The sequence below is a fragment of the Corylus avellana genome, chromosome 4 (assembly GCF_965113065.1).
Source record: "Corylus avellana chromosome 4, dhCorAvel1.hap1.2, whole genome shotgun sequence".
In the NCBI taxonomy this organism is placed as follows: Eukaryota; Viridiplantae; Streptophyta; class Magnoliopsida; order Fagales; family Betulaceae; genus Corylus; species Corylus avellana.
Genome location: NC_142493.1, coordinates 7948744 through 8001326, shown reverse-complemented (window position 1 = coordinate 8001326; position 52583 = coordinate 7948744). Strand labels below are relative to the sequence as shown.

General features: G+C 33.9%; 1 protein-coding gene and 1 long non-coding RNA gene across 2 annotated transcripts; both read left to right on the top strand.

Annotated features, from left to right (window-relative positions):
• Positions 1-13071: 13071 nt before the first annotated feature.
• LOC132180007 (uncharacterized) lies at positions 13072-27473 on the top strand. The gene is made up of 4 exons (XR_015911833.1): positions 13072-13147; positions 13266-13408; positions 19953-20086; positions 27384-27473. It is a non-coding gene; the product is annotated as an uncharacterized LOC132180007 (long non-coding RNA).
• Positions 27474-37923: 10450 nt separating this feature from the next.
• On the top strand, positions 37924-38637 carry LOC148586237 (uncharacterized). Its single transcript, XM_088515522.1, has one exon. It carries the CDS (start codon positions 37924-37926, stop codon positions 38635-38637), a length of 714 nt encoding a protein of 237 aa, XP_088371648.1.
• Positions 38638-52583: the final 13946 nt, after the last annotated feature.

The following is a 52583-nucleotide window of genomic DNA, read 5'->3' as shown; positions in this document are numbered from 1 at the left end:
AACTAAGAGTTTGAATAGGGTGGTTTGGTTTGGACCTAACCGAAGTAGGCCAAGTTAAAATTCGCTGGGTCAGGTTTGACCAATTTAAAATGGATGAGATCAATATAAGTGTTTTAGTGGATGTTGCATGTGGGACCATAAACAGATAAATTTAGATGGTGCGACGGCACATAAGGGTATGTGTCACTGTTATAGTGGTTGTCTCTTAAGTTTGTAGATTGGTGATGTCTAAGCTGATGCAATATGGTGTAGCGGGTCGTAGAAGTAGTATACATAAAACTCACAACTCTTCTCAAAACTAAGCCATCCTTATTTAACTTATATACTAAATAGAGTCGTAATCCTATTGAAATTAACACGCAATTAAGTTAGTTTGTCACAATCTCGTTCAAATGGGACTACTAACTTATTTGGATGAGTAACGCGTCTCTTCATCTTTACTTGTTTTGAACAAGCTACCAAATGCACGTTTCAGATCTCTCATAAACCCCTCTTCATTCGGACTTGTTCCAAATGAGCATCTTGAATCTCCATGTTGAACAAATGTTAAGACCAAAACTGACTGACATTCCAAATTAACAAAGCTATGTCGACCATTTTCCAATGTCCTCCCAATAATTAAACTCTACTAGACGTACGCTACTATCCTGCAACATATTTCAAACTTTAATAAAACCTAAGACTTTATTGTAGAAATTAAAAATTCAAGGATTCAATCAAAATCAAATGGAAACTTATGGGCTGTATACGATTTTTCCTTTATATATATATATATCCCCTCTTTCTACATTTTCCATTTACATAAATGCTTTATCACTAGAACACTTGCAAAAGATCTTTCTACATTTTTCCCTTCTTTTTATTGGGAGCAAGTGCTGTCTGATTCTTTAATTTTTACATGATATTTTATTTCCTTCTATTCCTTCTGTCTATGATTGACAAACTCTTTCTCTCTGAAAAATAAAAATAAAAAATAAAAAAATAAAAAAATTAGAGAAATTCGCAGCATAAATTTTTAGAGAAACTTCACAAAATCTTTTTAAATTTTCATTGATTTTGATATTATCTCTAAACTTTAGCCCGGCCAACCCCGACCATAGGAGTGGTTTTCGGACCACCCTAATTTTTTATTTTTTTATTTTTTAATTATACTTTTTACAATTTCATTAAAATATCCAAACATATTTTCAAATATCTGTTTCCTCAATATTCACAATTAAAAAAAAAAATTAAAAAAAAAGTACACACTTATCAAGCCTAACTCTACACAAAACTCGCTCAAAGGCTGAAAATACAATATTCAAAAAAAGACCGTGTACTTGTTTTCTTTTTTAACTAAGCAGTAGTACTGTAGGCTGTCTCCTTATTTATTTATACAAAGTAAATCTAAGCAAAAAGATTTGGGGTGATATGACTGTTACGAGGGTACAAACACGTCATAATGGCTATTTGCCACCGAAATCAAACCCTCACCACCATTTAAAATAAATAAAATAAAATAAGTAATAACCCATAAAAACCAGCCACTTCATTGTCTATATTGTTTTGACTTTACAGCAAAATTCCTAGGTTGGATCAAGGAGTGTATTACCTCTCCTAGGTTTTTTGTACGCCTAAATGGTACTTTGGTTGGATATTTTGAAGGGAAGTAGGGGTTGAGGCAGGGTGGCCCTTTGTCTCATTATTTGTTTGTCCTGGCTATGGAGGTCTTCTCTAGGATAATGGCTGATCATACAAGTGCTATCGTAGGCTTCAAGTTTCATCCTAAATGCTTAAAAATGAATTACTCATCTTTGCTTCACAAATGATTTACTTATGTTCTCTGAAGCTAGTTTGGGATCTATTAATATCATTAAAGCTGCTTTGGCTGAGTTTGAAAAGCTTTCTGGTCTAAAGGCCAACCCTTCAAAGAGTTCTTTCTACTATTCTGGAATTTTAGATAGGATTAAGCAAAGTCTGATGGAAGAATTGCAGATGAAGGAGGGTCATCTCCCTATGACATACCTTGGGGTTCCCCTCATTTCTTCTAGACTTTCTGCAGCAAATTGTGAGGTATTGTTGGACAAAATTATTGGTCACATTGATTCTTGGTTGTCTAGGAATCTCTCTTATGCAGGCAGGCTCCAATTGCTTTCTTCTGTTTTGTATAGCCTGCAAGTATATTGGATAGGCATCTTTATTCTCCCCAAAAAATTTCTTAAGGCTATTGAGCAGAAGTTCAATAGGTTTCTTTGGAATGGGAAGGATGTAGGGGTTGCAAAGGCTAAAGTGTCTTGGACTAATGTATGTTTTCCTAAGGAGGGTGGTTTGGTTTTGAAGAGGTTAGAAGTCTGGAATCAAACCTCTATGCTTAGACATATTTGGAGCCTTTTTGCTAGATCTGGTTCCCTTTGGGTGGCCTGGGTTAAAGATACGTTTTTGACAAAAAAGAGCTTCTGGAGTGTTGGCATCCCTCAAAATTGTTCTTAGTGCTGGAGGAAGTTACTCAAATTGAGGGATATTGCCAAAAGGTTCTTGCGGTTTGAGGGGGGCAAAATATTCATCTATGGATGGATTTTTGGCATCCTTCTAGAATCTTGCTAGAGAAATATGGATATAGGGCTGTTTATGATACTCAAAGTAGTGTTGAGGCTAAACTTTCTTTTGTTATTCATAATGGGGATTGGTTATGGAGGCCAACTAGATCTGAGGCTTTGGTGGAAATACAAGCAAGGCTCCCAGAAATCAATTTTGGCCCTAGTGATAAACCTATATGGATTACTTCAAGGAAAGGTACCTATGTAAGTTCAGATACTTGGGAGTTTGTAAGGGAGAAAAATGAGCAAATTGGTTGGAGGAAGTTGGTTTGGTTCCCTCTTGCTATCCCTAAGAAAGCTTTTATTTTATAGCTTGTTATGAAGGATAGGCTGGTTATAGGGGATAGGTTGCTGAAAGGTGATGTCCAATGCTTGTTCAACAGAAATCAGATAGAGAGTCGTGACCATTTATTCTTTGAGTGCACTTTTTGTTATAGAATTTGGAGATTTTTTAAGCTTTGTTTTAAAGTTGCTAATCCCCCTGTGATATGGGAAGGTCTTCTGCAGCTAGGACGCAGTAATTGGGGATGTAAATCACTTAAAAACCAGCTTTGTAGTCTGGTTTTGGGCTTTGTAGTCTACAATTTGTGGTGCACTCGAAATTAGCTTAAGCAACCAGGCAAGCCAAGCAAAGAGGAACAGATTTTGAAGAAGATTCTTTGGGAAGTTTGAACCAGAATTGTTGGAAGAGGAATGTTTCCAAAGACTATAGAATCTTGTTTTGTGTTCTTTGTGGAATTCGCTTGCAAACTTGGTTTTGTTGTAGGTTCTGCAGTTTGGTTTCTAGTCTTCTTGGTAATAGAATTTAGAATGCGGAAATAATATGAAATAAATGAAAGAGAAAAAGACATAGATTAAGGTGATTCGGCATATAACCTACATCTATACATTAAAGCCCTATAGGCTCCATATTTCCTTCATTTATGATTTGAGTACATAGCTCTATTTATAGAGCTTTAACATAATTTAAATGCAAAACAAATCCCTTAAATTAAAGGTAATTAATAACAAATCAAATCAACAATAACCACAAATCAAATCCTCATTAATCAAAAGGATTTATATCCTTAACATTTGGTTATTTCTAGTCCTCTGTGAGGACTTGTAACTGGATGTTTTGTTGGTTGGTTTTGAGTTTTGAGCTTAATGAAATTTCTTATTCATCCAAAAAAAAAAAAAAAAAAAGAATCATATAGAGTACAATGTACAACTAAATGTCTGGTTCTAACATTGAGGATGGATGAGGAGGATGGAGTACTTGAACAGTTTCTAGCTTTTTTATTTTGTCAATGCAAATGATTGAGGCTTTCATGGGCGGTGTAGGAGATCGTGGAAAAGAAGGAATCCATTATTTGGCTTCACCCCTTTTTTCTGCTTTTTCTTCCATTTTTGCTGGGGTTAGCTCTAGAAATAGATTGTTAGAGTAGAAATTAACCAGAATCTATCTAACTTAAAATTCTGGTAACTTTTCCCAGTAATTCCTAAGTTTATTATTCTTAATCAATAATAGTGGTCAAACAATTAATTGTGGATTAAAATTAACTTGTTTAGATTCCATGACAATTTCATGTAACTAGCAGGATGTTATTGTTCTAACTTGTGCATTTAAGCAATCTATAAAGCTTCCGACCGGCCCCATGCAATTGATATGTAGATAACCTACTGGAGTGACAATCATATGGCTAATATTTACAATTCTTCTCTATCGATTGTTCTACCAAAGAGATAAATCTAGCTTCTCATGCCGTTGTTTTGTCTATGCCACTCTAGTTGCATGCATATTCACTTACTAGTCATGCATATAGCTTTGAAAGTGTAAATTGATCCCCCTTACCGAATTGCAGGTTTGTTGGTAGCTAGTGATCATTGGTTGCAAAGATAATGGACATGAAATATTTATCAAACAAACCCTTAAATAAGGATCAAACTCCTCAAAGACATAGTACAAAGTAACCGACATGTTAGTCCTAGGATTCCAGCCTCTATTTCCATATGGTACGTGTCTCAGATATGTGAAATTGTTCTGCAGATATTGGGTTGTTTGGCTACTGTAACTTTCTTTGGCATGAGTATTATGGAGGAGAAGAAAGATCAATCAATTCATCCTGCATTGGGATATGATGTATGCATTATATTCCATGCAGTATTATTTTTACACTTCGTGTTCGAATTAATATAATTTAAATTATCAAATTCATTATTTTTTATTAGCTTCAATTTTTAGGATAGTAGTGATCATTTTAATAAGCTAATGCATTTAAGGAGTTTGAGGATTTAAGCAGGCAAAAATCATGTTCGTCGACCGGGTGAGTAGGGATGCAACTCCTTGGACGATAGAAGCAAAATTGTTTCTATTTCTTGAATTATTTTCCAAGGCTTCTTAGGGTTCATTGAGGTCTCCTTGAGGGGCTGTTCCTCGTAGAATTCCTTCTATTTAATGCAAAGAATTGGCTAAGGACATCTCTGAGGAGGAGATTAAATCTGCTTTGTTATCCTTAAACAACAACAAAGCTCCTAGTCTGAATGGTTTTAATGCCCATTTCTTTAAAAAGTCTTTCATTTTAAAGGGCCAATTTCTTAGTAGGTCGGAACGTCATTGCAGTGGTGAAATCTTTCTTTTGCTCGGGTAGACTACTTAGAGAGATTAAAATGTTGTGAATACACTTGTGAGTATTGAGTCCCAGATTGAAAAAAATATAAAAGAAAAGAGTACTTAATACCTAAGTGGACCTTAGCCCATTAGCTTAAGCTTTTGAGCTAGAGTTGTGTTCAATCATGTATATTAATGTACTCTTAGTAAAGACTCCATAATTGCTGGGACGAGTGTCTAGACGTGTCGGGTTTAGAGTTGTGTCTGCCATCCGCAACTCTTGACGCGAGACACTCTTGGAAATGTAAAACGACTCACAGGCGATGGAGAGATTGGTCCGAGTGCACTTATGAGTGTTGAGTTCCACATTGAGAAAATATACGAAAATAGTACTTAATATAACTAAGTAGACCTTAGCCCATTAGCTTAGGCTTTTAGGCTAGAGCCTAGAGTTGTGTTCAATTATGTATATTAATGTATTCTAGGTAAGAACTTCATAATCGCTTCATCTCCCAACATAAAAGTCATCCCTAATTGAAAGACTTTCAATCTATATCTTGTTGTAATACGATTTATATTTAAGTGCATGGATCCGGCTTATATGCTATTAGTTTAAGCAATGGTCAAGATTAAATCTTTCAAAATCTTTCTTCATTTTCTCTCTCCTATTAAAAGCTTCTAAAGTTAAGTCAACTTTGAGATTCAATCTTAACCGTTGCTTACACTACAACATGCATGATGTTATTTTAATAACAGCATACAAGCCAAATCCTTAAGTGCATAGCTTTTGCATTGTGCTTGGTGATATTGTTGGAAAGCAGGGAACAACTTTTATTAGTGGCAGGCAGATTGGGGACAGTATCCTTCTAGCTAGCCCTAGGTGTGATTTGAAGGTTGATTTCATAAAGACTATTATTCCATGAGATGGAATTTGTCATGGCACTTTTAAGGGTTGTTGGATTCACTTAATTAGGTTATGGGATGGTGGATTAAGTAATATATCATTACACTTATTTAGATTCTCACTTGGTATAACTGGTGAGCTTAAGGGTTTCTTTTTTATGTAAGGATCTCTGTTTGTCTTCCCAATAAAGAGTGTAATTCAAATCTTCTCAGAATTAAAAGTTTCTAGAACGTCATGCTACTAGGGAATTATTCTTGGTCTTGGAGAAAGATTTTGGATCTAAAATGCATTATTCGGGATAAGGTGTATTGGTTGAAGGCCTCTAGTTGTAGTCACAATTACAATAACTCCCACATTGTATGATTTATGTCACGAGGGAAATGATAGATCATTTCTGAGGAGAAACATGGATTCTTGGTGCATTGTTTCTAAGATTATGTTTTGGGTTATTTCATGAGTATCCGTAATTCTCATGTTAATCGTTGCCTCATTGTAGCAGGCGCTTGCTTGTGTAGCATGTGTAGGTTCTCATTGACTTTTAGGTCGTTTTGTTTTTTAGGGGTTACTTGTGGATTATATGTTGTCTTTGTTTAGTTTCCTTATTAAATTCTTATTTATTTGTAAATAAACTACCAAGCTAAGCAGAGTGGAAATATATATGCAAGTTTTTATTTTTTATTTTTAAAAAAAAAAAAAAAAATTGGCGCTGCATTCTCTGGAAATTTTTTCTTCTAGTTTGAGGCAAATCTCTTCATTATCTTTTGTATTTTCGCTATTATTTTGAATCTTCTAAGTACTTTTTTATATGTCAATATATCCAATCTTGCATATATAAATCTTTACAGGATCATTTGTTCATTATGTTATGCCTTAAGTAAGAGATTCAAGTATCCCCATGCATTGTAATCCTTCCGTGTATTAGAAAAGAAAAAGAAAAAGAAAAAAAAAAAAGGTAAGAGATTCAAGGTGCATGGCAATATCAAAAAGAAAGAAAGCAAGGGATTTGGTACACTGAATTGGAGATTTTTTTTTTTTTTTTTTTTTTTTTTTAATTCTTCCTGTCGTAACTATGTCGACATATAGTTTAATTAAGCTACATTATTTGTGCCAACTTCCATGTTTTCTTGGACCGCCATCAACTCTAGTCACCACTGCTGGCCGCCACTAACTTCAACGAGTTTTCGGCTTCAACAAATTCAAAAAGAGTCTACAAATCTTCACCTTAAGTTTAGAGGGAATGTTAAAATATATTGTGGAAATAACAATAATTTATTTTACATATCGGAGTAGGGGTGCAAAGGCGGTTACGGTTAGCGGTTAGTGGCAATAACCGCTAACCGTAACCGCCCTAGCGGTTAGTAAATTTCACTAACCGCAACCGCTAACCGCCTAGCGGTTAACGGTTAGCGGTTAGTGGCCGGTTAGCGGTTAGTGAAATAGATAACCGCCCGCTAACCGCTTTTTTAAAATTGGGCTTCTTTTTTTTGGCTTTTTTTTACCCTCATTTTTTTTTCTTGTATTTTTAATATCTTCTTGGGCCCAATTGCTATAAATATTTGAATTGTCATTGGATCATATGATTAAGTGTTGATCTTATAAACTTACAAACAAACAAAAATACTTCAATTGTAGTTATAAGTAACACATTGTTTAATCCAATGTCAATTACTTAATTTGATATTATATGAATCACATTGTCATTGTCATTGTACATGAATAATTGATTAAGTATTGGAATTGTAATTGGATCATATAGTTAAATATTTATCTTATACATTTATATTATTCAATATGCATATAATATAACTATAAGCAATTATATATATAATATATATATATATATATATATATATATATATATATATATATATATATATATAATTCAAAATTGTTCAAAATTGTTAATTTTCTTTTTTTTTTCTTTCAAAAAATGGTTAAATTTCTTTTTCTAAAAAATGTTCAAAAAATACATTAATACTTCAATTGTGATTATAAGTAACACATTGTTGAATCTAATGTCAATTACTTAATTTGATATTATATAATCATATAGTCTCATTAAATTATATCATATGATTCATATGATTAATTATTTAAATTCTTATCATATTTACTTATAATCTTTTTTCTTTGAATTGAACTTAATATCTAATGGTAAATGGTAATGTTCAAACTCCTAAATCCTAAATTCCTAAAGTATCTAATAATGCTTTAATTAAATTGTAGACTTGTAGTTATAAGTAACATATTGTTTAATTCAATTGAATCAATTGTGATTATCATTGTACATGAATCATATGATTAACTTGTAGACTTATGACTTATGAGTTATGTCATATTATATATGTATTATTTATTATTATATAATCATATGATTTAATGATCAAGTCATCATGTGATATAATCATATCAATTATAGTGATAATATATAAATTACTAAAATTATAATGATAATACATTAATACTTAAATTATGTTTATAAGTAACACATTGGTCATTGTTTAATCCAATGTCAATTACTTAATTTGATATTATACGAATCATATCATCATTGTACATTAATAATATGATTCACTTGAAGTCTTGAATAAAGTATTTGAATTGTCATTGAATCATATGATTAACTATTGATATTATACATTTATATTATTCATATACATATGTAGACTTATATAGACTTATAGGTTTATAACATACATTGGAAATAAGTCTCTAGATATTTAATTGTTGTATTAGTATGAATTAGTATACTTATGAGTTATGTCATATTATATATGTATAATTTGTTATTATATAATCAAATGATTTAATAATCAATCTCATGTGATATAATCATATAAATTATAGTGATAATATATTAATACTCAAATTGTGATTTAATTATTTTTTAAAAAAAATTGTGATTTAATGATCAAGTGATTATATGATATAATCATATAAATTATAGTGATAATATATTAATACTCAAATTGTGATTTAATTATTTTTAAAAAAATTGTGATTTAATGATCAAGTGATTATGTTATATGTATAATTATAAAAATATATTATATAAAAAGGCGGTTAGCGGTTAGCGGTTACGGTTAGTAGACCCAATAACCGCTAACCGCTAACCGCTAGGCGGTTATGGCGGTTAGGCGGTTAGCGGTTAATGCGGTTAAACGGTTAGGCGGTTAGGCGGTTGGCGGTTATAGCGGTTAGCGGTTAGCGGGCGGTTAAAAACCGCCCGCCTTTGCACCCCTATATCGGAGTTGCATAAAAGTTATTCTACATGTGAGGGTTACTTAGCATTTATAATGTAATTGGGAGTTATATGTGTGAGATTAATATTGGAAGCTAGAAGGATCCTTTGTAGTCTATAAATACTTATGTAAGAGCAACAATGTAGTTCATATGGCTCTATCCTGTGGATGTAAGTCATAAACTGAACCACGTAACTTTTTGTGTCTATTTTCATCATTCGGCATTTTCCTTTAATTTCTTTTACGATTGTTTTTTCTTTCATATAGGAATATCTTCTCAAACAAATCTCTTCTCCCATAATTTTTGGTGAAGCTCAATCTGCAATGGATTGTTTTAATTCTTCAGCTTTATCATCTGGTGCCTATTCTGATAATGTATGTGATTTTGATGCCTATTAATAGAGTAATATTAGAAATCACTCTTGTGTTCCTCTTGTGTCATTCTAAAAGTGATGTGGCTTCTAAAATCATCATTTGGCTTATGATTAATCGTTATAAAATTTTGATCAAATTGTAATTTTAAAAGCCACCCCATTTAGTGACACAAGAGTGACATATAAAATTACTCGTATTAATATATTGACCAATAATTTGAAGTACTCGATCTTCAAATTATCCTCTGATTTGAAGCTGCTTAAGTGAGAAGTTGAACAAACAATAAAGCTTTCTCACCATGACGGACCAATACCACATGTTTATAGATACCATAGCATCTGCAACGTTGTGATTGTGCTCAAGAAAACTCTATACTATGCAAAACAATTGCTTTTCTCATATATTATTTAGTCTTTCATCTGTTCCCACACTTCCAATTAAAGACATTCATATCCCTAGCTCACTCAACCTACAAACCCTAAACTTTTTTTTTTTTTTTGTGGGTTCAAACCCTAAACTATTATCCTCTAATGTATTCTTTTGTTCAATGTCATAATGTAACCCAAAATTTATGTAATGCATGTATGGTACTTGGAATTGATGTGTAATAGATTATATATGATATGCACAGGAATTTATGTGGTTTCTTTTATGTTGATTGGGGAAGACGATCAGGTAAAAATTTATTAACAAAAGATGCAGTACATTAAAAGTCAAAACTTAATAAATCCAGTGTTTAACAAAGAGTTCATTTTATGACTAATGAGATTTCTTGTATTGTGCTCCTCCCTCTCTTTTTTTCTAGAACGGTTATTGTAAGAGCTTTTTCATACTCAGAAAACAAAAATAAACCAGTACTATACAATAGTTGTAGTCTTCTCCACAAATTCAAAGTAGACTAGGATTGCATTTATTCCTCTGACTTAATTTGGTTGCTCTCCCTTGTTGATTAGGTGCGCAACACAACCAAAATCTTAAATTCCCCTCATGCAGGCCGAAAGAAGATTCAATCTATTTTCACCAAAATTGACTATGGGGTGTTCCAATTATGTGCAAATCACAAAAAAGTGCCCCCATCTAGCTACTTAGTGAACTATATAAATAGTATTATGTTACGTGAATACCTTTACATAAACATAACGGGATAGATTGTTAGGTTTTGAGGGAACCTAAACTCTTTAGATTCGTTGAAGGGAGTTTAAAACCTTTTTGAACACAAGGTTTGGATTAATTTTCTGCTTACTTTATTCATAACATAATGACCTTTAAATATTCAAACTATTACAATATTTTCTAGGGCTTAGTCATCAGTTCTTATTGGAATATAAACTATAGTTGAGTCATCAAGGCTCTTATATGGAATAAAATAAAGATAATATCAAATAAAAATAAACACAATAAAATATTTTACCGTATCGTATATTTTAATATATCATAATATTAATAATTGTTCTGCATAAACTCAATTCTCATAACATTTATTTCTCCTTGAAGACGTCATTGTTCTCAAGGACAAAATTTGTAAAGCGTGAAATAAAGTTAGCCATTGTCGAAGAACATTTCTTCTTCCACATGTTCCTGGTCAATTACTTTCAATCTCTCTCTTTGCTTATGGATTTGGCTCTGTTGCATGAACGGTGTTAGTTGTTGAAGATTTTCTAAAAGTTGTATCTTTTGGTATAATTCTGCCTTGAAGTCTGCCTGATGGTGTTGATGTTTGATTACTTGAGCCACCTCCAAGATTATAAACACTTGTGGCAGATAACCTCCCACAAAATCCTGAGAAAGTGCCATGTTAATTTCCATGCCTATTTCATTGTCTCCACCAGGCATGTTACTTTCACCACTTGGCCTTGCAGAAGATTTGGACGAGAAATTTGCTGACCAAGAGCCTCTGTTTGATCCTACTAAAGCCATTGTAAAATCTGCCTTGTTGGGATGGATATCATCAAAAATATGAGCTTGATCGTCATAACACATAGTCGTTTGCCGATTAATAGATGTTAATCGAAGTGGACTAGGCAAGTGGGTCTGTGTAGCTATGGCCAAGGAAGGTCGTGAGGGTGTCGAATGGGGTGGTGTTTGGGGTTGTTCGCAAAGAACTCCATCTAATTTGGCATTAGCTTCTTTCAACTTCATAATCATACGTTTCATCATGTTTTGAAGATGATCAATTTGTTGCTTCAAACGATTCATTCAATTCTTTGATCTGCTATCAAACTTGGCTCTGATGCCAATGTTACATGAACACCTTTACATACACGTAATGAGATAGATTATTAGGTTTTAAGGGAACCTAAATCATTTAAATTCGTTGATCTTTCTACATTTTTCCTTCTTTTTATTGGGAGCAAGTGGGAGCAAGTGCAGTCCTCTGGTTCTTTAAATTTTAAAATATATTTTATTTCCTTCTATTCCTTTTTTCAATAATTGACAAACACTTTCTCTATGTGAAAAAAAAAAAAAAAAACTAGAGAAATTGTTTAAAATTTTCACTCATTTTGACATTACCTCTGAAGTTTAGTTTGGCCAATCTTAGGAGTGGTTTTCAAACCACTCCAATTTTATTTTATTTTATTTTTTCATTTTACTTTTTACAATTTCATTAAAATATCCAAACATATTTTCATATATTTGATTCCTCAATATTCACAATTTTAAAAACAAAAAAAAAAATACAAAAAAAATCCCACACTTATCAAGCCTAACTCTACACAAAACTCGCTGAAAGGCTGAAAATACAATATTCAAAAAAAGACCGTGTACTTGTTTTCTTTTTTCCCGAGCTGTGCCTGTACATTTTGCCAGAGGACCGGGCTGGGAAGGAGAAAAAAAATAAAAAATTAATTTTAATATTCATTTTAAAATTAATTTCAATATTTTTATTTTTTTTTATGATTTTTAATTATTTTTTAAACAAAAAAATCACAATAAATAAATTTTTTATTTTTTTATACAAAATATTATTATTTTTTATAATCAAATTTCTATGGTTTCGATTCACTTTTTTAAGTTTACTCCTTTGCACTTAATTAATCACAGATTCGCATTTAATTAATTAATTAATTTCCGACACCAAACTTGTTTTCTCTTACATGTGTTCGCTCTATTTTGTACACTCTCTTTCTTCTCTTTTAAGAAAAAACCATTGGTGGCTTTGTGCCTGGTTCTGTGTGAGATGTCAACATCACTCCAAACCACGACAACCTTGAAAGAGAGAAAAGCAAACAAATTATTCTTCTTCCTCTTCACCTCCACAGTGCTTATGCAAAGTAGGGTTTGTTTCAGATTTTTGGCTAAATTTGGCAAAATGCGGCTCTTTAATTATATGTACTCTTTTTTAGCAAAACCCATGTTTATTTTTCCTTTTTCCTCCATTTTACAGTCACAGAAATGCTTTATGATCAGTAGAACACTTGCAGAAGATCTGCAGAATCGAAAGATTTTTGTGTGTGAAGAGGTAGATTGAATTTTATCTTGTTTTTCTTTTTTCCTTCTTTTTTTGGGAGCAAGTGCAGTGTGATTCTTAAATTTTACAAGATCTTTTCTCTCTCGCTATAACTTTTTATTTTTTGTAGAAAACAACCGTGGACTGGTAAATTGGCTTGTTTGATGTAATGGGTCGGACAATTTTTCCCAGAAAATGATGAGAAAGAAAATTCCTGATCAGGAAGATCTACAGGACAAGGGCTGAGCTCTAATGGCTCTGTCTTTTCTCAAGGTTTCTCTCTCTCTCTCTCTCTCTCTCTCTCTCTCTCTCTCTCTCTCATGCATCTTTCTTCTTATAGAAACATGTTTTATATACTTATAACAAAATATGTCATTGTGTATGCATTTAGATCGTTTTATTCATGCATTCTCCAATGGTTTCATCAGTTTGTGTGTGAGAGAGAGATGGTACGGCCAGCTGCTAAAAAATAAAGAACCATTAAGCAACAAGCCTGATTGAAAGATATGTACTATGACGCATCAAATAAAACAAGAAAAAGTACCCAAAAAAAAAAAAAAAGTGTAACAATTAATCTAGGAAAAACTCTAATTACATTTGCCCTATTGCTGTAAAAACATAATTGGAGCTCACTCCATTTATCTATAAAGTCTAATTTCACATAATAAGAATCAACTTGAGCCTAATTTCACATAATAAGAATCAACCTGAGACCTCACACTGACGTGCAATTTTTAACTCACCCACCCGTTCAATGTGTGACTAACTTTCTAGAGTTCACAACTTGTTAAGCTTTTAAGAAAATTGGTATTTTAACATGTTATCATAATCAAATGTTATGAGTTCGAACCGTGTCTTAATCATTGACTCTCCATTTTAATAAACATTACACGTGTTTGGCCTCTCTCCTATTGAAAGGGAGTTTGAGCCCACACGTAAGAGTGGGTGTTAAAGTATTGATTAAATAACTAAATATACATATTTCTATAAAGTTAAGCTTATAAAATAAGTGGTGATTGAACTCAACTTACAATTGCCTATTAGCTTATAATTATTATCTTTTTCCCCATGTCATAGACTTGCATTTACTTATTGTAAAACTTTAATTAGGTGTTTCAATTCTTGCTCTAATGCCTAGAGATCACTGTATTTTTGCATTTCCCCTTTGTTGACAGCATTGCTATAAAGAAGTCTTCATAAAATATATAGGGTATATTCAAACGAATGATGTGATGCAATAATTTAGGAACATATTCTGGGATTAAAATATTTGATTTAGAAGTGAAAAAAGCGTAATTTAGAAGACAAATCATTATCTTGAACCCACCGAACTGTGCCGTCTTATTGATATCCACAATTTATACGTATCCCATTATATTGTATTTTCCTGGCTAGGTTTGGTTTTGTTAATTCATTCTCCTTACCTGGTAAAATTAATCAACATGGTTGTATATACTGTTATTTGGCTAACAAATAACACCTTTAGACTCGTAATGTCAATGTGTGGAGAAAATTCAAAGTGCGTACAATCTATGAAGTAGTTGAGATTATCAATATTATTTTTGTTTGAGAAGAAAGAACATAATTATTCTACTCTACATGATAAACCAGTAAGAACAGAAGTAATACAACCACATTGAGAATTAGTCAAATAATATATGCAAAATAGAGAGAATTAGTAGGTTGGTTGTTTATAAATTTATTGTCTTGTTTGGGAGAGAATTTGTTTAATAGGCCTTAATATTTAGTTGTTCGTAATGAGCAAACGAAACCACAACAAAGAAACAATCACTCAAGCAACCGCTAGCACCAACAAATTAAAGGAGATTCAAACCACCCAAACGGCTAGCATCAACAAGGTAAGAAATCAATTACTTTTCACCAGCATGTCATCCACAAACACCTCCATATTCCTCCAGATTTGATTTTTGAACATTCTGTTTATCAGTCTCTAGTACGTAGTCCCTGCATTTCTGAGCCCAAATGGCATGACTTTGAAGCAATACAATCCCTGATCAATTATAAACGAGGTCTTTTCCCAATCAATCTCGTACATATAGATTTGATTATACCTCGAGAATGTGTCCATAAATCTAAGGAGATCATGCCCTGCTGACTGCTGTTGAATCGACAAAAAAATCAATTTGAGAAAGCAGGAAACTATCTTTCAGACATGCCTTGTTCAATTCCGTAAAATCCATGCATATCCGCCATTTGCCATTGGGCTTCTTTACCAGTACTACATTTGGAAGCCAAACTGGATATGGGCTTCCTCAATAAATCCTGCTTGGAGCAACTCCTCCACTTTGTCCGCTATTACTTGATTTCGTTCGGGAGCGAAACTTTCTTCTTTTCTGCTTCACAAGTCTTACTATTGGGTCAACATTAAGCTAGTGAACAATTACCGAGGGATCTATTCCCAACATATCCTCGTGAGACCATGCAAACACATCTTTATATGCCTGGAGGAAGTTGATCAACTCCTCTCGAACTTCAGGGGTTAATTGAAAGCCTATTTTGACTTTTCTGTCCTGTTCTCCATTCAGGACTTCTTTCAGTTCTTCGACTATTCCCCATTCTGCAATTTTTATTGTTGTAGCTAATCTTCATGGATAAACTCTCCTTCCTGGTTGACTCTTCCATTGTGGTGTTATAACATCTTTGGGCTACCACTTGATCACTTTTCACTTCACCAACTACATTGTAACTTCATCTACAGGTGGTAAGTTGAGGTTATTGCTTGCAACTGGTTTAGGGAAGGTCATCCCATTTTGGCATTGTATGTCTATGGTCGATCTACTACCAGAAAATCAACCATTATAGTAGCTTAACTCAGGAGAGTCCCTGCTATCACCGAGAGGGAGATTGCTCCTACCAACTGGACCCTTTCTCCTGCAAAGCCAACTAGGAGGGACTAGACTCTATCATTTATTTCCTATTTCAATTGAATATTTCATATGTTGAGCATCACCTATTAAAAGAGAGATTGAGCCTACATATGAGGGTTTTTTTTTTTTTTATTATTATTATTTTTTTTTTATATATAAGTAATATTGTATATATCAAAAAGCGTAGTGGAGTGTAACCCTAATACAAATGAAGTATACAAGAGAACACCTAATTAGGAGAAGAAAAGAGAACAAGAAAATTAAAAAAACTAATGATAACAGAGTCAACAAGCAGTTGTCTAAGTGAGAAGAGTAAAAAAGAAAAATGACGTAAGCTCCTCCAAGGTCCTCAAAGCATCTCGCATTTCTTTTCCTCTATAATCACCACATAAGGCCGAGGGGAACCATCTTCCACACAATAGCACTTTAAGGATGTCCTCCCTTCCACCAACAAGCAAACAAATTCGTCATACTATTAGGCATAACCCAAGATAGCCCAAAATGATTGAAAATAAACATACCATAATGCACTGGCAATCTCACAGTGGAGGAAAAGATTATTGACGGATTCCCCATCCGATTTGCATAGGCAACATCTATTGACCACGATAAGGTGTCTCTTTCTAAGGTTGTCCAAGGTAAGACTCTTCCCTAGCTCTGCTGTCCAGATGAAAAAAGTCACTCTCGAAGGAACCTTGGTCCGCCAAATACTCTCCCAAGGGGAATGGGTAGCCTCTTTACAGACAAGGATATTATAGAAGGATCTAACATCAAATTTCCCTTTGCGAGATGGAACCCACCAAATCTTATCTTACCCTTCCCTTCTCAATCTATGGGAATATAACAATGTATAGAAGGAAGCTAGGACATCCATCTCTAAATTGTGGACCAATCAAATGAAACTAACATTTCACTGGAGGGAACCACTCAATAAATCCAAGTTATTAGCAATATGCGCATCTTTCACACTAGCTATATTTTATAAGCCTGGAAAAAATCCTTGAGAGTCGAATGTCCACACCACACATCATCCCAGAATCTAATCTTGGACTCATCTCCTAGATCAAATCTGGTGTAGCTAGAAAACCACCACCACCCCCTGCTAATATACTTCCAAAGCCCCACCCCATGTGGCCCAAATGTATCGATGGAGCGCCACCCACCCCACTCAAAACCATACTTGGCGTCCAACACATTTCTCTACCAGGCTTTTCTCTTATGCACATAGCGCCATAGCCACTTCTCTAACGGAGCTTGATTGGACACTCTCAAGTTTTGAATCTCTAGTCCACCCTCGGAGATAGGAGAACAAACCTTGGGCTAATTGACCAGATGGTACTTAAACTCTTCGCTTATCCCACCCCATAAAATATCACATTGAAGCTTCTTTATACAGTAGCGAGCATATGAAAGAAAGACAAGAAGTAAGTAGGTAGATAGGAAAGTGTACTCTTAATAAGAGTGACCCTACCATCCTTAGAAAGATACATCATTTTCAAACTAGTCAATTTGCGTGCAATCTTTTCCACAATGTCATCCCATATGGACTTAGCCTTGAAGCAAGCCCCTAGAGTGAGGCCAAGATATTTCAACGGCAACGAGAACGTTCCACAACCCAAAAAACTAGCCAAATCACCCACATTATCCACTGTGCCTACCGGAACCAAGACTAACTTGGCCAAATTCACCTTTAGACCAGAGACCGCATACAAGTAATGCTCGAATGGAATGAATTTGATTAGAGTTTGCCCCACTAAAGACCAAAGTATCATCTGCAAACAATAAATGAGAAATGTAAACCCGCTTAGACAGTCTAGCTCCCACTAAGAAGCCCGAGATGAAACCACTGTTAATGGTAGCAATGATCATTCTGCTAAATGCCTCCATGACAATTACAAACAGAAAAGGAGACAGTGGATCACCCTGCCTCACCCCTTGAGAGCTGTTGAAGAAACCGAATAGAGTGTCGTTTATCAACATGGAGAAACGAACTAATGAAATGCAATGTGCTATCCAACAACACAATTTCTCCCAAAACCACATCACTTGAGTAAATACAATAGAAACTTCTAATCGATATGATCATAAGACTTCTCCATATCCAATTTGCAAAGCTTCCCTAGTTCACCAGATTTGATACAACTATCCAAACATTTGTTGGTAATAAGCACTGAGTCCATAATTTGCCTTCATTTGACAAAGGCTTTCTGAGGCTTCGAGATAACCCTATTCACAACCCTTATCATCCTATTGGCAAAGACTTTAGCAATAATCTTGTAAATCCCACTTACAAGACTAATAGGATGGAAGTCCTTTAGATTAGAAGCCCTGGGCACCTTCAGAGTATGAGAGATAAATCTGGCATTAAGGCTCTTTTCAAACTTATTACGAACATAGAAATCTAAAAAAACCTCCGTAATATCATGCTTAATCACTTCCCAACAATTTTGGAAGAAAATGTTGATTAAATGATTAAATTTATCTCTTCCTATCACCTTAAGGTTTTGAGACAAGTTGTGATTTAACATTATGAAACTATTAAAAAGTTCAAAGGAAATTTATTCTTGACTACAAAATTAGGGCTGATAACTTTTTACATGACTTACAAACTTGACACGAATCTAACATCAAATTAACGAATTAAAGTTGAAGGGTTTGACTCATTTAATTAAATGGATTGGGTTTACTTGACCTATATTCTTATACATCTTTCTTGATATGACTTGAACCCAACACGCGACATATAGGTTTATAGTTTTTGACACAACTCACAAACTCAAGACGAACTAAACACAAAACTAACAAATTATAATTAAAAAATCTAACTGATCCGTTTAATTAAATAAGTTAACTTATAGCCGATTCATGCAATGATATACTCATAAATCAACTCAAAATATGCCATGCAAACACTAATTACCAACTCTATACACAAAACAAAACTCACTGAAAGGCAGAAAATACAATAGTAAAAAAAAGATCGTGCACTTGTCTTCTCTTTTCCTAAGCACTAAGCGGTATATCCTGTCTCCCAATTTATTTACATTCCATTAAACATATTTCTCTCTTTTTTTTTTCTTATGTATAAAATAAAAGTTTACACAAAGTAAGTCTAAACGGAAAGATTTGGGGTTGATATGACGGGCACGAGGGTACAAACACGTCATAATGGCTATTTGCACGGAAATCAAAACTCACCATATAAAATAAAATAAAATAAATAATAACAAATAAAAACCAGCAAAATTCAATTATCTCTTGAATTAATTAATTTCCTTTACTTTCCGACACCAAACTAGTTTTCTCTTACTTCTGTTGGCTCTGTTTTGTACACTCTCTTTCTTCTCTTTTAAGAAATAACGATTGGCGGCTTTTTGTGCCTGGTTCTGTGTGAGATGTCAACATCGCTCCAAACCACGAAAACCTTGAAAGAAAGAAAAGCAAAACAAATTCTGGTCCATCGTTGTCACCACTCTTTGCTTGGATTGGTATGCTTCATTCTTCTTCTTCTTCTTCACCTCCACAGTGCTTGTGCAAAGTAGCGTTTGTTTCAGATTCCTGGCAAAATGCGGCTCTTAAGTTACATATACCTTGTTTTTTTAATAGCGAAAAACCCATCTTTTTCCTTTTTCTCTTCTCCCTCCTCTCTCTCTCTCTCTCTACATTTTCAATTTACAGAAATACTTTATGATCAGTAGAACACTTGCAGAATTGAAAGGATTTTGTGTCAAGAGGTAGATTGAATTTTATCTTCTTCTTTTTTTTTTCTTTTTTTTTTTTTTTTCTCATTTTTCCTGTTTTTTTTTTTTTTTTTTTGGAGCAAGTACAGTGTGGTTCTTTAATTTTACGAAATCTTTTCTCTCTCTCTCACTCTAATTTGTTTTTAGAAAACAACTGTGGACTGATAAATTGGTTTGTTTGATGTAAAGGGTCGGACATTTTTTCCCAGAAAATGATGAGAAAGAAAGTTCCTGATCAAGAAGATCTACAGGACAAGGGCTGAGCTTTAATAGCTCTCTGTCTTTTCTGCTAATGGAAAGCTCCACCACTACGACAGCTCAAGGTTTCTCTCTCTTTCTCTCTCTCTCTTATGCATCTTTCTACTTATAGAAATAGGTTATATACTTATAACAAAATATGTCATTGTGTATGTACTTAGATCGTTTTATTCAGATCCTGCTACATACCATTTTGTGTGTGAGAGATATGGTACAGCCAGCTGCTCAAAATAAAGAACCATTAAGCAACAAGACTGAACATACTTGACTGATTCAAAGATATGTACTATGACGCATCAAATAAAGAAGAAAAAGTACAAAAAAAAAAAAAGTGTAACAATTAATCTAGGAAAAACGCTAATTACCTTTGCCCTTTACGCTTGAAAAAAAAACACAATTAGAGCTCCCTAAATTTACTTATAAAGTCTAATTTCTATAATAAAGATTCAATGTGAGACCCACCCATTTGATGTGACTAACTTTCTAGAGTCACAACTAACAATTGCCAATGTTCAAGTATTGATTAATGGTTGATTTTACATCTTTCTATCAACTTGAACTTTTAGGACAAGTGGTGATTTGATATGGTATCAACGCCATAGGTCCTAAGTTTGAACCTAATTTTGTTAATTCACCCCTAATTTAAATTAAATATTCCATGTGTTAGGACTCGTTGGGTCTCACCTCGTTTTTTTTTTGCACATGTCCATAGGAGGGAGGATGGAGGATTCGAACTAGTGACCTCCGCTTTATGAGGCATGGTTCTCAGCCGATTGAGCTACTTCTTGAGGACACCTCTTAAAAGAGAATTTGAGCCTGCACGTGAGGGGAGTTTAACTATTAATTAAATTATTAAATTTACCTCTTCTTATCAGCTTAAACTTGTAAGATAAGTGGTGATTTAACAGTTTATTATCTTATAATTTTTATTTTTTCCCCATGTCATAGACTTGCATTTACTTATTGTAAAATCAATACTTGCTCTCATGCCTACCTAGAGATCTCTGTATTTTTGCATTTCTCCTCTGTTGACAGCATTACTATAAGGATGTCTTCATAAAATATATAGGGTATATTCAAAAGAATGATGTGATGCAGTAATTTAGGTACATATTCTGGGATTAAAATATTTGATTGACAAGTGAAAAAAAAAAAAAAAAAAAAAAAAAAAAAAAAAAAAAACGTAATTTAGAAGACAAATCCTTATCTTGAACCCACCAAACTGTGCCGTCTTATTGATATTCTCAATTTATACCTATCCCAGTATATTGTAATTAGCTTCTTGGTTAGGTTTGGTTTTGTTAATTCCTTCTCCTATGTCTTATAGTCAAATTTACCTGGTAAAATTAATCAACATGGTTGTACTGTTATTTGACTAACAAATAACACCTTAATTTAGACTTGCATTGTGAATGTGTGGAGAAAATTCAAAGTGTGTGCAATCTATGAAGTAGTTGAGATTATCAATATTATTTTTGTTTGAGAAGAAATAACAGAATTATTCTACTCTACATGCTAAACCATCAAGAACAGATCGAAGTAAAAGAACTACATTGAGAATTACTCCAATAATACATGCAAAATAGAGAGAATTAGTAAGTTCGTTGTTTATAAATTTATTGTCTTGTTTGGGATAGAATTTATTTAATGGTCCTGAATATTTCGTTGTTTGTAATGAACAAACGAATCCACAACAAAAAACACTCAACAAAGAAACAATACTCAAGCAACGGCTAGCACCAAGAAAGGAAATTCAAATCACCCAAACGGCTAGCATCAACAATCTTAAGGCATGAAATCAATTACCCAACGGCTATCTATAACATCTCAAGAAGAAAAACAGAAATTCATCTAAATCAATTATATCTTCTCTTTCCATTTTGTAACCAAAACCAACTTTTATAAACAAAGGAAACTTCCTTGTGTGGCATGCTCAAATTGAACCCTACCTTTGAGGGCATGATCTCTATGGCTTTGTTGGCACTAACACCACACCATATCTAAACACCTCCACCGTCAGCGATGGCTCCCTCACCATTGCCTCAAACCTAGACACTCTCCGATAGGCTCGACAGGATCAATTGATCCTTAGCATGATCATATCCTCCATTTCTAAGGAAAATATTGAAGAAACTCAACTCTAAGGCTTCTTATTGATAAAAACTTAATAATAATGATAAGCTATATTCTGAAGGCTATAAGCATGTACATCTAGCCCCAAACTCTTAACCCTAGTGGTAAAAGGAGATTAAGTCGGTTTTGACTTCTACGCTAGCTGTTCGGACAGAACACCTTCGTTTGGACGGTCACTAAATAACTGAAATTAAAGTACGTACAACTGGCCGTTCAAATGGAACAATCTTCCGTTCGGATAGTCCTAAAATAAAACTTTAAACTAAGTATGAAACTAAAAGATAAACATAGGCGTTTGAATGGCTATCGAACGAACGCCTCGGGTTTTAGTATGGGACTTCCGGAGGAGTGGCTTGTCCGGATGGCCTTCGTTTGAACGGCTATCGAACAGATGCCTTGGGTTTTAGTATGAGACTTCCAGAGGAGTGGCATGTCCAGACGACCTTCGAACGGGGCATCAAATGGATGCCTCTAGAATTACTATGGAGAGTTTCCGAAAGAGGCCCGTTCGGACGTGCTATCGAACGGTGGTCCCTACGACTGCTTTGACAGCCCTTGCACATGTTTGTGCTTTCGTCTTGACCCTCTGGGGTCTCTTAATGCTTACATCTGCTCGAGTCTTCCTCATGAAGTCTCAAGCGCTCCGATCTACATCATCCTCCCTAGGTTGGAGAGAATTCGTACTCGAATTCGTATCCTCATCCGAAGAGTTACATGTGAACAAAATGAGGTGCTTGACATTAAAGACATCAAATGTCTTAATGTGGCTACAAAGCTTCAACGAATAGGCATTCAGATTAATTTTTTCAACAATCTCTTCCGGACCAATCTTGCGGGCAGCCAGCTTGTTGTACTCACCGACAGGGAACCTATCTTTAGTCAAGATAGCCCACGCAAAATCCTCCTCAAATTCTAGAGCACATCGCTTCTTGTCCTCATCCGCCTTATACTTCGCCGTTGACTCTTGTAAATTATGGATGATCAACTAGTGGCCTTCGTGTAGCTAGGCAATCAAGTCCTCGGCTTTAACATGTATTCTCTTCAAGTCAGGAATAGGTGCCAAATCCAACGGAGCACTAGTATTACTCCCATAAATGATGGTGAATTGGCTAAGGCTAGTACTCCGGTTAGTTGATCGGCTAAAGGCGAACTCGGCTTAGTATAGCTTTTGATCCCATGACTTAAGATACTCCCCCACCAAGCTCTGAAGTAAGGCCCCCAATGAACGATTGACGACCTACGTTTGGCCATCCTTTTGTGGGTGGTAGGCGCTGTTGAAGTTGAGTCTTGTGTGAGACAATTGCCACAAACACCGCCAAAATTGAATAAGGAATTGCATGTCACGGTCAGAGACTATGGACAATGGCAATCCTTGGAGTCAGTATTGGAGGTCTTTTTGCATGCAATGAAATGAACCATCTTAAAGAATCTATCAACTACTACAAAGATGGAATCATTACTTTTTTGGGTCCTTGGTAAGCCCAACACGAAGTCCATGCTAACATTAGTCCATGGCCCTTCCGGAATAGGAAGTGGCATATACAATCTGGCGTTAGTAGCCATCCCCTTGAATACTTGGCATATCTGGCAGCTCCTCATACACTTCTCCACCTCCTTCCTCATACTCAGCCAATAGAACTGTTCCGCCACTAGTTGGATTGTCTTATCCCATCCCATGTGACTTTCCTTGTGACGCTTGTAGATAATCTTCAACCGTAAACTACCTTCGAGAATGCATAGTTGAGTGCTCTTGAAGACGAACCCATTATGTAGACCAAAGTCTCCCCTCACTCCAGAAGTCACATCACTAGCAATAAGACCAAAGAAGGGGTCAATTAATAGACAATGAATCTTTTAAGAGCTCAAAACCCAAGTACCTTCGTGTTCATCTTGGTCAAGAGTGTGGTCTTCCGGCTGAGGGCATCAGCCACCTTGTTCAAAGCCCTTATTTGTGTTTGGAGGCGAATGAGAATTGTTGCATGTATGCAGCCCACTTGGCATGCCGAGATGAAAGCTGATCTTGACTATTCAGATACTTCAATGCTTCATGGTCTGAGTACAAGATAAAGTCATTGTAGGCGAGGTACGATCTCCAATGCTTCAAAGACTGCAACAATGCATAAATTTTCACATCATAGGTGCTATAGTTGAGCCTTGAACCACTCAAATTTTCACTGAAGTGTGCCACTGGATTTCCTCATTGACTTAGTACCGCTCCAGTGCCTACCTTAGGCGTGTCACAATGCAACTCAAAAGGCAAGTTGAAGTTGGGAAGGACAAGCAATGAGGCCGTGGTCAGCTTGAGTTTGATCAACTCAAAGGCGATAGTGGCTGCGTCACTCCATGAGAACTTTCTTGCCTTCACACACTCCGTAATTGGCGCCACGATAGTGCTGAAATCATGAATAAAGCACCTGCAGAATGACACCAATCAATGGAAGCTTCATACCTCATATAGAGTAGTGGGAATTGGCCATTGTCTGATAGCCTCCACTTTCGACTCATCCACCGCCAACCCATCCTTTGACACCACCTAACCAAGAAAGAGAATAGAGTCTGTCATGAAGGAACACTTGGCCGATGCAGCAACGAACTTCTCCTTGCGCAACACAAGGAGTACTTCCCGCACATGTCGAAGGTGTACCTCATTGTCGGAGCTGTAGATGAGGATGTCGTCGAAATAGACTACTACAAACTTCCACGATGAAAGGGCGAAAAACCTGGTTCATCACCCGCACTAGTAGTAAAGCCTACAACCATTCACCATGTTCTCTCACTTGCCATGTTATTAGGCTGACCCATCCATCATATTGATGTTCATAATGGATTCTTGCATGGATGCCTCTCCGAAGATGTGTACATGACCTAGCTTCACGGCTTCATCCATCCTTAGTTTCTTCATCATGTATGCAAGTTACACAAGACACTATATGGTTTAAAACAAGCCCCATGTGCTTGGTACTGGAACTTAGTGATCACCTATTGGAGCTTGGATTTTTTGACTCATGCTTTGACTCTTCCTTGCTCATTTGTTGCACAAATCAACACACTACCTATGTGACACCAAATAAAATTAGGATTGTTCTGATAGCGTAGAACAATAAGCAGAAGCTATAGATCGAAGACTATAAAGAGAACGCAGATAGAGAGAAAATAACGGCTAGGGATGATAAATGACTTAGTCACACACAAGAGAGAGAGAGAGAGAGAGAGAGAGAGAATAAGTCTTAAAGACTTAAATTTTATTGATACTCCTAAATTTAATTAAGAAATAACACAAAGCATATAAGCTAAGTTTTGAGTGCTCTCTAAGCAAAACACTCGCAAAAAAAGAAAGAAAAAAAAGGAAAAATACAAAAATAACCCTGAAACATGGAGACAAAGCAAAATACTTGTAAACAAAGAAAAAAGATATAATTATAAAAATAATCCCAAAAACTTATGCCTGATTCTTGCCATTCTTGTGCTAATCTTCTTTGTCAAGATATTATTCCCCACCCATTTTCAAGCTACTAGGGCAACTCAAATCCACTATCTTCTATGGTCTGCTACTTTGTCGATCTCCATCTCAGACCCTTCAAGTATACTTTGATGTCAACTCGGCCAGCTGCCAAGATGACCAAAAATCAACAGCGCTATCTGAATCTTTCTTGGCCCCAATCTCATATCTCGATTCTCATACAAAAAACAAACAATAGCTTGCTTTAGTAGTGAATTTGATTATGGCACCCTTGTTGTTATTGTTACTTAACTCATCTGGCGTCAACCCATACTTCGAGATCTCGGCATTTTTCTCCCCCCCTCCTCCCACCTTATGCTATGACGATATCGGTGCCACGTATTTGATAGCAAATATATTCTTCCATGCACATACCAAGCACATAGAAATAAACTTTCATTTTGTTTGTGACAAGGTTGCCTCCAAAACCTTGGTCATACACTTCATTTCCAACAAAAATAATCTGGTTGACATCTTCACTAAACCGGATGTGTCTTCTCATTTCTTTCTCATGCGTACCAAGCTCAATGTCATCTGCCACTTGTCTTGTTTGTGGGGATCACTCAAGCAACGGCTAGAACCAACAAAAGAAACTCAATGGCTAGCACATCTTAACCTAAGTCAATTATGTATTCTCTTACCATTTTGTAATCACAACCAACTTGTATAAATTAACTGTAAATCAATAACATTAGTGTGAAACAAAATAAGTTGAAATCCGTGGTTCTATAGTTGGATACCATATACAGTCTCCTAAAGCAAAAAAGAAAAAGAAAAAAAAATTGATCTCCTTCACAATCTGCGTAAGTTTGTTTAGTGCTTCTAGTGTTTTTTTTTTTTTTTTTTTTTCATTATCTTCTGCATCACCACTGTAGGGAAGATCCTACTTTAATTGAATGGCATCATCACTATATCTAAAGAAAAAGAAAAACCTTTTTGCTCTATTTTATCTCCAGCACACTCAATTACACTGGAATCCAAGCTGCATTCGTCACCCACATTAAAGGAAGATTCTTCACGCACTTCAAATATTGGACAAAACAATTACTAACACTTTAATTCGTAGAATTAGGGTGTGTATAGAATTTACAACTAAAGTCTGGTTCTAACAGTTTCTACCTTTTTTATTTTGTCAATGCAAATGATCCATGAGAGAGAGTGCAGTATCATCAATTATTGAGGCTTTCATGGGTGGTACTGTAGGAGATTGTGGAAAATAAGTAATCCAGTATTTGGCTTCCCCCTTTTTTCTGATTTTTCTTTCATTTGTTCTAGGGTTAGCTCTAGAAATAGATGATTGTTGGAGTAGAAATTAACCTAACTCTATATAAGTTACAATTCTGGTGACTTTTCCCAGTAATTCCTAAGTTTATTATATACGTTGAATCAATAATAGTGGTCAAATAATTAAAATCAATTTGGTTCGAGCACCATATTTGTTTAGATTCCATGATAACTTCATGCAACTAGCAGGATGTTCCAACCTATGCATCTAAACACTTTATAAAGCCTCGGACCCCATGCAATTGATATGTAGATAACCTACTGGAGTGACAGTCATATGGCTAATATTTACAATTCTTCTCTACCAAAGAGATAAATATATCTTCTCATGCTTTTGTTTTGTCTATGCCCTTCTAGTAGCATGATCATTGGTTGCAAAGATAATGCACATGAAATTTACAAAGTTACTCCAATATTTGATTAATGTAAAGCCCACTCTTATGCAGGAAGACTTTGGTTGATTACTGAAATTCTTTCTTCCATGCAAGTGTTCAAGGCTTCCCTTTTTATTCTTACCAAAGGAGTTATTAGTCAAGTAGATTGAGTAGATCGAGTAGATCCTCAAGTCTTTTCTTTGGAAAGGAGGTTGAGATTAATTGCCTTCCCAAGAAAGAGGTTGGTCTGGATGCTAAAAACATGAAGTTGTAGAATAAATTGAAAATGTTGAAACATTTGTGGCTTTGCTCCAATAGTGGAAGCTCTATCTGGTCCAGTTGGGTTAATTCAAATCTTCTCAGAAATAAAAGTTTCTAGAAAGTCATGCTACTAGGGAATTGTTCTTGGTGTTGGAGAAAGATTTTGGATCTAAAATGCATTATTTGGGATAAGGTGTATTGGTTGATGGCCTCTAGTTGAATCTTCTTGCATTTACGCAGGCACGTACAGGAGAGTTTGCGGGACCATGGCCTTGAGGTGTTTGTGTTTGTTGAATCTTTTTGTCTTTGTTGAGTTTCTTTAATAAACTCTTATTTATTTGTAAATAAACTACCAAGCTAAGCGGAGTGGAAATATGCAAGTTTTTGTTTTTTTTTTTATAAAAAAAATGGCGTTTTAGATGTTAGTCTTTTTCTAATTTGAGGCAAATCTCTTCATTGCGACACGTGGCGTTTTAAATGTTAGTCTTTTAGTGAGACACTTAAAACGTAAAGGTTTTATTTGTAATGCATTGAATTGTCTAAATGAAGAAAGCAAATGCATTTCAAATTCTCTCTTTTCATCTTCTTTTGCTTTATGTTTATATCTCAATGTGAGACAATTTAAACGTATAGGTTTTATTTGTAATATATTTAATTGTCATAATGAAGAAAACAAAAGGTTCACAAATTCTCTCTTTCTCTATTTTTCTTTTTATCTTCTCTTGCTTTCTCTTTATATTATTTGAAATGCATTTAATTGATATCTTAATGAAGAAAATAAAAGGTTCTCTTTATTTAATTTTCTTTTTATCTTCTCTTGCTTTATGTTTATTTCTCAATGTGAGACAATTAAAATGTATGGGTTTTATTTGTAATATATTTAACTGTCTTAATGAATAAAACAAAAGCTTTACAAATTCTCTCTCTCCCTCTCTCTCTCTCTCTCTTTCTTTATTTTTCTTTTTATCTTCTCTTGCTTTCTCTTTATATCTCAATGTGAGACAATTAAAATGTAGGAGTTTTATTTGGAATGCATTTAACTGATATCTTAATGGAAAAAACAAAAGGTTCCTAAATTCTCTCTTTCTCTTTGTTTATTTTTCTCTTTTCTTCTCTTGTTTTCTATTTATATCTCAATGTTCTTTTGTAAATTTTACACTCAATTCAGGAAAAAGACTAGAGGGAGGGAGAGTGAGAGTTTCCAATAGTTGTTTCTCAATGAAAAATTATACTACATTTCTTCTTTTTTTTTTTTTTTTTTTTGCTAGTACATTTATTTTCCATTATATTAGTATTATCATTTTATATGTTTATTTTCGGTGCATATGTTCTTCCATTTTTGTTTTCGTCCCCTATATTTTTTCTGCTTTTTACTTTCTATTTATATCAATCAATTCCGGAAAAAGACGAGAGAGAGAGAGAGAGAGAGAGAGAGAGAATTTTTATTCTTTTTTTCTCAATGAAAAATTATACTACTGTTATTTTCTTTCTTTATTTTTTTTTCCTATAACAGTTCTTTTCAATATTCCAATCGTTGTTTCTCAATGAAAAATTATTTACAGTTTTTTTTTTCTTTGTTTTTTGGTTTTGCTTTGCTAGAATAGTTATTTTCAATTATATTAATATTTTCATATTTTTTTTTTTTTTTTTTTATCTTTATTTCCGGTGCTTATGTTCTTCCATTTTTTGTTTTTGACCCTTATTTTTTTTTCTAATTTATATATTATTTTTTATTCAAATGATTACTTTTATTTTGTAAATTTTACATTGAATTCAAGAAATATTAATAGTGAGAGAGTTTTTTTTCGTAGAAACTCAATTTTTCCAATACATTTCACTTTCAATTTTCTAATCGTAGATTTTTTTCTTTTTTTGTCTTTGTTTTCCTATATGTCTTAAAATTAGTTTCTTTTACTTTTATATATGTGCATGAAGGATGGTCGAAAAAAAATATATTTATTTTTCATTATATTAGTATTGTCATTTTATTTTATTTTTTTATCTTTATTTTCATGCTTATGTTCTTCCATTTTTTTTTTGTCCCTTATATTTTTTTTTTTCTTCTTTTACTTTCTATTTATATCAATCAATTCTGGAAAAAGACAAGAGAGAGATTCTATGAGAGTTTTTATTTGTTGTTTTTCAATGAAAAATTATACTACCGTTATTTTCTTTCTTTATATATATATATATTTTTTTTTCCTATAATAGTTCTTTTCAATTTTCCAATCATTGTTTCTCAATGAAAAATTATATGACTTTTTTTTTTTTTTCTAGAATAGTTATTTTCAATTATATTAATATTTTCGTTATTTTTCGTTTTTTTTATCTTTATTTCTGGTGCTTATGTTCTTCCATTTTTTTTTTACCGTTATTTTTTTTTCTAATTTATATATTATTTTTTATTCAAATGATTACTTTTCTTTTGTAAATTTTACATTGAATTCAGGAAATAATAGTGAGAGAGTTTATTTTCGTAGAAACTCAATTCTTCCAATATATTTCACACTCAATTTTCCGATCATAGATTTTTTTTGTCTTTGTTTTCCTATGTCTTAAAATTAGTTTCATTTACTTTTATATAAGTGAAGGATGGTTAAAAAAAAAAAAAAAATCTATTGGACAAAACCTTTTCTAATATTTGTGGATTTCATTGGAATTGAGAAAAATATATATATATATAAAAAAAAAAAACGAGTTATTTTTTATTATATTAGTATTTTTCATTTGTTTACATTATTTTTTTGTCCTTAATTTCTATTCTAATTTATATATTATTTTTCATTCAAATTTTATTAATTTTATTTAATACAAGTTAAAAAAATTCTTTTGTAAATTTAATTGACTTTTGTTATTCATTTTTGTTTTGGGGTGTTCCAATATTTTTGCCACTGTTTTTTATCTCTTTCTTTTTTAAAAGAAAAATTAAACTACCGACATTCTTTTGTTTACAAAATTAGTAAACATAATTGTAATCATATATCAATATGCTCATTTATTTTAAAATGCTTCTTTATTTTTGTCAGTGGTATCATTGTTAGAATATAATGAACTTTCAGGAGTTGAACTTTCTCCTCACAAACAATTTTTTTGAGAAGTGGTATCATTGTTGGAATATAATGATTAATCAATCATTTTCTATAATTGATTAATCTAGGTTTTTATTTTGAATTTGTTTTTTTCATTATATTTCATTTTAAAGTACATATATGCGAACAAATATTTAACACGTTTCAATTTATAAGAATTAAAATTTTTAAATTTTTAAATTTATTGGATATGTGGGTTTATTCTATTAAGTAAAACTATGGTTTAAAATGATCTTATGAACATTTGTCATTTTTTGTAGCTAATTTGTTAATTAAGAGAAGAAAATAAAATTTGTTGTTGATAATCTTTTAAAGACTTTTTGACTTAATTATATATTAAAAAAAAAAAAAAAAAAAAAAAAAGAAAAACCAGGCGCGTAACGCATGCTCTAAGCTAATACTTTTTATTGCCAAAGCTCCAAAGTTTAGACAACCCCTCTGTTTCGCCACAACAGGAAAAATGTTTCCCTCAACTTGTTCACTCTGTTTCATTCTCCATCTCTCTCTCAACTATTGGTGGCTTTTGTAGGCTTTGGGGCTCTCTGCTGTTTAAGAAGGCTTTGGGGCTCTCTCCTCTGCGATGCTGAAATAGTGATCTTCTCTGCTCTTTGAGGGCACCAGTACCACCTCAAGGTTCATTCTCCAATGTGTGTATGATCAGAGATGGACGTCCAAATGAATGATGCATTGACACCATTTCTTTAAGTTTTTCTTCATAATGAGTATGGATGTCCAAATTAATGATGAGTTGCTCTTATTTACTTATAATCTTATAATGAAAAAAAGTCACTATTTATAGAGAGGTGGACAGAATACAAAATGCTATAAGAGATAAAATATAATTTGATTTGATTACAATCCTAGAACATAAAATCAAATCTTGTAATATCTTCACATGGGATAATGTAGTGGATCTATTCTATATAAAGAAGGGTCAGTCTAAGGGCGAATCTCCCCAAAATTTTTACAAATTTGCTTAAAATATACCAATTTTATAAAATTGTCCTTTCAAAATAATATTTTTGTCACCCCAAAATAATATTTATATCCCATTTTAATTCTTGTTTTTTTAGTTCCCCCCCCCCCCCCCCCCACAAAAATATATATATATATATATATATATATATATGTCTCCTTTTAATTATTTTTTCTAGTTTACCCTCTCTTTCAACATAAAAAAACGTAAAATACCCTATTCATTTTGTTTCCCTTCATATTCTAGTTCGCTTATAACCAGAAGCTCAATTTGGTTTGGGACTATGATTGAATATATAAAAGAAAAAGTTAAATGGTTTAGATTCTTTGAATGGCTTTTAACCAACAATCAGTTACCATTATTTGGCTCGACTCTTAACATTGTTGTTATTTGGAGCTTCAGGGAATTGTTAGAAAAAAAGAGTATACACTGAAATGTACCGTTTTTCTTCAACCCTATAGGTCATGTTTAGTTTATTTTATTAGTTATTTATACTATTAATGTGTGTTTGTGATGCCATGAGATTAAATGTAAGACTTCTATGCTCTTATTTTATATAAACATGCATATAAAGAGATTATATGTATTTATGTGCTTTTGTATTAAATAAGTCTGCCCATCTCCCCAACCCAAAAAAAAAAAAATCCATCCCCCCACACAATAAATCCTAGTTCCGCCCCTGTGTTAGTCCATATTAAGATCATTGAAAAAGATTAATCAAGTTTGTTTTTTTTGTTTTTTTTTTTTTCCCCTTTGTAATTGGAGACTTCGGATAGCTCAAACCATGCATTTTCAGTATCATTCAATACAGAAACTCCATCTCAACTGCATTCAACATCACAATCCACTCTATCCATTCCAGTTGATCATCAAAAATACAATATAGTAATACTAGTTGTACCCTAACATTTCCTCAAACTTAGGGTTCAAAAGGTGTACAAGAATTGCAAGAGCCATAATCTGCTTGTGCATAAATGTTTTTGATTTTTCCTAATAACTAAGAGTTTGAATAGGGTGGTTTGGTTTGGACCTAACCGAAGTAGGCCATGTTAAAGTTCACTGGGTCAGGTTTGACCGATTTAGAATGGATGAGATTAATGTAAGTGTTTTAGTGGATGTCGCATGTGGGACCATAAACAGTTAAATTTAGATGGTGCGACGGCACATAAGGGTATGTGTCACTGTTATGTTGGTTGTCTCTTAAGTTTGTAGATTGGCGTCTAAGCTGATGCAATATGGTGTAGTCGGTCGTAGAAGTAGTATACATCAAACTCACAACTCTTCTCAAAACTAAGCCATCCTTATTTAACTTGTATACTGAATAGAGTCGTATCCTATTAAAATTAACACACAATTAAGTTAGTTTGTCGCGATCTCGTTCAAATGGGACTACTAACTTATTTGGATGAGTAATGCGTCTCCTCGTCTTTACTTGTTTTGAACAAGCTACCGAATGCACATTTCGGATCTCCTATGAATCCTTCTTCATTCAGACTTGTTTCAAATGGGCATCTCGAATCTCCATGTTGAACGAATGTCAAGACCAAAACTAACTAACATTCTAAATTAACAAAGCAACGTCGACCATTTTCCAATGTCCTCCCAATAGTTAAACTCTACTAGACGTACGTTACTGTCCTATAACATATTTCAAACTTTAATAAAACCTAAGACTTTATTTTAAAAATTAAAAATTCACGAATTCAACCAAAATCAAATGGAAACTTATGGGCTATGGGCCCGTTTGGGAGTGCGATTTCAATAAGTGCGATTTTAAAAATTACGTTTTTAAAAATTGCATTTCTAAAATCGCTACTTTTTAAAATCGCACATGCGTTTGGTAAAACATGCTAAAAAGTTTTTTTTTATCAATTGAGTTTGAATAATATTAGCATATAATTGCGGTTTCATGACCAAATTACCAATAAGGACATTTCTTTATAAGAGTAAAATAACTAACATTGTCTATAAGCCTAAATTTTTAACACATATGCAAATAAAAGTATGACTGCTTATAATTTGACCTAACTTTGAGTTTTTTACTTAGGCAATTATATATTGCTATATTACTTGTTTCTATATGCTTTTTTGTTTTTGTATTTTTTTTTTCTTGAAACATATTCCAAACAGACATATAATAAAAAATAAAAGAACAATCCATCAAATTAAACTAGTAATGAGAGAAAATTTTTTTAAAAAAAATTTAAAAAAATCACAAATTATCACTGTTTATTACCCATTAAAAATATATATATATATAAAAAAATATCACAAATTGTTAGAGTGCAATACCCATTAAAAAATAAAAATAAAAATCCATCACAAATTGTTACTGTACAGTACCTTTAAAAAAAAAAAAAAAAAAAAGCCATAAAAAATCGTCACTGTGCACATCACTATGCAGTGCACAATGACCTGAGAAAAATCATCATCTTAGTCACTCTACAGTATATTTTTTTTAAAGAAAAAGCCTCACACGCTTACTGTACACGCAATATCACATTACTGTGTGTGTACAGTGATCTATCACTGCATACTATGATGGATAGCAGATCACTATGCATGCACGGTAATCTAAATAAAATTTTGAAAAAAAAAAATCACAACTTTACTCTGTAGAAATGGTCGAAGAACATAAACACATATATAAAAAGGCATAGTAATCATACAAACCACATAAAATAACACCGAACACTAAACAGTGAAAAGTTTTACAAAAGCAAATGAGTTATATGGAGAGAAAGAAAATATTAATTAAGGTGAGATTATTACCTGGTAGAGGGGCAGAGAGATGAACAACAGCGATGCACACTGCTACAGGGCGGAGAAAGGATGAACGAGACAGAGAGGATGAAGAAAAAAAAAAGGTAAAAGAAGGGTTTTAATATATTTTAGATGGGTAGGTATTTTTTTCATTCCCGCTTAAGAAAAGGTAACTATTGCACCAAATATCTTTTTAATAGAAATCGCGATTTTGTTTTAAATTCGCACTTTTTCAAATAAACACCCTCTAATCAGTTTATGAAAATCGCAGATTTTTTTGCGATTTTAAAATTTGCATTTTTAAAATCGCAATCCCAAACACCCTAAAATTGTGATTTGGTTTAAAATCGTAGATTATTTTTTTAAAAACGCACCCTATATATGATTTTTCCTTTATATATATATATAGCAAAACCCATCTTTTTTTCCCCTCTTTCTACATTTTCCATTTACATAAATGCTTTATCACTAGATCGAACACTTGCAAAAGATCTTTCTACATTTTCCTTCTTTTTATTGGGAGCAAGTGCATGCTGTCTGATTCTTTAATTTTTACATGATATTTTATTTCCTTCTATTCCTTCTGTCTATGATTGACAAACTCTCTCTCTATGAAAGGAAAAAAAAAATTAGAAAAATTTGCAGCATAAATTTTTAGATTAATCTTTTTTAAATTTTCATTAATTTTGACGTTGTCTCTAAACTTTAGCCCGGCCAACCCCAACCATAGGATTGGTTTTCGAACCACCCTACCTTTTTTTCTTTTTTTTTTTTCATTTTTTAATTATACTTTTTACAATTTCATTATAATATCCAAACATATTTTCAAATATCTGTTTCCTCAATATTCACAATTAAAAAAAAAAAAAAAAAAAAAAACACTTATCAAGCCTAACTCTACACGAAACTCGCTCAAAGGCTGAAAATACAATATTCAAAAAAAGACCGTGTACTTGTTTTCTTTTTTAACTAAGCAGTAGTACAGTAGGCTGTCTCCTTATTTATTTACATTTTTGTAAGTGATATTTATTTATTTACATTCCACAAACATATTCCGCATTTTTTTAATGTATAAAATAATTGTTTATAGAAAGTAAATCTAAGCAAAAAGATTTGGGGTGATATGACTGTTAGGAGGGTACAAACACGTCATAATGGCTATTTGCCACCGAAATCAAACCCTCACCACCATTTAAAATAAATAAAATAAAATAAGTAATAACCCATAAAAACCAGCCACTTTATTATCTATCGAACCCACTTAATCACAGATTATCATTTAATTAACTAATTAATTTCCGACACCAAACTTGTTTTCTCTTACATCTGTTTGCTCAGTTTTGTACACTCTTTCTCTTCTCTTTTAAGAAAGAAAAAACCATTGGTGGCTTTGTGCCTGGTTCTGCGTGAGATATCAACATCACTCCAAACCATGACAACCTTGAAAGAGAGAGAAGCAAACAAATTATTCTTCTTCTTCTTCTTCACCTCCACAGTGCTTGTGCAAAGTAGGGTTTGTTTCAGATTTTTGGCTAAATTTGGCAAAATGCGGCTTTTTAATTATAAATACTCTATTTTAGCAAAACCCATGTTTCTTTTTCCTTTTTCCTCCATTTTCCATTTACAGAAATGCTTTATGATCAGTAGAACACTTGCAGAAGATCTGCAGAATCGAAAGATTTTTGTGTCTGAAGAGGTAGATAGAATTTTATCTCTTTTTCTTTTTTTTTTGTTTTTTTTTTGGGAGCAAGTGCAGTGTGATTCTTAAATTTTACAACATCCTCTCTCTCTTTCGTTTTATTTTTTTTTTTTTTTGGTAGAAAACGACCGTGGACTGATAAATTGGCTTGTTTGATTTAAAGGGTCGGATTTTCCCAGAAAATGATGAGAGAAAATTCCTGATCAAGAAGATTTACAGGACAAGGGCTGAGCGCTAATGGCTCTCTATGTTTTCTCAAGGTTTCTCTCTCTCTCATGCATCTTTCTACTTATAGAAACAGGTTTTATATACTTATAACAAAAGATGTCACTGTGTATGCATTTAGATCGTTTTATTCATGCATTCTCCGATGGTTTCATCAGTTTGTGTGTGTGAGAGAGATATGGTTTGGCCAGCTGCTCAAAATAAAGAACCATTAAGCAACAAACATACTAGACTGATTGAAAAATATGTACTATGACGCATCAAATAAAGAAGAAAAAGTACTAAAATAAAGTGCAACAATTAATCTAGGAAAAACTCTAATTACATTTGCCCTATCGCTATAGAAAAACATAATTGGAACTCACTAAATTTATTGATAAAGTCTAATTTCACGTAATAAAGAAACTTTAGACTAACAAATCAATCAACATGGTTGTACTGTTATTTGACTAACAGATACCACCTTTAGACTTGTAATGTCAATGTGTGGAGAAAATTCAAAGTGCGTACAATCTATTATGAAGTAGTTGAGATAATCAATATTATTTTTGTTTGAGAAGAAAGAACATAATTATTCTACTCTACATGATAAACCAGTAAGAACAGAAGTAAAACAACCACATTGAGAATTAGTCAAATAATACATGCAAAATAGAGAGAATTAGTAAGTTGTTTGTTTATAAATTTATTGTCTTGTTTGGGAGAGAATTTCTTTAAAAGGCCTGAATATTTTGTTGTTCGTAATGAACAAACAAACCCGCAAGAAAACACATCCAACAAATAAACAATCACTCAAGCAACCGCTAGCACCAACAAAGGAAATTCAAATCACCCAAACGGCTAGCATCAACAAGGCAAGAAATTTATTACTTTTCACGTGCACGTCATCCACATACACCTTCATATTCCTTCCGATCAGATTTTTGAACATTTTGCTTACCCGTCTCTGGTACGTAGTCCCTGCATTTTTAAGCCCGAATAGCATGACTTTGTAGCAATACAATCCCAGATCAGCTATAAATGTGGTCTTTTCTCGGTTAGCCTCATACATATAGATTTGATTGTACCCCAAGAATGCGTCCATAAAACTAAGGAGATCATGCCTTGCTGTTGAATCGACCAAAAACCAATTCGAGAAAGCGGGAAACTGTCTTTCGAACATATCTTGTTCAAAACATAAAATCAACGTACATCCTCCATTTGGCTTTGGGCTTCTTTACCAGCACTATATTAGCAAGCCAGGTGACATACTAGGCTTCCTCAATAAATCCTACTTGGAGCAACTTCTCCACTTCATCTGCTATTGCTTGATTTCATTCGGGAGCGAAATTTCTTCTTTTTTGCTTCACAAGTCCTACTATTGGGTCAACATTCAGCTAACGAACGATTACCAAGGGATCTATTCCCGGCATATCCTTGTGAGACTATAGAACACTGCTTTATTAGTTGTGTCAGAGCATAAATTGTGTCATTAAGTCTCTTAAGAATGATTTTTGCTGGTTTCATTCTTTTGTTTATGGGGCTAACAAAGGTGTGGATAGGAAGTTGCTTTGATCCAATCTAGGTTCTATGAAAGTGAAAGTTGCAAATAATCCTTAGATGATTTGTGGGGATTTTAATGTTGTGAAGAACTTGGCTGAGAAGTGGGGCTCTAATAGGTTGAATTCTTATGAAGTGGAGTTTGGTCAGTGTTTAAATGATCTTGAGGTCTTGGATCTCAACTTTAGTGGCTGCTTTCACACTTGGACCAACAAAAGTGAGGAACCTCGGTTTGTGGCAAGGAAGCTTGATAGGGTTTTGGAAAATGAGCATTGGATGAGCTCCTTTGGCAAGACTATTGTGGAATTTCATTTTGGAGGCATTTTAGATCATTCTCCTGCTGTTATTTTAGTAGGTATTCTTCAAAGTTTTGGACCTAAACCTTTTAAATTCTATAACTATTGGCTGGAGGATAAAGGTTTCTTAGATTGGGCTAAGGAAGGCTGGAATATTCAGGTTGCTGGGGTTCCTATGTATCAGTTGTATGTGAAACTCAGATCTATGAAGGCTGTGTTGAACAAGCAAAATCTAGTTTGTTTTGGGAACTTGAAGCAGAGAGTAATGCAGGCTCGTGACAACCTTGATTTAGCTCAAAAAGATGTAATTGCTTCTTTTGGAAGGGCTGACTGTTTACTTAAGGAGAGGGAGTGTCTTCATGCTTATGTTTCCATAATAGAAGATGAGGAATCTTTTTTAAAGCAAAAGGCTAGGAATCAATGGCTGCAATCAGGGGACCGGAATAACAGTTTTTTTCATCGTTCTCTCAAGGTGTAGCATGCAAAGAATACCATTACTCATTTGTGGGATGTGCAGGGTAATAAAGTGGTTGATGTGGAGCAAATCAAGCAGGTGGCTGAGAATTTTTACAAGAAGTTGTTGGGTACTAATCAGATCGACTTCAATGAGACTAAGACAGCTCATTCCTGTGGCTATTTCTGCTAGAAAGGCAGCTTTGTTGGAGAGGGAAGTTACCTCAGAAGAAATTAGAGACACGTTGTTCCACATGAAAGCAAATAAGGCCCCTGGACCTGATGGCTTTTATACTGATTTCTTCAAGTCTACTTGGTCTATTGTTGGAAAGGAGGTGGTGGCAGCCATTAAAGGTTTTTTTTGGTTCTGGTTTGCTACTTAAAGAAGTGAATGCCACTATTCTTACTTTGGTTCCTAAGAAGGTGAACCTTTCTGCTATGGGGGACTTCAAACCTATAGCTTGCTACAATGTCCTTTACAAATGTATTACCAAGATAATTTATAATATGATGTTACCTCTGTTGGGTGATTTAGTAAGCATGAATCAGTCTGCTTTTATTCCCTCTAGAAGTATCTATGAAAATGTCTTGCTGGCTCAGAAAATTGTTAGAAATTACCATAAAGGAAAAAGGGAATCCTAGATGTACTTTGAAGATTGATCTCATGAAGGCATATGATTTAGTGAACTGGGATTTCATGATTCATTGTCTATACTGTTTTGACTTTACAGCAAAATTCCTAGGTTGGATCAAGGTGTGTATTACCTCTCCTAGGTTTTCTGTATGCCTAAATGGTACTTTGGTTGAATATTTTGAAGGGAAGAAGGGGTTGAAGCAGGGTGGCCCGTTGTCTTCTTATTTGTTTGTCCTAACTATGGAGGTCTTCTCTAGGATAATGGCTGATCATACAAGTGCTATCTTAGGTTTCATGTTTCATCATAAATGCTTGAAAATGAAGCTTACTCATCTTTGCTTTGCAGATGATTTACGTTTGTTCTCTGAAGCTAGGTTGGGATCTAGTAATATCATTAAAGCTGCTTTGGCTGAGTTTGAGGAGCTTTCTGGTCTAAAGGCCAACCCTTCAAAGAGTTCTTTCTACTGTTCTGGAATTTTAGAGAGGATTAAGCAAAGTCTAATGGAAGAATTGCAGATGAAGAAGGTCATCTACCTATGAGATACCTTATTAGGGTTCCCCTCATTTCTTCTAGACTTTTTGCAGCACATTGTGAGGTATTGTTGGACAGAATTACCGCTCGCATTGATTCTTGGTTGTCTAGGAGTCTCTCTTATGCAGGCAGGCTCCAATTGCTTTCTTCTATTTTGTCTAGCCTGCAAGTCTATTGTGTAGGCATCTTTATTCTCCCCAAGAAAATTCTTAAGGCTATTGAGCAAAAGTTAAATAGGTTTCTTTGGAATGGGAAGGATGTAGGGGCTGCAAAGGCTAGTGTCTTGGACTAATGTATGTTTTCCTAAGGAGGGTGGTTTGGTTTTGAAGAGGTTAGAAGTCTGGAATCAAACCTCTATGCGTAGACATATTTGGAGCCTTTTTGCTAGTTCTGGTTCCCTTTGGGTGGCCTGGATTAAAGATATGTTTTTGACAAAAAAGAGCTTCTGGAGTGTTGGCATCCCTCAAAATTGTTCTTGGAGCTAGAGGAAGTTACTCAAATTGAGGGATGTTGCCAAAAGTTTCTTGAGGTTTGAGGGGGGGAAAATATTCATCTATGGATGGATTTTTGGCATCCTTCTGGAATCTTGTTGCAGAAATATGGGTATAGGGCTGTTTATGATGCTCAAAGTAGTGTGGAGGCTAAACTTTCTTTTGTTATTCATAATGGGGATTGGTTATGGAGGCCAACTAGATTTGTGGCTTTGGTGGAAATACAAGCAAGGCTCCCTGAAATCAATTTTGTCCCTAGCGATAAACCTATTTGGACTGCTTCAAGGAAAGGTACCTATCTAAGTTCAAATACTTGGGAGTTTCTAAGGGAGAAAAATGAGCAGATTGGTTGGTGGAAGCTGGTTTGGTTCCCTCTTGCTATCTCTAAGCAAGCTTTTATTTTATGGCTTGTTATGAAGGATAGGCTGGTTACGGGGGATAGTTTGCTGAATTGGGGATAGAAAGGTGATGTCCAATGCTTGTTCTGAAGAAATCAAATAGAGAGCATTGACCATTTATTCTTTGAGTGCAGTTTTTGTGGTAGAATTTGGAGGTTTTTTATGCTTTGCTTTAAAGTTGCTAATCCCCCTGTGATATGGGAAGATCTTCTGCAGCTAGGATGCAGTAATTGAGGATGTAAATCACTTAAAAACCTGCTTTGTCGTCTGGTTTTGGGCTCTGCAGTGCACACTTTGTGGTACACTCGAAATGAGCTTAAGCATCCAGGTAAGCCAAACATAGAAGAGTAGATTTTAAAGAAGATCTTTGGGACGTTCGAACCAAAATTGTTGGAAGATGAATGTTTCCAAAGACTAGGGAGAATCTTGTTTTGTGTTCTTTGCAGAATTTGCCTGCAAACTTGGTTTTGTTGTAGGTTCTGCAGTTTGGTTTCTAGTCTTCTTGATAATAGAATTTAGAATGCGGATATAATATGAAATAAATGAAAGAAAGAACGACACATAGATTAAGGTGGTTCCGCATATAACCTATATCCACACATTAAAGCCCTATAGGCTACATATTTCCTTGATTTATGATCTATTTATAGAGCTTTAACATAATTTTAAATGCAAAACAAATCCCTTGAATTAAGGGTAATTAATAACAAATCAAATCAACATTAACCACAAATCAAATCCTCATTAATCAAAAGGATTTAAATCCTTAACACTTGGTTATTTCTAGTCCTCTGTGAGGACTTGTAACTGGATGTTTTGTTGGTTGGTTTTGAGTTTTGAGCTTAATGAAATTTTTTATTCATCCAAAAAAAAAAAAAAAAAAAAAAGGAAATCATATAGAGTACAATTTACAACTAAAAGTCTGGTTCTAACATTGAGGATGGATGAGGAGGATGGAGTACTTGAACATTTTCTAGCTTTTTTATTTTGTCAATGCAAATGATCAAGGCTTTCATGGGTGGTGTAGGAGATTGTGGAAAAGAAGGAATCCATTATTATTTGGCTTCACCCCTTTTTTCTGCTTTCTCTTCCATTTTTGCTGGGGTTAGCTCTAGAAATAGATGGTTGTTAGAGTAGAAATTAACCAGAATCTATCTAACTTAAAATTCTGGTAACTTTTCCCAGTAATTCCAAAGTTTATTATTCTTAATCAATAATAGTGGTCAAACAATTAATTGTGGATTAAAATCCATTTGTTTAGATTTCATGACAACTTCATGTAACTAGCAGGATGTTATATATTGTTCTAACTTGTGCATTTACGCACTCTATAAAGCCTCCGACCCCATGCAATTGATATGTAGATAACCTACTGGAGTGACAATCATATGGCTAATATTTACAATTCTTCTCTGTCAATTGTTCTACCAAAGGGATAAATCTAGCTTCTTATGCCGTTGTTTTGTCTATGTCACTCTAGTTGCATACATATTCACTTACTAATCATGCATATAGCTTTGAAAGTGTAAATTGTTCCCCCTTATCGAATTGCAGGATTGTTGGTAGCTAGTGATCATTGGTTGCAAAGATAATGGACATGAAATATTTATCAAACAAACCCTTAAATAAGGATCAAACTCTTCAAAGGTATAGTACAAAGTAACCGATATTTTAGTCCTCGGATTCCAGCCTTTATTTCCATATAGTACGTGTCTTAGATATGTGAAATTGTTCTGCAGATATATATTGGGTTGTTTGGCTACTGTAACTTTCTTTGGCATGAGTATTATGAAGGAGAAGAAAGATCAATCAATTCATCCTGCATTGGGATATGATGTATGCAATATATTCCACGCGGTATTATTTTTATACTTTGTGTTCGAATTAATATTTAAATTATTAAATTCATTATTTTTAATCAACTTAAATTTTTGGGATAAGTAATGAAAATTTTAATAGGTTAATGCATTTAAGGAGTTTGGAGATTTTAGCTGGACAAAAGAAAGTTTGTTTACGCAAAAATCATGTTCCTCGACCGGGTGAGTAGGGATGCAACTCCTGGGACGACAGAAGCAAAATTGTTTCTATTTTTTGAATTAGTTTCCAAGGCTTCTTAGGGTTCATTGAGGTCTTATCCTATTAACATGGAGGCTCTTGAGGGGCTGTTCCTCGTAGAATTCCTTCTATTTAATGCAAAGAATTGGCTAACGACATCTCTGAGGAGGAGATTAAATCTGCTTTGTTATCCTTAAACAACAACAAAGCTCCTAGTCTGAATGGTTTTAATGCCCATTTCTTTAAAAAGTCTTTCGTTTTAAAGGGCCAATTTCTTAGTAGGTCGGAACGTCATTGCAGTGGTGAAATCTTTCTTTTGCTCGGATAGACTACTTAGAGAGATTAAAATGTTGTGAATAGACTTGTGAGTATTGAGTCTCACATTGAGAAAATATAAAAGAAAAGAGTACTTAATATCTAAATGGTAGTTAGCCCATTAGCTTAGGCTTTTGAGTTAGAGTTGTATTAAATTATGTATATTAATGTACTCTTGGTAAAAACTCCATAATCGCTGGGATGAGTGTCTGGACGCGTCGGGTTTAGAGTTGTGTCTGCCATCCACAACTCTTGACGCGAGACACTCTTGAAAATGTAAAAAGACTTACAAGTCATGGGGAGATTGTTGTGAGTGCACTTGTGAGTGTTGAGTCCTACATTGAGAAAATATAAAAGAAAATAGTACTTAATATAACTAAGTGGACCTTAGTCCATTAGCTTAGACTTTTAGGCTAGAGCTTAGAGTTGTGTTCAATTATGTATATTAATGTATTCTAAGTAAAAACTCCGTAATCGCTTCATCTCCCAACATAAAAGTCATCCCTAATTGAAAGACTTTCAATCTATATCTTGTTGTAATACGATTTATATTTAAGTACATGGATCTAGCTTACATGCTATTAGTTTAAGCAATGGTCAATATTGAATCTCTCAAAATCTTTCTTCATTTTTTCTCTCTTATTAAAAGCTTCTAAAAGTAAGTTAACTTTAAGATTTAATCTTAACCGATGCTTACATTACAACATGCATGTTGTTATTTTAATAACAAATGTAAGCCAAATCCTTAAGTGCATAGCTTTTGCATTGTGCTTGGTGATATTGTTGGCAAGCAAGGAACAACTTCTATTAGTGGAGGGCAGATTGGGGACAGTATCCTTCTAACTAGCCCTAGGTGTGATTTGAAGGTTGATTTCATAACGACTATTATTCTATGAGATGGAATTTGTCATGGCACTTTTAAGGGTTGTTGGATTCACTTAATTAGGTTATGGGATGGTGGATTAAGTAATATATCACTACACTTAATTAGATTCTCACTTTGTATTACTGGTGAGCTTAAGGGTTTCTTTTTTATGTAAGGACCTCTGTTTGTCTTCCCAATAAAGAGTGTAATTCAAATTTTCTCAGAATTAAAAGTTTCTAGAAAGTCATGCTACTAGGGAATTATTCTTGGTCTTGGAGAAAGATTGTTTTAATTCTTTAGCTTTATCATCTGGTGCCTATTCTGATAATGTATGTGATTTTGATGCCTATTAATTGAGTAATATTAGAAATCACTCTTATGTTCCTCTTGTGTCATTTTAAAAGTGATGTGGCCTCTAAAATTATCATTGGGTTTGTGATTAATCATTATAGAATTTTGATCAAATTGTGATTTTAAAAGCCACCCCATTCAGTGACACAAGAGTGATTTATAGAATTACTCGTATTAATATATTGACTAATAATTTGAAGTACTCTTCAAATTATCCTCTGATTTGCAGCTGCATAAGTGAGAAGTTGAACAAACAGTAAAACTTTCTCACCATGACGGACCAATACCGCATGTTTATAGAAACCATAGCATCTGCAGCATTGTGATTGTGCTGAAGAAAACTCTATACTATGCAAAACAATTGCTTTTCTCATATATTATTTAGTCTTACATCTGTTCCCACACTTCCAATTAAAGACATTCATATCCCTCCTCACTGAACCTACGAACCCTAAACTTTTTTTTTTTTTTTTTTTTGTGGGTTCAAACCCTAAACTATTATCCTCTGATGTATTCTTTTGTTCAATGTCATAATGTAACCCAAAATGTATGTAATGCATGTATGGTACTTGGAATTGACGTGTAATAGATTATATATGATATGCACAGGAATTTATGTGGTTTCTTTTATGTTGATTGGGGAAGACGATTAGGTAAAAATTTATTAACAAAAGATGCAATACATTAAAAGTCAAAACTTAATAAATCCAGTGTTTAACAAAGAGTTCGTTTTATCATTAATGACATTTCTTGCATTGTGTTCCTCCCTCTCTTTTTCTCTAGTACGGCTGTTGTAAGAGCTTTTTCATGCTCAGAAAACAAAAATAAATATCAATGTACAATAGTTGTTTTAAGTCTTCTCCACAAATTCAAAATAGACTAGGATTGCATTTAATGCTCTGACTTTGTTGCTCTCCCCTGTTGATTAGGTGCGCAACACAATCAAAATCTTTTTTTTTTTTTTTTTTTGGGTAACAAACCAACGATCATTCAAACAAAGAGGTTACAGAGGACAGAAAAGAAAGAAATGCAAGCTTATTTAAACCCCAAACCAGACAGATCTCAAAAAACAGGAATGAGATCATAAAGGAAAAAAAAAAAGATACGAATGGAGTCCGAAAAAACCCTTGCTGCGGTGCATACTGGTGATGAATACTACCATCGGGAGTATGAATACCCCTATCAAACGTCTAAACAGGCTTCCTAAAAAACATGGAGATTTAGATGAAAAATAACTGTGGAAAAAAGGTTTCCAAAAAGAAACCAAAGAGAAAAAGAAAAAAGATCAACTCCAATGAGTTCCATCCAGTTCGAGTTAAACAATAAGCAACACAACAACAGAAAGTTACAGAAATCTTATATTCTCCTCTTGTAGGCCGAAAGAAGATTCAATCTATTTTCACCAAAATTGACTATGGGGTGTTCCAATTATGTGCAAATCACAAAAAGTGCCCCCATCTAGCTACTTAGTGAACTACATAAATAGTATTATGTTACGTGAATACCTTTGCATACACGTAACGAAAAAGACTGTTAGGTTTTGAGGGAGCCTAAAACTTTTAGATTCGTTGAAGAGAGCCTAAAACTTTTTCAAACACAAGGTTGTGATTAATTTTTTGCTTACTTTATTCATAACATAATGACCTTTAAATAGGCAAGCTATTACAATATTTTCTAGGGCTTAGTCATCTGCTTTTATTGGAATATAAAATAGGGTTGAGTCATCAAGACTCTTACATGGAATAAAATAAAGACAATAACAAATAAAAATAAACACAATAAAATACTCTACCGTATCGTATATTTTAATATATCATAATATTAATAATTGTTCCACATAAACTCCATTCTTGTAACATTTATTTCCCCTTGAAGACGTCATTGTCGTCAAGGACGAAATTTGTAAAGCGTGAAATAAAATCAGCCATTATCAAAGAACATCTCTTCTTTCACATGTTCCTGGTCAATTACTTTCAATCTCTCCCTTTGCTTATGGATTTGGCTCTGTTGCATGAACGGAGTTAGTTGTTGAAGATTTTCTAAAAGTTGTATCTTTTGGTATAATTCTGCCTTGAAGTCCGCCTGATGGTGTTGATGTTTGATTACTTGAGCCACCTCCAAGATTATAAACACTTGTGGCAGATAACCTTCCACAAAATCCTAAGGAAGTGCCATGTTAATTTCCATGCCTATTTCAATGTCTCCACCAGACATGTTACTTTCACCACTTGACCTTGCAGAAGATTTGGACGAGAAATTTGCTGACCAAGAGCCTCTGTTTGATCTAGCTAAAGCCATTGTAAAATCTGCCTTGTTTGGATGGACATCATAAAAAATATGAGCTTGATCGTCATAACACATAGTCGTTTGCCTATTAATAGATGTTAACCGAAGTTGACTAGGCAAGTGGGTCTGTGTAGCTATGGCCAAGGAAGGTCGTGAGGGTGTCGAATTGGGTGGTGTTTGGGGTTGTTCGCAAAGAACTCCATCCAATTTGGCATTAGCTTCTTCCATCTTCATAATCATACGTTTCACCATGTTTTGAAGTTGATCAATTTGTTGCTCCAAACGATCCATTATTTGATCTGTTATCAAACTTGGCTCTGATACCAATGTTTCATGAATACCTTTACATACACGCAACGGGATAGATTGTTAAGTTTTGAAGGAACCTAAATCCTTTAGATTCATTGAAGCGAACCTAAAACCTTTTTAAACACAAGGTTTGAATTAATTTTCTGCTTACTTTATTCATAACATAATTGCATTTAAATATGAAAACTATTACAATATTTTCTTGGGCTGAATCATCATCTCTTATTGGAATATAAATTAGAGTTGAGTCATCAAGACTCTTATCTGGAATAAAATAAAGACAATATCAATATCAAATAAAAATAAACACAGTAAAATATTCTACCGTATTATATATTTTAATATATCATGATATTAATAATTATTCTGCATAAACTTTGTTAGAATATACAGAAAATATATTATTTTCCGTATATTCGATAATTATGTTGATATCATATATTCTCTATTTATGAGTTGATTGTAATCAAATCAAGAGAATTTGATTACTATACGTGTATTTAGACATTACCCTATAAATAGGAACCTTTGTATTGTAAACAAAAAAGTTAATGAGCACAATGTAACCCTTAGGAGTATTCCGAGTGGTGGATGTAGGTGTCAAACACTGAATCACCCGTAAAGTTATTTGTGTTCTAACACTAGTATTAGAGCCCAGGTTTACTAACAAGTCTTGGCCCAACAGTCCACGAGAGAAACAGGTTGTCGCTGCTTTGACCCAGGGCCTAATGTGTGAGGGAGAGATTGTTGGGGTTATCCCAGATCGGCTTAAGAAGGGGCTGGTGGTCAGTTTATAAGTGTGAGGGAAAGCTTCAACTCTTGAGCTAGCTTTTGGGGCTGAGAGAGGCCCAAGATCACCTAACACTTGGTATGAGAGCCACTTTCTTGTGGCCTTCAACGTCACTAACATTTTCGAGTATTCTCTCCAATAATCTCATTATTCCGCTACATCTACCTGCCATGCTCCTCCATGCGTTATCACGCGAGCCACGAGCCGGTTAGGTTCGGTGCGCCGATTTGATAACAGCCCAAGTTGGTTCATTTTCTTTTTAGTTTTGGCCCAAGTCGGCCCTTTTTTGAAGTTTGGCTCATTGTCAGCCATGACCCATTGTCGGGCGCTTTTGGATTTTGGCCCGTCATTGGCTCCTTTTGAAGTTTGGCTCATTGTTAGCCTTAGCCCGTTGTCGGCTCCTTTTGGAGTTTGGCCCATTGTCGGCATTCACTAGGCACTTGCCACCGCTAGCCGCCCGCCAGCCTCTATCTCCTCAAGTAGTTTCCGCCATCTACGGCTAATTCTCGGTCTCCGCCACCGTCGTCATCATTGTTTAGGATTTCAAACTCAAGGTTCCAGAATATTCCACTTTGAGTTTGAGGGGGGATGTTAGAATATATTTTCTGTATATTCCATAATTATGTTGATATCATATATTCTTTATTTATGAGTTGATTATAATCAAATATTGAGATTGTAATAAAATCAATAAGATTTGATTACTATACTTGTATTTAAACATTACCATATAAATATGAACCTTTGTATTGTAGACAAAAAAGTTAATGAGTACAATATAACTCTTAGGAGTATTCCGAGTGGTAGACGTAGGTGTTTAACACCGAACCACCCTTTAAAGTTTTTTGTGTTCTTTCTCTCTCTTGCTTCCGGTCATATTTCCACATCTTCATTATTTCAACAAACTCCATTCTCGTAACACAAAACCCATCTTCTTTTCCCCTCTTTCTACATTTTCCATTTACAGAAATGCTTTATCGCTAGAACACTTGCAAAAGATCTTTCTAAATTTGTCCTTCTTATTGGGAGCAAGTGCAGTTTGGTTCTTTAATTTTTAGAAGATATTTTATTTCCTTCTATTCCTTTTTTTTTTCAATAATTGACAAACTCTTTATCTATGTGAAAAAAAAAAAAAACTAGAGAAATTCGCAGCATAATTTTTTAAAGAAACTTCATAAAATTGTTTTAAATTTTCACTTATTTTGACATTACCTCTAAAGTTTAGTTCGACCAACCTTAAGAGTGGTTTTCGAACCACCCCAATTTTTTTTTTCATTTTTCATTTTACTTTTTACAATTTTATTAAAATATCAAAACATATTTTCATATATTTGTTTCTTCAATATTCACAATTTTAAAAACAATAAAAAAAATACAAAAAAAATCACACCCTTATGATCAAGCCTAACTCTACACAAAACTCCCTGAAAGGCTGAAAATACAATAAGACCGTGTACTTGTTTTCTTTTTTCCCGAGCTGTACTAATGGCTGTCTCCTTAATTATTAACCTTTTATTTTTTTTATTTTTAGGGAAATTTCAAAAAGCCTCCCTGAACTTCCAGTCGTTTTGACATATCCCCCATGAATTTTCAAAAATCTCACTTAGGCTCCCTGAACTTCGGTTTTCTTTCACTTTGGACCCTTTTAACTTTTTATACACATTTTACCTTCAACCAAAACTACGTCGTTTTGGACTCCAAAGCTACACCGTTTTGGCCTTCAAAACTACATCACCACCCAACCCAAAACGAAGTCGTTTTGAGCATAACATTAAAAAAAAAAAAAAAAAAAAAAAAACGAAATCGGGAGTAGCTGAGCCACCCCTTGGCCGGTCTGGGGGTGGCCGGACCACCCTCTTGGCCATGGGGGTGGTCCGGCCACCCTCAAAAGGCCAAAAAAAAAAAAAAAAAAAAAAAAAGGAGGGAGGGGGGATCGGGTGCATTTGGGGGTGGCCGGACCACCCCCAAGGGGCTGGGGGTGGTTTCAGCCGGTATGGGGTGGCTGAAACCACCCCAGCCCTTTGGTGGTGAAGCACCCAATCCCCCCTTTTTTTGTGTTTTTTTTGGCCAAGGGGGTGGCCGGACCACCCCCTTGGCCATGGGGGTGGTTCGACCACCCCCAGATCAGCCAAGGGGTGGCTCCAGCCACCCCCTTGGCCAAAAATGGGGTGGTCTGGCCACCTCATTTTGGCAGCCACCCTTGATTTCGTTTTTTTTTTTTTTTTTTTTTTTTTTTTTTAATTATTTATTTATTTTGCTTTACTTTTTTTTTAAAAAAAATTAATGCCTAAAACGACGTCGTTTTGGGCTGGGTAGGTGTTGTAATTTTAGGACACAAAACGATGTAGTTTTGGGGAGGGTAAAATGGGTATAAAAAGTCAAATTGTTTGACTTTAACGTTAAAAATGTCCAAAGTGAGAGAAAACCAAAGTTTAGGAGGCCTAAATGAGAGTTTTAAAAATTTAGAGGAGGTATGTCAAAACGGCTGAAAGTTCAAGGAGAATTTCTGAAGTTTTTCCTTTTTTTAAGTGCCTAGGTGATATTTATTTATTTACAGTCCACAAGCATATTTCGCATTTTTTTAAAATGTATAAAATAATTGTTTACACAAAAAAGTAAATCCGAACAGAAAGATTTGGGGGTGATGATATGACTGGTACGAGGGTACAAACACGTCATAAGAGCTATTTGCACGGAAATCAAACCCTCACCATATAAAATAAATAAAATAAAATAAGTAATAACCCATAAAAAGCAGCCACTTTGGCACATTTTGCCGGAGGACCGTACTGGTAAGGAGAAAAAAATTAAAAATCAATTCTACTATTTATTTTAAAATTCATTCCAATATATATATATATATATATATATATATATTTTTTTTTCATAATATCATACTTTTTTTTTATTATTCAAATAAAAAAAATTACTATAAAACTTTTTTTTTTTATACAAAATATTCTTACTTTTTTTCTCAAATCAATCAAATTTACTACTGTTTCGACCCACTTCCTCAAGTTCACTCTTTTGCCAAACATAGCCTTTGATTATCCATCGAACCCACTTAATCACAAATTTGGGAGTAATTCTAGATGGTTTACTTGTATCTTACTTGTGTCTCACTAAAATTTATGTGACTAATAAAATTACCATTGGACTTTTGATTGATCATTGTTGAATTTTGATCAAAAAATAAATTTTATAGCCACATCATTCTTAGTGAGACACAATTAAAACACAAGACCACCTAAAATTACTTCAGATTCTCATTTAATTAATTAATTAATTTCCGACGCCAAACTTGTTTTCTCTTACATCTGTTCGCTCTATTTTGTACACTCTCTTTTCTTCTCTTTTAAGAAAAACCATTGGTGGCTTTGTGCCTGGTTCTGTGTGAGATGTCAACATCACTCCAAACCACGATAACCTTGAAAGAGAGAAAAGCAAACAAATTATTCTTCTTCTTCTTCACCTCCACAGTGCTTGTGCAAAGTAGGGTTTGTTTCAGATTCTTGGCTAAATTTGGCCAAATGCGGCTCTTTAATTATATGTACTCTTTTTTAGCAAAACCCATGTTTCTTTTTCCTTTTTCCTCCATTTTACATTTACAGAAATGCTTTATGATCAGTAGAACACTTGCAGAATTCTGCAGAATCGAAAGATTTTTGTGTGTGAAGAGGTAGATTGAATTTTATCTTGTTTTTTCTTTCTTCTTTTTTTGGAAGCAAGTGCAGTGTGATTCTTAAATTTTACAAGATCTTCTCTCTCACTATAACTTTTTATTTTTTGTAGAAAACAACCGTGGACTGATAAATTGGCATGTTTGATGTAAAGGGTCGGACAATTTTTCCCAGAAAATGATGAGAAAGAAAATTCCTGATCAAGAAGATCTACAGGACAAGGGCTGAGCTCTAATGGCTCTCTGTCTTTTCCCAAGGTTTCTCTTTCTCTCTCTCTCTCACACATCTTTCTACTTATAGAAACAGGTTTTATATACATATAACAAAATATGTCATTGTGTATGCATTTAGATCGTTTTATTCATGCATTCTCCGATGGTTTCATCTGTTTGTGTGTGAGAGATAGAGATGGTACGGCCAGCTGCTAAAAAATAAAGAACCATTAAGCAACAAGCCTGATTGAAAGATATGTACTAGGAGAAAATGCAGTTTACCACTGAAGTTTCAAGAGTTTTTTAATTTTAACACCAAAGTTCAAAAATTGGCAATCTACTCTCCTGAAGTTTAAAAAATTGGCAATTTAAATCTTCTGTTACTAATTTCCGTTAAATTTGACGAAAATTTTTTAAAACAAAGCCTGAGGGTAATGATGTAATTTCATAGATTTTCGTCCATTTAGACGGAAAAATTAAACGGAGGGTTTAAATTGTCAATTTTTGAAACTTCAGGGGGGTAGATTGCCAATTTTTGAACTTTGGGGTTAAAATGAAAAACCCCTTAAACTTCAAGGGGGTAAACTGTATTTTTCCCTATGTTCTATGACGCATCAAATAATACAAGAAAAAATACCAAAAAAAAAAAAAAAGGTGTAACAATTAATCTAGGAAAAACTCTAATTACATTTGCCCTATTGCTGTAAAAACATAATTGGAGCTCACTCCATTTATCTATAAAGTCTAATTTCACATAATAAGAATCAACCTGAGTATAATTTCACATAATAAGAATCAACCTAAGCCCTCACACTAACGCGCAATTTTTAACTCACCCACCCGTTCAATGTGTGACTAACTTTCTAGAGTTCACAACTTGTTAAGCTTTTAAGAAAATTGGTATTTTAACATGATATCATAATCAAATGTTATGAGTTTGAACCTTGTCTTAATCATTCACTCTCCATTTTAATAAATATTACACGTGTTTGGCCTCTCTCCTATTGAAAGGGAGTTTGAACCCACATGTAAGAGGGAGTATTAAAGTATTGA

What these genes read in the sequence shown, in the direction of transcription:
- LOC148586237 (XM_088515522.1), top strand. Translation starts at nt 37,924, where the DNA reads ATGATTTGTGGGGATTTTAATGTTGTGAAGAACTTGGCTGAGAAGTGG.